The following is a 72,089-nucleotide window of genomic DNA, read 5'->3' on the forward strand; positions in this document are numbered from 1 at the left end:
CATTAGAGCTGATTGTCCGGCTAGGTCTTATTTTCAGGGAAACATGTTATGACTTCCTATTCTTCAAGCAGCAGCTAAATTTGTTTATATTAAAAACTAGACCACTTCAAACCTTTCCACATTTTCTAACTATTCTTAGAATACAATTCAATTTCCTTTCTATCGCCTATAAGCCTGGCACGACCCGGCCTCTATCTGTACCACCTTATGCCATTTATTTCCTCATTGAACCATACATCAGTTTCACTATTATCTTCAAATACTTTGCAACTCTGGCACAGATATTTTAAGAATTATATTGCCAAGGATAATTTGCCTGACCTTTATATCTTCTATTCATCACCCTATCTAATATAATATACAACCACCCCTACTTTTCTTTCATAGTACTAACCAAAATTTGTAATTGTTTTCTTTGCTTCAATTTATGATTCACGAGAATACCTTACTATCTCACCATCTAATCATTAACTAGTTCACTGCCTAGCATGCAGTAGAAACTCAATCAACATGTAATTGAATAAACATAATTCTTTAGTACGTTCTAAATATTGATACTGTTGAATTACCCTTCAGAAGCCTGTACGTACTCAATGACAAAAAAATTAAGAATTTTACAATAGCGATATTTAAAAAGCCCCAGCAATCAAAATAGCATGGACTAATGACATGGAAAACAATGGTGAGCCTGAAAGTCTTTCAGGGGTAGGTAAAAAAGTTCAATTTGTTAAATATATCAGTCTCTGGAATCCTTCAACAAGACTTTTCTACATTTAATTTTAAATTGGTATTTTTCTGACACATGACAAGTCTTTCAAATGTACAGGAAACACATAGGTTTGCTACTTTCCAATAGGTTTACAAACTCACGTCAAACATGTTATATTTCTCATATCAGGTACTTGTCTTAGAATGCTTTATGAGCATATGGAATGCTTTATGAGAAACCTGGATTTAAACCCATTTCCATCGTTAATTTAGGGGAAAAGATGAAACTATCACTATTACAAGTGATATGGCCCAATCCTCTCTCAGCACTTTCCCATCCTAGGGTTTTAGTACAGCAGGTTTTGCAGCACTGGGTATGCAGCCTATTAACGTGGTCTTAGTTTCTGGTAGAGAAAGAACTACACTTTTTGACCTTCCCTTTTTGGTGTTTCTAATGCATTAATAACAATGACAGTTTTAAGTATGATATAGGGCAATGCAATCTTGTTATTCCAATTATACCATTTACAAAGGTGCAAATATGTCCTATTCTCTGATCATGGTCACTACATCAAATTAGAATTCTTAAGCTCTAATAGCCACATTTTTCAAATTACAAGAATGCGATGATTTATTTTCCCTGTTCAGAATTCTGATGTGATGCATTTAATCATTGAAAAGGCAGCATTCAGAAGGTTTGACATCAACAGGTAGATTAGAGACGACACTAAGATTATTAAAGACAGCAATTCATCCAACTTGTTTTATCCCAAACACTTCCATTCTATATTTTCAATTTTCAAGTTTTCATTTCACTCCTGAGCAAATAACTCAAATTATGCATTTTCCTAACAGCTAGTGTTATGTATCTAAGTCCAAGTAAATGTCCAAATCATTTTTGACAATAAAATGTATTTCACTGGTGTAATTAAGCAATAATATATTGTATGCTATTTTCTTCTACTAAAAGCTTTTAAAGCCTTAAAACTCTATTTTTTATTACACAGAATTTTAATATACATTTGAACCATTTTGAACTCTACTTAATCTGGTCCTACATCAGGTTAGTGATACAAACTATTTTTTAATTCATTGCTTATTTTGCAAACAATGCTCAACACTACATTTAGTTCCAGGGTCATATACTCTAAAGGAACTCAATTTATCAATCCATAGCGAAGCTGCTTTTGTTAGTATTTTTGCAGAAGCATGTTAGAAATAGTTGACCAAAAAAAGTATTACTTCCAGAGTAATAATTTTTAGTGCTTCTGTTCTCGGTGATATAAAAAGAATCTAAGCAAGATTTCAAAATGTATGCCCGTGAGGCTGACCTTTGTTTCCAATTCTATTTTAGCTGTTTGCAATAAACATAGCTTGCATCCTTTAAAAAGAACACTGAAGACAATGAACAATGTCATTACATGCAGTTTCTAGATCCCATACTACACTGATGCATGGCTAGACTGATAATTGTAAACCTTTTCCAGCTTGTAAAGAAATGGCCTTATTAAACTTTAAAAGGATAAATGTTTCTTCTCGAGACTTACGTTGATAACTGGTTTTCATGCTTGTAAAGATATAACATCAAAATAAAAATTCCAGCAATCAAAAAATGTTTTTCAGTAAAGAATAAGCATTCATTCTTTTATTAGCACTGGGAAAAAAAACACAACTCATCAAAGCCTCTTAAGAAACATAGATATTAACTGAATCCCTTGTCAAACACTTGTTGTTTGCTACAACAGGCTGTTCTAAGGGGTAGGAATACTGGGTTAAAAAAAAGGCCTGCCAAGAAATTCACCTAATTCCTACGGCAATTCAGAGGAACCCAAGATGTACCCTAGTATTCTGACTTGAATCATGAAGGCCAAGTGTGAAAAGGATGATAGTGGGGTGTGTGCAGTACATTCCAGGCACAAGAAACTTATACACTGAGAGTCGCATCACAAGTAGTGGGTAGTACATATAGGCTGTGAACCCAGGCATACTAGATTTGAGGCGGTGAGGTGTTACAACTTAAAAAAAAAAAATGACCTTTTTATGATATGAAATTTTACTTTAATCCTGAAAGCTATGGGAAGATTCTGAAATAAGTGACACGAACAGAACTGCTTTTTAACAAGACAATTCTGGTGTCAGAGTGATGAAAGGATCACTGCTTGATGAAACTAATTTAGCAAATACTATGGAAAACCTTTTATACGCCAGACAGGACTAGAGACCAGATGACCATTTGGGAAGCAACTGCAGTAGCTTAGCCTATAAACCAAAGTAGTGGCAGGAGGAATGCAGCCGTGTGGGTTTGAGGGTTAAAAGGTGGAACTATCAATTCTAGGTAAATCAGATTGGGTTTGGAGTGGGGAAGCAAAAGAGAAATCTAAGGATTCCCAAGTGATAAAGCTATTTATTGATGTGAAATATAATACTGGTTTTGATGGACAGTTTGCGGCGAATTTAGATATGGTGAAACTGACTTTGTTTAAAGGGAGACACAGTAAGCAGACAAGGATTTGGTGCTGTAGAAAGGAGTAAATAGGAAACAAAACTTCTGAATTATTAGTATATATGAAATATCTGAAGACATGAATGGGGGGTAAAAATAACAGGCATTATTTGCTGTATACTTATATGCCAGGTGTAAAAAATATGCCCGGGATCATATAGCTACCATGAAGTAAAAATTCAAATCAGGCACTCCAACTGTGGGGAAAAGTAGAAATCAAATATCATTGTCAATTCTATAATTGGATCCCACTCATTACCGCAAACTTTACTTCATGTTACATTCAGGTTAGTGGTACTCAGTCAGCCTTTGTAATGACCCCATTAATAACAGGCTACAGACCTTTCAGGGGTAGGTAAAAAAGTCTTTTTGTTCTGAGTATACTACTAAGGTCTTTCACTCATCACTGTTTTCAGTGTTCAATGTGGTAGTTTAATTTAGGCAGTATTATGAAGGTCCTTCTTTTTCCAAGGTTTCCTACACCGTTATTTTTGGTCCTCTAAGACATGATGAAACCTTGAAGCCTCAAAAATTAGCTACCTTATTCACCTATAAATTTGTCCTTTAAGACTGACTACTCAAGTCAATTTTCTTAAGTTTTGCCTTTTCATTCAAACAAGACGGATTCTTCCCATTTTATCACTTTATTTCTACCATGAGATACTTTGTAACAGTGTTCCCTCACTAGATTGAAGTTATGGGAAAGGGATTGTCATACATTTTTAGCTTCAAATCCAGATCTTTTTTATTTCCTTGAGTAATGCTACATAGCTTTCCTCATAATCTTAGATATACTTTAGTCATTCAATAAAGTATTTAGGAATTTACCTGGTTATTGCAATTTTCTTAATGTTAATACTTTTTGTGTGTGCTAAATATAGAAACTACTAGTTATTATCTGTTTATCTTTTATATCTGTGTATAATGCTACAACACCTTGTACACCGTGAAAGTACCCATGCACTCTAATATGGCTGGGAAAAAAAGTGTAACACGTTTACTGGTCACTCTCAGTGACTACACACTTGGCTCTAATACTACTTGGATCCATCTCTCCTGGTACTATTAACTGTCAGGGCTCCTACTGAAGGCTGAATCCACCACCACCTCCACAGTTCCAGATCCTATTCCCTCAATTACTTGATGAACCTCTCTAACAGTGCTCCCCTCCCTCTCTCCATCATCTACTTTCTGTTCTATTGGAGAATGAAGGCATGTCAAAGACATAGGAGCCAACCTAAAGAACTCCCAATAGCCAAAGCTGGAACAACTTGAGCAATAAAATAACAGCACTGGACTCTGACCTAAGGTGTAAACTAAATATGCATGTGTCCATGCAGATATAAATTAGGAGACAAATATTTCTTACAGAAGAATCTGAGTAAGTAGCCCTCCCCATCAGAAGGCAGAGTTTAATCCCTCCCCCAACCCCCACATCTCATCTGAAGATGGACTATACTTAGAAATTTGTTACCAAAGAATGGAGGAGGTTAAGGGGAAAGAAATTACAATGGTGAATTAGGGCAATTCCTACTTTAATCAAGTGAGGAAGGTTAACATCCCCAGGAGGTCATATGGATATTATGTATCCCAGAATGATGTGATAAGAAGCGCACTTTTTCTTTGTGGTATTCTTTCCCAAAACCCACAACCCTGGTCTAAGCACAAGAGAAAACACAAACTCAGAATGGGGGGACATTCTACAGGATATCTGGCCACTATTCCTCAAGATTGTCAAAGTTATCAAAAGCAAAGGCAAAATGTCAGACCACTGGGGACTGAAGAAATATGACAACTAAGTGCAATGTGGTGCCTGGGTTGGTTTCTGGAGCAGAGTAATGGAAAAGAAGGTGAAATTCAAATAAAACCTGAACTATAAGTAACAGTAAAATACCAATGTTGATTTCTTAATTTTGACAAAAGTATGTTAATGGTGGAAATTGGCTGTGGGGTATATAGAAACTCTCTGTAACATCTTCAAAAATTTTCTGTAAATTTAAGGTTATTTCAAAATAGTATGCCTGTCTACCTACCTTCTCATAAATGACTGAAATTAACATGTTCTTACCAAATCACTAGATTAAAAAACATCTGACCATTGTGGTTTAATGCTTATCTTCTCGAACAGGTTATTTGGTTGTTATCAGAGGTAATACTAGAATTTACCATCAAACTTGAGAATGAATCCCCATTTAGCCACCCCTGTGGTTCTCTTGGGCAAGCTTTTATTTCTTTAAGCTGTTATCACTCCTTTTTGTAAAATGGGATATATAATGGTATATAAAGGTGACAGGAAAAATTAGATAATACATGTAAACCCCTTACTACATACCTTAAACTCTTTTATGTATGTGTGTGTACACACACACACACACACACATAAATATAAATCTAACAATTATATCAAAAACAAGGCAGAGTAGAGAAATTCCCTACTTTTCTTACCAACATCTACAAGACTGGCTATAGATGTCAGACAGCAAGAAGAGATGAGACAACTTGTTTAGAGATAAGACCTGCTTTATCTTCATAATTGTGCCTAGAAACGGTCTTGAATTTAGAGCTTGCTCTGAACTTGGACATTTGCTAACAGATACCATTTAATATTGTTCAGATGAAAGGATTCCAAACAGAAACTTAAGAAAACTTAGCAGTTAGAATAGAGAGTTGTTGAGAACTATCTATGAAGTGACAGTTTTAAGAGTAATTCAGGAAGCACACTACCGCGTGCTATGAAATAAGGTATGCAGTGTTCTGGTAGAAAGTATTAAACTAATTTGGGTACTCTACATTAAAAAAAAAAGTCATAAAAATGTTCAACACCTAATGTTACAGTGACTACTCTTTGTACTGTTTTAAACCAAGCACTAATATATAAAAACAAGATGACACATAATGGGTAAGCGAACATAAAGAATTTTAAAATACAATGAAAAGTAACAAAGACTAAATAGCTTAAAAAATGAATACTAAATCAGAGCTTAAAAATTCTTATTTATTTCTAACAAACACCACTTGATGCTTGACTCACAAGCTTTATTTACATTTGTCTACAGCATCATTTCCTTATGAAATGAACTAGTACAGTTTAGTTAAACCAAATGAAATCATAATCATCTGAACTGTCTGTAAACTATTAGCTAAATTTATAATCTTGCTTTTGCTTAGTACAGCCAAAGTTTTAAATACAGAAAGCACAAGAATAAACCAACAGTAACATGGAGAATCTAGAAGATCTGGGCAATTTAGAAGGTGGACTTTCAAGAAGTCTGAGGCACAATTACAAGAGAGAAAAATTCTTGTGCAAACTACAGTAAACGTAGCAAAGAAAATTAAGACATAAAAAACAAGGGGCAAGATCATTGTAAAATTTTATCAAAATATTTCTACATAAGATATTTTGCTTTCATCTTTAGATCAGTTGAAGAGAAAAACCTCTTCTTTTAAAATAAAAAAACAAATATAATTTTGTTTGGTCTGTCTACAAAATACCTTAGAACATTTCAATTTTTAACTGCAGAAGACATTAAATGTTAAGGGAAAAAAACAGAACAAGAAAAAATGGGTACCGATCCCCATAACAAAAAGTCCCAAGCACAACTGTTGATTTCCCTTTAATATACTTACCTTGCATTGTCACTGAAGATACTGTTAAGAGAAACCTTTTTGTTTTTAAACAAGACGACATAATAAAGCTCAATGACCAGGTTTTAATTTTGAGAAATAAAACAAACTCTTAAAAAGTATTTTAAGCCATTAAGTAAGTTCAAGTGAATAGAAACAATTATTCCTGCTTATGTCATACAGAAATAAGCATTCATTTGTTACTCAGAAGAGAATTTTATGCAGTGTGTTTAAAGTTAAACATCTCATGGCAAATGTTCGCTTAAATTCACAATGTTTCTCTTGGTCTTTCACCCAAAGAGAAATATGCTTCAGAAGCTTTCTTCAATTTGCTCTTCATTAACTATGATTGAGTTTTGTCTATCCTATCATATGTGATAACTGGATTTTTAAAGGATTATCACACAAAGCTTCTTAAAATATTAAAATAAACATTTTGAAATAAGATGTTTTTCTCATCAGACAGCCGAAACAACAGAGAAGAAATGGACTGTTAGATATTTTTACCCAAAATTATGTCTCAGAAAGGGAGCAATGAGTAACACCTTTCTCCTTCTACAATTCACAAGATTTTTCTGCATTAAATGTGGTGGTGCAAAAAGTAAAAGTCAATAAAAGAAAGGCAATGATTCTAAGGCACCCTTAGCATAGGGAACTTCAAAATAAAGAAATTTCTGTTTTACAACTAGTTCCAACTTTTTCTGGTAAGAATCACTTAGGTTAACATAAACAGGTTGACTCCTTTTCTCAGATTAACATAGACTATTTCCAATTACTTTACCAACAGTCTTGCCTCCATGCCAGAGTTCAGGCAAGCCTAGGTAATCCTGTCTTACGTCAATAAACAGTTCATATTTGGAAATGAGAAAACAAGAGTTCAAATTAGAAAACAAAGTACTTTGTTATAGTGCAGATGGTTTTAAATGAAGCAAATGGTGGTAAATAAAGAATGACAGAGCATCTAATTTTGGGACATTATGGCTTAAAATACTATTTACCTTTAATTTCACAAATAAACACAGCTATATTGTTCTGAAAAGCAATGAAAGGCATGCACCTCTACTAGCAGATTTAGCACTTTTGACCAAGTAAGACACCAACTTCTTAAAAAATATGCTTCATGCACTGTACTGGATTTTTTTTTAAGATGTAAATTTTAATACATTATTTCTTTTTTGAACTTGAACGGGAACCAGAATGAGATGATCCAGAAGATGACCTGTGGTGCCTGTAAGACATAACGGAGAAAGCAGATAGTCTAGTAAGCTGGAGCTGGGTGTCAGCATTCATTCATCAGACTTTTGAGAATATAAAAAATTAAACCACATTATACTGGCAAAATAAATAATTAAAGTCTAAGACACAAACTTAGACACACAAAATTAACTAGTGTGTAGACCTTGGATGTGAGCCCAGTAATAATATCATTTAAAATTCACTATAATTAAAAAAATACCTCATTTCAAGATATAGCCACCTCTCAATTATTTAAGGTAATGAAGAAAAGCCTTGCAAAAATGCATCAAATTACAGGTAATATACAACAAAGGCATATAAACTTGGTAATGAAAATGTGACTAAAACAATCTCTGGTAACACTGTAAATAGTGTGGTAAGTCTGTATGTAAAACAGATACAGCAAGGCTTCTGTGTATGAGAATATATATTCATAAATAATTACATTTTGGAAATCTAGGTCTCACAAGATGATTGAACAATTAGTTATTAGGGTTATATTCATGCAGCTAATATGAATAAGTCAATATATCAACCTGGGTAAAGTAGTGGTGTTCCGAGGGGTTGGCCCTGGGCTCAGGGTTGTTTAGTGTTTTCACCAATCACCTGGCTTATGGAATAGAGAACATGTTCATTAAGTTTAGATGACAACAAACTAGGGGGATTTTATGTGGCTAAGATAAAAATTTGTAGAAGTGGTAAGAAAGCAACAAAATGAATTTCGCTCATATATGGAGTAATTTTCTTACAAAAAAAATGCAGAGAAACAAGACTAGTTGTGTGTAACCTTAACAGCTAAACTTCAAAATATGAAGAAGCAAAACTAATCATTCCATACAAGTAAGAATCGTGAGTTAATCGTACTACCACTGAAGGCGGCAATAATCAGACTTCACCTAATCCTTACTTTCACAAGCTGAAAAGATATCTGCCAAAATTACAAAGGAAACCATTAAACTGACTATACAATTAGACACTGAGAATCAAGAGAAAGTTAATGAAACTAAGTAATTAATTAGCCTGCTATACAAAAGGCTGACAGATGACATGCTCTCCAAATTTAAAAATGTCAATACAGGTAACGTAATCTACTAAAGGTCTTTCTCAAAAAGAAAAAAAGAAGGGATTTGTACTGTAAGACGAAAAAATGTATTAGCTATAAGAACAACTGCCTTAGAAAGGGAATGAAACAATTTGCTGTGAAAATGCATTTATACATATTTAAATGACAGATTTCCAATAATCTAGAATAGTTATTTTTATTAGAGGTCCTAGAATCCTGATTCCTAATATTTAATGTAAAATCTATAGCATAAATTAATACATATAAAAATCAACTTCTAAATTACTTCAATATACAGCTTCTGAATTAAAATCTTAAAAGACAGAAATAACCGAGAGTTGGCTATAATTATATATGAATATATTATTTAAATAATAAAATGAACAGATAGTGGAAGAGTGGTTTGAGCTACAACTGTTCTAAATAACCTGATCAAAGCATACAGGATAAACAAAGTCATTACTGTTTTCTGAAGTTCAAAGTTGAAAAGCATAATTTAAAATTAGAATAAAGATTACGAAAATCTAATCCTTGACTAGGAAGTTTAATCTATTAAACACACTTAGGAACACCCATTCTTATTTCTACAGAAACCCAAACCTTTCGGGTGACCGTGATCTTGTTCGTCTTTTTTTTCGATCACCAGATGAAGAAGATCTAGAACGACTTCTCTTTCTGTTCCTCTCAGGAGAAGATGATGAACTTGAATAAGATCTTTTTCGTGGGGAAGAAGAGCCCCTGTGGGATCTGGAGCTGGATCTTCATTGATTGAGAAACAAATCAAACATTTCATTACAAGAAGAAACGAGGCAGATCATTTAGTTAACAGCTCCAAAAATAAACAGGATTTATAACTTAAAAATTTATAAGAAGAAATACTTACTATTTACTCAACAGATGACTTCTGGTTCAACCATGAAAACAATTCTATTTAAATACACTTACTTTTACTTTAATTTCATCTCTTTTTAAAATTCTAAGTGTTCATCACTTAAAAACCAGCTTAATACATTAAAATAGAATTCTAATTTTTTTTTTAAACTTAAAGCTTTCATTTTAAAGTATACATAAATAGGCAAACCAACAGGTAACTACATTTATACAAATTTATGTCTAGAAAATATATCCTTCCATTTGGAGAAAAAATAAGTATCCTATATACAACTTCCCAAGAAAAACAAACGATTCCTTATGGAATTACAAAACTTACTAAGTTGCTACAGAAAAAACAGGGATAGGGGACTGGAATGATAAAGAACAGTAACTACTAAATTGCTAAATATTCAAAGAAAAATAAAATGAGTAATTTTGAAACTTGATTTATAGTAACAATATTTATTTTTATGAAGGACCACTATTCATGAAGTATGAAGTGTTGACATTCACATGTTTTAGAGGTAGAGGTAAACGTGAAAATGTTTACAAATTTTTTTTCTTCATTTACGTATTTTGGTTGAAGTAATTTAGCTCAAACTTCCCAAAAAATTCACCTTTGGGCTTAAGATAAACTCAGAAAGCCCAAAAGGAGAATTCTTTGGAAAGTTATAAGCAATGAAAAAATGTTTGGAAAGAATATGAAGGTTGTTCTGGAAACCTTAATTATAGTGCTTCAAAAAGGGTACTAAACTTAAGAATCTTCACCTAAGGAGCACTAACAGGACTAAAACATTGATAATACATCATCATCATGACAACAATAAACTCATTTTCTCTCTGCATTGGCTTAATGCAAGTGTGCATATCATTCTTTTCTCCTTAATGTTGTTACATTGCAGTTGATTTCTAATGCTACAAATTTGGCTCTAATAAGCTTTAAGCAATTACTTTTACCAAAACACCTACAACTAAACTTCAAAGTTCTACATGAGAAGAATTGTAGACGTTTTTCTTATTCATGTTAGATGCCTTTAATAGATCAATAAATTAACTTAAAGAAAAAGGCAGCATATTTTGACTAAGTTTAGAAAAAACTAGTGTCTCATGTGCTTTTCTACCAATTATTTTTCCCTCTGTATTTCTGACTAAATGCACCCTGAAGTTAACAATGTTACTTAAGATCACATTCCACCTACACTAACCAACCATACTTCTTGATTTAGTCTGTGGAATTAAGAGGAATGTCTCTTCCACACATATTGTTTATAATATTCTACGTAATATTACAGAGAAGTAGAAATATGTTTAAGACCCTCCGGAAATTTTATCTAATATAAATGACAAAATTGTTTCTGAAAATGCTGCAACATTTGCCTTGCCAAACAAAATCTATTTTGAGGCAAGGTTATTTTTCCTTTTAAAAATGGGAGTAAATATTTTCTTTTTATTTGCATAGCTCTAATTTTATCTGAACTACTACTGTAAACATTAATGTATGAGAGATTTGGTGAAGGCTTGGCTCCATCTTTCTACTTCATCACATTTTAGCACAAAAATAACAAACCTTGCATAATGCAATAACCACCTTAATTCAATCATGGGAATGTCTTGGCACACTGCTGGCAATGGAAACATCTCATGGTGAGAAAATTAAGCTGAGGCAAGTGCATTAGTTTTCTAATGCTAAAATAAAATTGACAAGTAGAAGCAAAATAAGAGGGGAAAAAAAGCAGCAACGCCTTCTGCAGCCTTTAAATATTTTTTTCTCTCTGCTTTACAGAGAGATGCTACCTCATTCACCTTGATTTCGACCCACGAGATCTCGAACGTTCTCTGGAACTGGAACGAGATCTTGACTGCGAACTGGAAGAACTTCTTGAACGGGACCTGGAACAACAGGGAAGGATTTTTTTTTCCCAACACCCCTTAACTGAGCTTTGTGATATGAACACTGAAAGAAAGATACACATTAGAATTAATTTTCACATGAAAAGATAACTACTTGATATATTTTCAAAACACAATAAACTTTCTGTTTTGATATTTATGCCAGAACTTAAGGTAATAGATAACTTTTGAAAATAATCAACTGTTACTTTCCAAGATTGACAAAATTACTCTAACAGTGTTGTATAAATAAAAACACTCAGTACTATCATTTTATTAACACTGAATACTTTATGTTCATAAATAATATTGAAAAGTGACCCAGGATTTACACATCCAGGAATTATGAATGTTGCAGTTTATATTTAACTTCTCTGAAATATCTCTATCAATTTCTCTTATAAAATCCCTTCTACTTCCTCAGTCACTAGCTAGTGTGAAGCTTTAAATGTTGACTAACTCCTATTTTTCTGTCTACTTATAGGTTAGAGACTTAAAGGAACAATACATTAACAATCATATTGTTTTAGGTAATTATATTATTGAAAAATGACAAAAGGGGAGATAGGTCCCATTTAAATTTCAATAATCACAAATGAAATAAAATTCATTTATTAATCTAACACCTTTAATTTGTCCCTAAAATAACAACCTTTAGCAAGATTATTACATTTTAGTCTTAAAATTACTATCTTTATAACCACTCTTTTGTTTTCAGGTTTTACAGTGCTCAATTAACAATTAACTAACTGTTAAGCACTCAGTTAGCTAATATTTTTTCTTAAGCACCATTGAAATTCATTGACCATTGCTTCAGTTATCTATGAAGAATTCCTTAAGGAACACTATTTTTATAAGGTACTACTTTTTCTCGCCTAAAATTTTATTTTTATTGCTGACTACACAACCAGCAAATATTTATTAAAATTTTACATTACTAAGGAAATGATATTCAAGTACACCACCAATTGAATCCTGATATATTTCTGAACATTACAAAACTATGAGAAATTAAGCCAATAGAACTTATATGGCTGAATTTTCTCCTTTATCCAGAATACCTATACCAAAGTAAATCATCACAGCATTGTGTAATAAGCAATAATTAATGCCTAGAAAATTTTTATACTAGCCTTTAACAGTGCAAACATAAATTCCTTTTACTTAAAGTTTTCTAAATGTAACCTATTTAGATAATATTACTATATACAATGATTTAATTACATTTTTAAAGTATTTTAATAAAAGGCCTGGTGACAAAATGGATTAAGAAAGTTTCATATTAAGATTTGCATTTCTGAAAATACTGGACTATAACTTCATGGCCCTAAGGAAAAAATTATATTTAAAAAAGTGATTTGAATGAAATCTCTAAAATAAAAGGAAAGTTTATTCAGTCAAGAAAAACAAAATTTATAAATAAAGAAGTTAGATACTGACATTTTGACTGGTGTTACCCTTGACCTGTACCCGTTTACCTGGACCTAGACCTTGAACTTGAGGGGGAGGATGAGCGTGATGAAGATCGTGAATGTGAAGATCGAGACTTTGAGCGACTTCGTCTGTTAGATTTCTTTTTATTACTATCTTCTTCTTCACTGGCATCAAGATTATATTTTGAGAGATCAGCATCATCTTCATCCTCATCCTAACAAAAATTCAGATTCAATTATATTTGACATTTAGATATTCATGTTATCTATTAATACTAGGAATGATGAAGTTCTATATACTGGACATCTCCATGTGGATATATATCACTTCACTAATATCTCAGCAAATTCTCAATCCAGAAATCTTCCTATTACATAATGCATCTCAGATAAACAGATATGACCACTATCTCAAATATTTCAAAGTAAACTTAGAAGTCATATTTCTTTCCTCTTTTTTTGTCACAATGTATTACCAAATAAGCTGTCAAGAATTTTCAATTTTATTCCCATAAAAGTCCTTGAATCTATCTCCCTTAGTACTTCATTTTTTCTCTACTATATTACAGTAACCTTTTAGGTCATCTCTCTATTACAGGAAATCCATTCTGCCTCCCCAATAACTCAATGTTCAAGTTGGCTCTAGAACAACACTGCAGTTAGAGGTGCCGATGCCATGCAGTCGAAAATCCACACATAACTTGACTCCCCCAAAACTTAACCAATAGCCTACTGTTGACCAAAAGCAGTCAATTAACACATATTGTGTATGCTATATGTATTATATATATATTCATATGCATTATATACTGTATTCTTACAATAAACCAGAAAAAAGAAAATGTTATTAAAGAAAATACATTTACAATATTTACTGAAAACAAAACCCGCATATAAGTGGACCTGCGAAGCTCAAACCCATGTTATTCAAGGGTCAAATGTATATTGACAGTCATCACTCTGAAACACAGGTCAGATAAATACACCTTATCTGTTTCTTTAAAACTTTAAAAATTATTCCACATTGATTTGTTTAGTTGCATTCAAGGCCCTCATATGATTACACTACAAAATGCCCTTAATCTGGATCTATACATCCAACCACAAAACTTCACACTCAGGCCAACAGAACAAACATCACCAGTCCCAATGTGGTCCCTGCTTCCCTCATTACATTCTGCCTTCCGCTCTACCCACACTAGCCTATGCATGATTTTCTGAATGCTGCTAACTTGTTTCCTACTTAGGCAACCTTCATTTGCTGTTTTATTTAAGTTCCATTAAAATAAGGATGTTTGTCTCAGTCATTTTATCTCCAGAGCCAAAATAGTGTGCTTGGCAGACTGGAAGCTCAGAACCTCTGTGAGAACAAATGAGCACATACCAGAACATATCTTCACCATTCATCAAAGATTGTCAAAAACATTCAAGTTATGCCATAACTCAAATAAGACAAAGGGGAAATAAATAGGACAAGGAAATCATTTACCTCATCCAATTTATATTTAGAAAGATCTTCATCCTCATCCTCTTCTTCTCCCTCAGATTCTTTATCTTCAACTTCCTTTAAAATAGATGCTGGACCAACTGCCTTCCCTCTGTATTTTTTCTTTTTACGTCCAAACTAGAGAAAAAGTTTCACAGTATTTCTATCAACTGAAAATGTGTTAACACTTTTTTCCTAAGAAATTACTCTAATGCATATAAATCGATGTATTTTAAATCTATTGTGTCAATTATATAGTCAATTATGATTTCCTACAAAATACTAAGTTTTTGTAAGACTCAAAGTGTACTTATAAAAAATGCATTTAACATTTTTCCTTTGCACTTAAGGTATTTTCTAACATGGTTTTCTAATTTGCATTCACCTTGAACATTAATGTATAGCTTACCTCATCATATTCACCATCAGATTCTTCTCTTTCTATGTATTCGACATTTTCTCTTTCATTAAAACCACCACCATATCCTACAAAAGGGAGGGCATAAATTATTATCCTGTAACAATTCATTAAAATAACAAAAGACATCTCAAAATTACCTCCAAGCTATAAAGAAGATCTTACCAATAGCATTTGCCTATGTATATAATAAATTACTAGTCTTTTAAAAAGCATATAACAAATCACTACAGAGACAGTCTCAAAGTGAGATACTTTACTGGAAAAGTCCTGTAGCTACATTTCAAGCTCTTCTCAATTTCAAAATGTCCTTAGGCAAAGATGTAGACCATGTATAGGGCTCCATAGTGGAAAAAAAAATATCCTCAAATCTCTGTTACAACCAAGTTTTAAAAGGACCTTCCTCTGTAGTTTATCATAATTCTTCTGGGAAAAGTGGGCTCACCAAGAACCAAGAATCAAATCTCACTATTTACTAATTGCAGGTAGTCTGGGATTTTGCTATGTTGAAATTTTTCTGGGCTAAAATGCAGCTAGAGTTTGGAAAATTCCTAATTATACAGGCAAATATAATGACATGATAAAGGACATCCAAAGTGATTTTAATGCAATTGTTTTTAATACACAGGTAAAAAGTCACTGAAGGGTCCCTGAAGTAGCAAGTTAACTTTTAAACTGAAAGTATTCGATTAAAAATTAGGATCAGCAAGCCATTATTCTTTGATTTCACAATTATCATCTACAATTAAACAGATAAGTCTCTAACATAGGCTTAACAGAGTTGGAATAAGAATATCAGTTAATTTTAGAGAAAGTGACATGAGACTATCTGAATAAATCTCCCATTAAAAAACAATTGAGAGGTATGTGGTCAAGAGTAACACAAACTACTTCTCATATTCCAGAGCACTACCAGCACAAGAGCAGCTGATTACCAAATTTAAGGATTTTATGAACCAGCAAAATGTTAAATCAATATGTAAACAAACAAATATTTGTAATTTAGGACTTGGGACTTTAAATTGGTCAACATGAGCGTTAAAAAATTGATCATTACTCTTTTATAATTTCATAAGAGCCACAAATAGAAGAAAGGCTATAAGAGTCCCAACAAAACAGTGTAACGTATTTCCCTTAAAAGAAAAATCACAATATAACATCCTTTCTTTTCTTCGTTATACATTGTACCAGTGAAAACTGCAATGTATCAGTGTTTATCTTTGAAATATTTGCTTATCATTGCTTTCGTCCTCCTTTGTTTCTGAGACAACACGCACTCCAATTGAAATTTATTTTCCTTTTGCTTCTGTCCATGAGTAAAAAGTATATTAAATACCATTAACAACTTTTTCTTACTAAAACTTTGGCTCTAGTTTTTCATAGTATCAAATATAAAAAGACAGAAACAAGTACAACTGGATTATGTTCACCTCAAGAAAACAGCTCATATTCCGTATTAATTCTGGATTACAAACACAGTGAAAGTTATATTCGACAACATAGTTAATCTTATCTTTAGATATATTTAACATTTTATCAGTACATGCTGATTAAGGTATGAATAGTTTCATAAACAACAAATTCCAAGAGATTAATAATAATAAAAATCTAAACTTCAAAATATTTAGAAGTAGGTGAAAAAAAAAAAAATCCATGGCATCTATATGGAAAATAATCCACATAGGAAAAAATAAAAAGCAAATCAAACAAATACGATGCAAAAGCACAACTGTCTTTAGTCTAGCCGTACAGAAAAATTCCTGATAAACTAATCTGTTTATATATGGAAACAAATGGAAAATTTAAAACAACTCTATTTAAAATCAATAGGTAGGGTTAATAGATCTCTGTTCACGTTTAGTAATCCATAGCTGAAAAATGATATGGCAAATAGGGAGGGCTATAGAATAAACTATAGCCAAGATTTAGAAAGTGAACTGTAACTCATGTAGGTTACTTTGCATAAGTAACATTACTTTAAAATGAGTATCACAGCAAATACAAAGCTATTTTCATGTTCTCATACAGGTCATAGAAAAAAACCTAAATAACCTGTTGACTGAACAAAGAGATTTAAGGCATGCTGTGTGAACCCGTAAAACAAATCTACCTCATGAAGAATTCTTCTCCCATACATGGAAACTATAGTAGGTCTCGATCATGAAAAAACGTAAACATATCATTTCCACTGAAGAATAAGAGGAATCACTGGCATGATCTGCATGTGTTTGCTTCATTCCATTGGTTTGAAGCTCTTCAGGTAATATTGTAAAAATCAGTCTTCTTGCTTTTACTCTTGCCACCCACCACCCCAATTCTTCTACAAACCAGCAATATTTAACGAAAATTAGAGGTGTCACTCCCTTGTTAAAAATCCTTCCGATCCTTCACATTAAATTTAGAATGAAATACTCCTTACCATGATTTACATGGCTTTTACCTGTATCTGAAGAGTTTTCTGGTGCCAACTAGGAGTTTTTCCAATACACTAAATTCTTTCAAGTCTCTGGGACCTTCGCACAGCTGTTTGCCCTAGCTTGGAAGGATCTTTCAACTTGTTACTTTGGTAACTCATCTTCTCTTCTTAGCTTAAACATTGCTTTTTCAAAAAACAGTGTTTCTCAAAAAGGACTTCATTAATCTTTAGTTCTAACATGTTTGCTTTTACTCACCCAAATTCCCAACATCTTGCACAATGGCCTATAAATTATTTCTTCAATGAATGAATACAGAAAACAATTCTGGTACCACTTTAAAAATTTGAGCTTTTTTTTAAAAAAGGCTTTAAAATACAGTTTTGATGAAATAAGCAATCAAAAACCTCTGTTATAACAAAAATAACATTTTTAAATCTGTCTCAAAGTAAAATGTAAAAATGTGAGCAATAGCCAGTCAAGCACCAAACACAGATTTATATTAGGGCTGTGACAATGGAAATTAAGAGAAAAGAGAATGAATATAACATGTACTTCAAAGAACTAAGATACTGACTTGAAAATTCTGTGATTCTATATTTTGAACAGTTAATTAATCCAACTTCTGAGAAGCTATCCTAAGTAAATAGTTGAAAAGAATAAAAATCACAATGTATTAAGATTGTTTCTACTCCAGTTATCCTGAATGATTAAAAAAAAAAAAAAATAGAAAAAGAAAAAATGACCCAAAAATTCAAAAAAATAATGAAATAGTTAAGTAAATTATTGTACAACCATTTGATGGAATTATGTAGGAGAAAAGAGCACTCTTACAGAAGCAGTACATCAAGTTTTCTTTTATTCACAGCCTGCCCCATGCTTAGGAAATTCTCCCCTGAACTTTGGACTTTGTTATTACAAATAGTAAAGAGAAACTGGAGAGTGTAAGTGTAAGTTAGTTCACACCTTCAACCAGCAAAGACAACTACTTGGGAAGTAGGAAAGGGTCAAGACACCAAATGATCGAAAAAAGATGAGTAAAGTGAGAAGGTATCAAACAAACTTTGAACGTTTCAGTTCTTAAGACTATAGATCTTGTGAGACAGTGAAACTTTAAAGGAGTCATCACAAAACAGGTCAAAGACAAGGTAACAGATAAAATGCTTTTGGGAATTATAATTTTCAGACCTGCTAATGATTTTGGACTTCATCCTAAAAGCAATCATAATGGTTTTAAACAAATGGGAGTTTTTAGTTTGGAAAAAAACAAAACGAAAAACCTCTGGCTGTAATTGGGCAAGAGTGGAACGTATACAGATACCAAGAAGGCAACCAAGTAGGCAGCTATTTTTCCAAGACAAGATAAAGTGGTATCTCTGCCTAGGATAGTGATGGAAAACTTGTCAGAACAGATGGAGGAGTTATTATGAAGAACACCTAGGTTTCTGGCTTACATAACAAGCATGTGGTAAGTGGTACTAATCATGAGAAAGAGGTCACCAGGAGACGGACAGGTACTGGAGGAAAATCATGAATTCAGTTGGGATATAATGAGTTTGACATTTACATGGCGACAGTGAATAGGCAGCTGGAAATATGGCTCAAACTCAAAGAAGTCTGAGCTGAAGACATGAATTTGGCATCATGGTCTGCTGATAGTTACTTAAAGTTAGGGCTCAGAAGATGCCTAGGAAAAAAAGAGCAAAGAAAGAGAGGTTGGGGATTGAATCTTGAACTCCAACATTCTGTGGCCGGGCAGAGGAGGATGAAACTAAAAAGGAGACAATAAACAACCAGAGGTGTAGGGGAAAAAAGTTTAAAAAAGGGAGAAAATGTATACCTTAAAGAGGTGAGGAACGGTAAAAAATGTCGACCCTTATTAGAAAGCTTTAATCTATCCAATGAGTACAAAGGTAAGAGCACTTCCTGAGAATGAGAAGAATGTGGTAGGATTTGAGGATTGAAAAAAAAAATATCTGGGACATTAGGCTACAATGTTCTCACATGTGAGAATACAAAGTAAAAAATTTCAACAAAGGTAGTTGGGAGGGGGGCGGATTAAAGTAGAATCTCTTTTGTACCTCTGGAAGGGCTCGGTCCAAAAGACTCTTTAGTCTCTTATCCCCAGAAACCAGACAGTGGAAGTGGTCTAAAGTCAAGGAGGGGGTAAAAAAAGGAAACCAGGGAAGTAGTTTACCAAGTCTAGGTCTGACAAGGTGACAAAATATAGAAAAAAGCCTTTGATTGTATGATGTATGAATCGTTGAATGATAAAATCAGATTTGAAGTATACTGGTAATGTGGTTGGGCTAATTATTGAAAATGGGAAAACCATAATCTACTACATAAACATTTTCATCTCACCCCTGACAACAGAACCAATAGTAAGCTATTGTATAGGTCAATTGTTACCAAACTATCCGAATCACCTGCAGATTTTGGGGACCCACCCCCAAAGAGGTTCAAGCTATTTTGGAATAATCTAGATTTTTAAAAAGTTTCTCAAATGACTCTAATGCATAGCCATGTTTGAGAATTACTGCCTAAGTTTTAGATGAATACTTTAAAAGGTGCTTCAGTTTTTTATTTTATATTTTTTTCATACTAGGATATGAAATAAATGAAAAAGTGGTATTACTCTATCATTGCTAATAACAAACATCTAGATCAGTGCGGGGGAATAGAGGGGAATAAAGCATTTCTTTAAGTATCCTAATGTCACCATTAGGAGAGGGCTTCCTAATGAAGTACTTCATAAATTATGAAATAAAACAAAAGATGATTTTTTTTTGAGTTATAAGGGGGGAATCAAGGTCGAAATCATAAAGGCAGAACAGACAGAATCCTCAATCACTGTGTTCTTATGAGAAGGTGATATAACTGTCAATTCAAGTTTTAGTCCTTTTAAAATCATTTAGTTAGAATGTGTTTGTATCTTACCCGTTCTTTCTTCTAACTTAGCATACTTTGGAGTATTACACATGTTACACTCTGATCTTCTGGCCCAATTCACATTACTGCAACTTCAGAAGTTAAAAATATCAAATTAGTAGATAATTACAAAAACAGTAAATTTTTAGACATTCTAGAATTTTAAAATAAAAACTAGGATGAAATCACTGCCATAAAAATGTTTGCTAAGGATACTGCACACAAAGAAAACGTACCCAAATGTACATTTTCTGAAAAGATAACGTGGATTCTAATCGACTGAACTATTCAAGTAGAGAAGCAAAAGTTATACGGCATGAAGAGTGCCTTTGTCATTTTATGAGAAATTACAGAGATTCTGATGTCTTAGGGGAAAAATATCTTTTTAAATGAAAAGTTCTAATTTCTCAGTCTCTGAATTCATCTCAAAGAGTAAGTTTATATACTCCAAATAAAGTTAATTTTTTTTAAAGGAATCAGTTCAAGCACCGAATTCCACAGCATACCAAACCCAGTCTTAATCTGTTGCTGGAAAATTCTTTAATGTAAGTTAGGATCTAGAGAATCAGAAATTTATGCAAGACCCTCTTCTGATCAAGTCCTCTTTCATATAAATTTGATTGATCTGCATAACAGAAAAAGTGGAAGGCGAGAAAAATCAACGCAGAACTTGAAAATCAAAAATATTAAGAAACCTATCTAATTAGAAATAACTATTTATGGTATGCATGATTCTAAAATTACTTTGGAAACAGGCAAAATTAATTTTGTGGTGCATTTCACATTAATAATATAGGCTAAAAGTTTTTTAACATTTTTTTCAGTAGTAGAAAGGAGGCTTTGGTGCTTTTAAATACATTTCCCTCCTTTTTGGGGGATGGTAGCTCACCTTAATCATTTGTTTACTGGTATGCATACTCCATCATAGTAACAACTAATATTACTATTAAAAAAACAGAATTTAAAAGTTACTGATACTTATGTATCAATTGATACATCAAATACAGAATAACAATCAACAGACCTCTGATTTAAAGTTACCTTGGCTGGTCAATGTGACTAATAACAATAGGTAATATTAAGTAGTGGCTTAGAATATATTATTACGGAAGAAAGAGTGGATGATAATTTGAAACATACGTTTTACACTGCCAGTCATTAGCACTAAATAGGCCTCGGCTCTTTTCTGCAAGTGTCTTTCCTATTTCAGTGCCCCCTGCTTTCATCATCTTAGCCTCAGTTGTTTTCTCTGAAAATAGAAAAATAATTCATTATGAATTAGAGGAAATAATGAAATGATTTACATACAGAGTACAGGACTATACATTCCTAATAGAAGCTTCCTTAAATGCTTACCCCGACCACATCTATTACAGCTGGTTCTTCTGGCAAAGTTTACATTTCCACATCTGAAAATAAAGTAAAAAATATTTACAGAGATATTTCTTTAAATCAACATGATTTTTAAAATTATATATATACAACTTCTTGACGTGTCCTACCTCACTATATACTAGATTCAGAACTTCTAAAGCCATCTCAGTCATGTTAACCATAAAAAAAAAATCCTCACAATTTAGGTGGAAAACAATAAGACTTGAAGTCAGAAGTGCAGGATAAGTAAGGAACTCCAATCTTTCACTTTCTAGTTATGTCATCTTGGGAAGTCACTTAGGATCTCTGTGCCTCAATGTCCTCATATTAGCATGTATCACTGTAGTCATGAGCCACATAATGATGTTGTGGTCAACGACTGACAGCATACACGACAGTGGTCCCATAAGATTAAAATGGAGCTGAAAAATTCCTATTGCCTAGTGACTTCATAATGCAATGCATTACTCACTTGTTTGTGGTGATGCTGGTGTAAACAAACCTACTGTGCTGTCAGTCATATAAAAGTATAGCACATACAGTTATGTATAGTACATACTCGATAATGATAAATGACTATGTTACTGTTTATGTTGTTTTGTATGGTAACTATGCTGTACAGGCTTGTAGCCTAGGAGCAATAAGCTATATACCATATAGACTAGGTGTGTAGTAGGCTATACTACCCAGGTTTGTGGAAGTGCACTCACTGTATGATATTTGCATGACAAAAATCGTCTAATGACACATTTCTCAAAATGTATCCCTGTCGTTAAGCAGTGCATAACTGTAATATGAAATCCCCTTGCAAAGCTGAAGTGAGATCTGACTCCAACAATTACTGATGAGACACCAGGGAGTTAAAAAAACCCTCAAAATAACTCCCAGTAAAATTTAAGATATACACAAAAAATGTGTTAAGTATTACAAGATATACAAAATCCTGAGGGTGGACCGATGGGGATAAAATGAATACATCAGAGAGGGTTTCCTGGATCTTGATAGAACACCTTTTACAAGTAGGAGGTAGCATGGTAACAAAAGAAGGAAGATAGGTTGTACTGACTAAAAACATAAATAGGTTCAATAATTAACAGGAAACTGAGTTTTTTAGGTTATTAAACCTCTGAAACCTAGTTTTAAAAAAAGGTAATCATAACCAATAACTTCAACACATGGAATAACACTATCTATCACTTTATGCTTATATTCAGCAAACTTAAAAACAAAAAAAAATCAGGTTCACTAACATTGTCTGAATAGTGCATGTGCGTATCAGTAAAAGCATGTTACATGCTCTGAATGACATGTAAAGCTTAAATTTTTAAAAGAATGCTTCCTTTTTTTTAGGTGTTATGCTAGAATGAAATGGAGATATGAAGTATGGGATGACCAGTAAACTAAATCACTCCAAAAAATTTTTAGGTTTCCCCCCCAAAAAAAATACACTTTTTGACCCAAATAAGCATTGAAAATACATTCTTATAATATTTTCTGGTTTTATACAGATTGTAGAAATAAAACTCTATTCACATATTTGTGACTGAGTTGAAATGCACTTAGAGGCCTCCTTCAAATATTTGGGTGTGGTGTCATTAATGAGGTTGTCAAAAGGACATTCTTTTACAAGAGAGCAACAACACAAATCAGAAGTTGTTCAATACCTTTGTTTTAAAATAGTCTAACCATTCACAACAACGCTATTCACAGCATATCACTTTGTTCTGTTCAATAGTGTCGATAATGTGAAATCCTTGAGATTATCTTAATCTTTATACAATCGAGAACCACAATTTATTACGTAAAAAAACCACAACAATGTTTCATTTACACTGCTTAAAATGTGGACAGAAGGCAAATGCTGGAGAAATAAGGATTTAATCTCCTTTAATGACACTAGGTGACAACTTTCTAAAACTACTATCAATAGCTGTCAATGGCGTGGCCGGTTGGCTCAGTGGTTGAAGTGCAGTGCTCCTAACACCAAGGTCGCCAGTTCGATTCCCACATGGGCCAATGCGCTGTACCCCCACCCCCAACTACTACATTGAAAAAAAACACAGAAAACGACTTGACATAGAGCTGATGGGTCCTGGAAAAACGCACTGTTCCCTAATATTCCCCAATAAAAATTTAAAAAAATAATAATCATTAAAAAAAATGCTGTCAAGGAGTATTTGCTACATATCACTGCTCTACACACGCTATACAATTTCACTGTATTCATTGTAAGGAAGCCATTCTATCCCATTTTTTTTTTTTTGGCAAAGTTAAATAATGTACGTATGGTTACATGGTCAACAATCAATAGGGCTGGAATTAAACCTACGTTTGTTTGCTTCCGTTTTCCCTCTTTACTACCATAAACTCTATATGCTATCTGTGCCTAACTCAGGCACAAAATGTTTATTTGAACATGAGTTGTGTATTCACTATTTTTGACAACTCCTGTCCACAGTAATGTCCATGTATTTCCAAATAGGCACACCTATCTGAGCACCCTTCAATAAATTGAGGAACAATTTATAGAGCACATTGGCTTCAGCAACCACGTCAAAAGCTGAGCCACTCAAACACGTGCTTCTCTGCTGCACGCATTCCCCCGGGCTAGACGGTAAACACACAAACCTCCTGCCTTTCAGCTCTAGCTGGGCGGAAGGGTCGATACTTGTGCGGAAAATTAAAGGTCAATACAAGAAACGTCAGAATTTCCCAAAGGGAGTCGTGTTTGGGAAAAAAGCAAACACTACGAAGTAAAGTTTGCATAAAAAACAAACAAAAAATCAAGGTGAACCATGAGAAGCAAAAGAACGAGTCGAGAAAAGCAACGCTTTCCTCGAACAAGATAAAGTTCTGAGGGAAAAGTCATGTGAGGGAGCTCAAATACCAAGCTGGCCTCAACTAGGAAGATTCCCTTATCGCTGAAACCTGGCCGGTGCGGGGGTGGGGGCAAAGGGAAGGCCATCTCGCTCTCCAAAAAGAGGTTCTTGGAGACATAATGTCGAGTAAACGCTGGAGACATACTCAAAACAAAGGCTCCCGAAAGACCTACTCAGGAGGAGACTGGGAGCCTCCTTCCCGCCCGGGAGTAGGCGAGTGACTCGCCGGCTCGACCCGGCTTAAGGAACCAGAGATCGTAAGAAGGGAAAATGCCAAACCGATTTGCGCAAGTTCCCATCGATAAACCCCGACCCAATTCGGGATCCTTCATGAACTCACTTTTTGTCAGGGCAAATCCAGTCACCGTCACTGACTCGAAAATTCTTGGTCGACATCTTGAACGCCGCCACCACAGTCACCAGCAACTACGTCTTCACAGGAGGAAGCGGGCCGGGGACTTTCCGCACTCCGGGGCTGTCCCCACGCCGCCTGACTCCTACCTATCACTACGTCAGGGTTTGATAATGAGGGAACGCGGCCGGAATTGAGTTTGAACGATGTTGTCCAGAGTTAGATGCCTGTGCGATGTTTTTTCTGGCCGAAAGAGTTATAATGCAAAGGATTTTCTCGAGCTAAACTAACAGGCGCCGCAGGGGCACCCCGGGCGGGAGGCCTTCTTGGCATTAGACGCTCTGGAGAGCCCCCTACAGGCGGGAGGACCCGAAAAGAAAGTACTTCCGAAGCTCAGATGGGAGGAGCTAAGCACCCGGAGGCGGAAGTGACTGTTCAGTTTGGGGCTTGGAAACGTGGGTGGCACACACAGGCTGCGCCTAGGGGTTGAGGTACAGTGGGCTGTTCAAGTTTTTGGAGAACTTATTTTAATAAAGGATTGAAAATTCCGTTCTTCCGTTATGCACACGGGATGCCTTTTAGAAGGTTGTGTTGATACATAAATATATGTAACAGATAAGCAGTGTACACATGGGAACCGACCAGTAATTTTCGAACTAGGATGTTGCCAGTATTGTTAAAATTACCTGTCTTTTTCATCCCCTTCCTTTCTTTCAGAGGTAACACTTTCTGTATTTTGGGTTTATTCCTGCTTTTTTAGAAGTTTAGATTACGTACATGTATGTTTAATTGGATAAACGGTTGACCTTTACAAGGATAGTTATGTAATTGTAACTTTCTGTTTCACTCAACAGTATGCTTTTAAATTCATCCTAGCTTGTTGGATATCTTTGCACGTAGCTCTGGTTCCTTAATTTTACTGCTATATACTGGCAATAGTCCTTTGTGTGCCAGTTTACCCCTTCTGTTTCCCAGGTTTTGTCATTGCAAACAATGGTGCTATGAACATTCTTATCAATGGATTAGCACGCAAAAATGCAAGGATGTTTTTAGAGCACAGCATATACCTAGAGAGAATATTTCCAACTATTTTGTAGTTACAGCAACTGCTTTAAAGTCTTTGATAATGGTGACATCTTGGTCATCTAGGTGTTGGCAGCTGTTCATTTTATTTTTCTTTCAGATCTGGTCATGTTTTCCAGTTTTTTGTATGGTGAGTCATTGTGATTTTTATCCTGGACAATTTGAATATTTTGTTGCATAATCTCAGAGTCCTGTTAAAATGCCTAAGGCTAATTTTTTCTTGTTTTAGGAGACAGTCAGTCCAGTGTGGTTCAGATTACATGTTCAGTCTCAATGTTCTGTGGGTGCTGGTTCCATGTCAGGTCAGTTTTCAAAGGCTTTGTTAGGCTGTTTTGAGTGTCCTATACCTACAACACTCAGGAATAATTTTGGAAGTTGGGCAGTAGTTTAAATTGTAGTTCAATTCACTTATCTTCTGCTATGCAGCTTTATGTCTATCTGGCAGATTCTCGGTTTAAGTGTCAGCACAGAACTTACGGGGTTTCATATGTAGAATTAGGAGGTCCCCTTCCCCTTTTTGATATTCCTCTCATACTCTATTTTACAGGGTCCCCTTTTCCTGGCCCTCTTGCCAGAAATAAGAGGTTCTTGTTTACCCTAGAGGCAGTCCTGGACAGAAGATACTGCTATTAAAAGCGTCCATGGTTATATCTCCCATTCAAGAGAGATACTTTAAAGCCCCAACTTCTGATTTCCAGACAAAGGCTCTATCTAGTTGTGCCCTCGCTTGGGTCACATTTGGGTGTGATTTTCACTAACACAAAAGTTCCGCGCTCTGGCTACCCTCTGTGTTCCTTGGGCTAGAGCCACCTCTAGTTGCTGCATGGGCTCTCCCCGTCTGTTCTGACCCAGGAGCTGCCTAGTGGAGAGCAACTGAGGGAAACACGGGTAGAGGCACCCTTCACCCTGAGGCCTTTGCCCCCACCCTGCTGCTGATGCTCAGGGCAGTCAAATGACCCTTTTGCAAGCTATGTGCCACATGTCAGTTGTCCTCATGTCCATGCTTGTCCTCTCCCAAGACTTCCTATCAAACTCTTCTTGCCTTTAATCAATGTGGTGACATCCTGCTTTCCTGGGTTGGTCTTAAAGGACAAGTGATGGATATGACTTGCCTGAATGGGACTCCTCTTCTTGCTCTGCCAGAGCTCCTTGCCTGTCTTTACCACTGCAATTGGTGTGTGGAAGGCAGGGCTGCAATCACCATTAACAGGGTCACAATGTAGCAACGCAGTGATTAAGGCTTAGTGCAAGAGAAGACATGGTTGAAAGGTGTGTTGTTCTATATGAATGCTTTACATTCTATGAGTAAATGCTCTAAAATTCTGAATGATAAATTTAGCATGACCATAAAAACAGAATAATTGTTTCCATTTTTCTGCGTTCTCTGGGTAAGTCTTGCGTTTGTGGTCATGATCAATGCACATTTGTAACATTAGAGTCATCGGAAGCTGGTGTTCACAGGCAGCACAATGGATGTTGGCATGAGATGAGTAATGAGATGAGTAATGATGTAACCAGCATTAAATAAATGGCATTTGAGAACTGCAAAGGCAAGAAGATGTATACTGTTTCAATTTAAAAACCTCTCAAAGAGCCATAGCACTATGAATAGTAATAGTGTGGCTACCTTTTCTTTGCAGTGGGATATATAAAATTAGCCCGGGATGGTATCTTTGACAATAAATATCACAAAGAAGCAGATCCTGGAAACTACGAAAATTTTTCATGTGCACTGGTTGGACAATAAACACCTATGTGTCTCTGTTTCTTGCCCCAAAACTTTATCAATAAATCACTACACCTCACATGGGCCCCTGACTTTGGTAATTACTTTTATAATCAAATTGTTGCTATAGATAGTTTCTGCCCTGCCCATCCCCAAATGTCTCCCCAGTGACTTGTTTACTCTAGTGGAAGCTCTGGACAGAAGGTAGTGTTATTAAAAGCCTCCATGGTTATATCTCTCTTTCATTCAAGAGAGATACCTTTAAGCCCCAACTTCATTTCCAGACAAAGTCTCTATCTTGCGTGTACCCTAGCTTGGGTCAGATCCAATCAGCCATGTCAGGTGTAATGTACAACCCTGACTGCTAGGAAGTACCCTTGTGGGAAAGGGTAGCACCCAGAGAAAAGAAAAAACAGTTGGTTCTTGATATTAGTTTTCCAGTGCTGTGTATCAAATTACCTCAAATTTAGCAGCCTAAAGCCACACTTCTTATTGTCTCTTAGTCTCGGGGGCTCAGAAGTCTGAGCAGGGCTTATTTACTGCTTAGGGTCTCACTAGACAGCAATCAAGGCATCAGATGGGGGTGCAATTTCATCTGAGGCTCAGGGTCATCTTCCGAGCTCATTCAGATTTTTGATAGAATTCAGTTCCTTGCAGCTAGAGAACTGAGGTCCCCATTCTCTTGCCAGATGTTAGCCAAGGCTTTCTTTCAGCTCCTAGAGACCGTCCTCAGGTACCAATCACAGAACCCTCTCACCACCAGCAGCATGAGTGTGGTCTTATATAATGTCATGTGATCATGGGGAAAATGATTCTATCACCTTTGCTGTGTACTGTAACAATCGAAGAGGTGACATCTTACATTCACAGGTCCTACTCACATTCAAAGGGAGGGTATAATACAGGGTAGGTATTCCAGGGGCCCGGAATCTTGGAAGCTATCTTAAAATTCTACCTACCATGGTTGTTGAACAGGCAAATACTTCAAGAGATGACCACTACAGTTTTCACACTCACAAAGCATCGAGAAATTCTTAAACTGTCTACCTTTTTCTCTTTGACATTCTTTTAAAAATAACATAGTTTATTATAGTAGTTGGGATGTGTGTTAATATTCATAGACATCCAAGTCTCATTTACCTCAGATATACATCTCTGAGAATATTTTGTCACATAGATTTCTTTCTACAGTTCAAACTAAATGTGTTGAAAGAAATGACAAGAAACTTAAATATTGTTTTCTGAGTTCACTTTACGATTTGGCATTCTTGGAAATTCAGTGGATTAAAAGGTGTGGGTGTACATACATACTTTACAAATCTCCTACAACTTGAATGTTCTTTTTGTTTAATGCAAACTATTCATAGGAAATTGCCAGCTGGTATTTCAGAGTCCTTTATAAATTAATTATAGTGTTTACTAGCCATGTGGGAGTGGAAAAGTCTATTTAGGTCAAGGAGGCTGGCCCTGCTGGAGACTGAAAGGCAGCACATACCGTGTTTCCCCCAAAATAAGACCTAGCCAGACAATCAGCTCTACTGTGTCTTTTGGAGCAAAAATTAATATAAGACCCAGTCTTATATTAATATAGACCCAGTCTTATATTAATTTTTGCTCCAAAAGACACAGTAGAGCTGATTGTCCGGCTAGGTCTTACTTTCAGGGAAACGGTATATGTAAGGTGTCAGTTGTAAATCTAATGCAGTGCTTTCTTGAGCACATATGTTTAAAAAAATGAACAATATTGAGATTACATGCAAATTTATGGGGAAAATCATATAATTAGAATAAAAGTTTCTTGAAATGTGCCATCGATTTATGGCGAAGATAACATTTTCACTGACCCATGAATTCACGGATGTTCCATGCCACAGGAGCAAAGGGATGCTTGATGCTAACAGCACATTCATTCATTTATTCATTCGCTTGCTCAACAGGACAGGGCTAGATATTGTAGCTACAAAGAGGTCAGTATCGCATCCTCTTTCTTTAAGGAGGTCACAGAGGGCTGGTGAATACAGATGTGTAAAGAGATAGTTGGAAAGCAGTGTCATGAATGTAGACATAATTAGAGGATGTTATGGGCGTTCTCAGGAGGAACAACTCTGCCAGTTTACCGGTGGGAAAGAGAAATGCATCAGGGTTATTTCATTACAAGTAACAGAAACCAACTCTGGTTAAACTTTATCCTTCAGGGCTGGGACAAGAGTGAGGCAAGCAAGTCATAGGGACATGAAATTTAAGGAGGCACTCTCGGGTGCTGAGGCTGAAGGTGTCACCTGAGAGTGAATGCCTCTTTAAATTTTGTACACTAGATGTCTGGCTCGTTTTAGTCCTGGTTCTATGTATTCCTTCAGTCTGTGGATGAAAAAGGGGTTCTATGGAAAGTAACCTCACAGGGTGATCTTATCATAAATTCCTAACCGGGCAGGTCATGGTGGGTAATCATGCCCAAGGCATATAACTTTTTAGTAAAAAGTTTATCTTTGCCTTAAGCAAGCCTTATTTTTGTGCATCTAGGTTAACACCCCTTTGAAATAAACCTTAACCGTCCTAAGAGAACACATAATCTTGTTAACTATTCTAGAACTTAATCCTCACTTTGCTTTTCCCCATCTCCATGTAATCTTCCTTAATTTCAATGCATAAAAGAAGCTGCAAAAGTGTTGTTCTCCAGAGCATTTGAGATCTTGCTCCCTAGCATGTATCCTCCGCTTGGCTCAAATAAACTCTTACAAAACTCTCTATAGATTTGGACATTGCATAACATCAAGTCTTACCCTTAGTCAAAAACTCCTTTTTTTTTAAAATTTTTTTTTTAATTTCCAATAAAAAACAGTTGAGAAACTCATTCATACTGATGTAAACAACCCAAAACAATTTAAAGTATACATTCTTTTTAAGGAATTTTCAGTTTAGCAGAAATAAAGTCCTTAAACTACAGCTCAAAAACTGAAATGTTTACAAGGACCAGGCAATATAGCATAAATGAATGAAGCAGGACTGTAAGACACTAGGCAATGAGGGAGATTGTGACAAGCTGTTCAAAGACATTCAAGTTCAACCTAAAATAAATAACTGTTTTGGCCAAACAAAAATTGCTTGCTGGATTATAAGGTCAATAGGATAGCTGTTTGTGCCCCTTATTTTCGGGTTGCTATAGGTACTAGAATTTCTGTAGACAAATAGATGTGAGGACATAAAGAGAATTGAATGGAAAACACTACCTGGGATATTATTCTCCACTTAAAGTTTCCTGGTGGCCTTGTAAAACGTTCTTTTGGCTTTGTTTGTTTCCTGCAGGTCCCCAAGATCTGGCCTAGTTATTCCACTTCTTTGCTTTCACTACTACTTTTGCCTGTATTCCATGAACCACAAGATGTAACTGGAGCATTTTTCACAGCTAGAAACTAGAGAGAAATAAAGTTTAGGAACAGGAAAGTTATAGCATCACAACTCTTAAGAGTCTCTTGTCGGGTCGGAAGTAGTGTAATGAACAAGAGCAGTCAAAGTTTATATCTGCCAAATGTGCTTTCCTATTGTCAGGAAACTCCAGGTGCTTCCAAAAGGACTGTCAATCATGCTGCTCTCCTTAACCCCAAGCACAGTTTGGGAGTTTTGTCCCAGGCTGTCCAATCAGAATGCCCAGTCTCCTGAAGGAGGAAGGAGTAAAGCTGCCAGCCTAAGATCCATTCACTTTCTGTACCCTGACGGATACCCTTAGGGCAAAGAAAACAAAGGAGGCAATCTGGTTTAACCTCCTTGTTACCTGGACTTCCAGGTAAATAGAATAATGATTTTAGGCAGGAGGAGTGGGCCTTATCTATAGAATATCCTTAGCAGCATCTCTCTTGGTAAGGATTGCTTATAGTAAATAAACCTGGAATCTGCCGATTTATGGGACATGGCCTCCCAGGAAAGTGTCATGTAAACTACACACCTCTCTGTGATATAAAATGGAGATGTTTCATAAATTACATGCTCCACCCTGTGAGGTAATAATCTGTAAAGCGTCACACAGAGACTATATCTATTATTCTGGGCCAGTAGATACGAAGGTCCTAGCAAGAATGTCCCAGATGTTTCTCTGCTTTGTCTCCTGATTTCCTGTACACTTGAAATGTTGAGTAAAGCTTGATGCTAGGTGAGGTCTCTGATTAGTGTGAGTCTGATTTGATAATCCACTGCTGTGTGTTAGCTCACCAGGTCATGGTGCTTGGTTGAAGAATGAATATGGTAAACTAGGAAAAACCAATCAGAACATTCCTTAGGATTCATTTAGGAATGTTGGGAGGGAAGTTCTCTCTCCATTGGAGTTCCTAAGCTGGTAAATGTGGATGTGAGATCCAATACATAGAGAGAGCCCACTCACAAAAAGTAGTTCATGAGACCGTGAGAGCTGATAGAATTAGAGAGAGAGGTAAGAGATGGAGAGAGAAAGTGAATTCTGAATATAGCATTTGAATCCCTGAATTTCATTCTTTTTGAAGTCATCTCTACCCTCTGGACTTCCCAGTTACATAAGCCAAATCAGCACATTCTCTTTTTAAGTTCTATTCCACTGGGTTTCTGTCACTTGCAATCAAGAATTCTGACTAATATAGATGGAATTTGGCATGGGCTAGACTGGGAGGGGGACCCAGTTGCTCAGAAACAAACAAGCCTGCTAGGATAGTTCTCACGGATAAAAATCAGATGAGAAACAAAGAAATATAGAGCTTTTTTATTTGTTTGATTGTGATGAAGTTTATATAGTTAAGGCATATTGCTAACATTGACTGCAATAAACAAGGAATGACTAAATGGTTCCACAGTTTGGAGTAGTGATTAAAATCATGGGCTTCTGGAACTAGAATTCCTGCTTTGCTGCCTGCTGGCCATGTAACCGTGGTCAAAGTGCTACCTCTCAGTTTTCTCATCTGTATAATAGGAATAATAATACATCGTATTGTTTTTAAATAAGTACTGTGTAAAAAACTCTATATAAGAAGAGCATCTAGCACATAATAAGTGCCATGTATTTGCTGTGGTTCTTCTTCTTATTATTCTCCAAACCTCACTTTTGTTACCATAAAATGGGGATAATATTACATGTGTGTGAATTTAAAATGAGATGATGAATGTAAAATGCTTGACAGTAAATGCACAACAAAGAGCAAGGATTAATAGCTATTAATAGGGGAGTTAGAGTATGTGTACCAAAGTTATGTGTATCAACCACGTATTCCCAATTTTCAAAAACAAAACAATAATTTCACTCATTTAACAAAAAAGTGCACACACACTCCTTAGTAGAATAATGTTGGGGTTAATGGTTCAGGCGTCGGAACCAGTTTGCCAAGGTTCAGATCTTGGTCACTCCTAATAAAATGAGAGTAATGATAATACCTGCTCCATAATGTGGTTTTGAGGATTACTTGAGGCAATCTGTCTAAAGTAATGAACACCATGCCAAGAAAGCAGTAAGCAGTCAATAAATGTTAGTTCTTATTATTAGTCTGAGACTCAGTCACATTCAATGGTGAAAATGAGGATAATAACATCTACCTGACCAGCCTGTTATGTGGATAAAAATGTGATAGTGCCCGTGAAAATGTCTAGTAAATAGTAGGTATTTGATAAATGCCAGTTTTCTTTCCCGTTTTTATGATTCAGGAGACAACTTGGAATTTTACAATGCCTTCAGGTTTTCAGTATAAATATCAATTGGATTTCTATGTGTGTGGATCTAGGACAGAGAAGATTAGGTAGAGTTTGATCTGTGGCACATATTAAATGTTGTTTGTTGAATAGACAAGAATAATGGGCTTTTCTTTTCTTGTAGAAGTGCATTGCTCCAGAAATACCCCATTTTCATATATTCCTTTGATTCGGGTCGCAGATAAATGGCAATTTACTCTGTTGAGAGGATAGAAAAGAAGGCTGGCATTCTAGGTTTGTTGCAGTTAATATTGGTGCACAACCGGCTAGAACTGAAGGAGGATGTTATTAATCCAATGGTGCACACGCAGGGGACGGACATCATTATGCTGTTTTGCTCCCATGAGTTGCACCTGGGTCTTTGTAATGAATGTGCCCTTTGGAGACAGGTGGCACTCTGCAGAGTAAACCTCTCTAAACCTCTTCTTGTCTCAACCTGACACTTCTTCATGGCACTGTGAATAATCAATCTCGTCTTAAATGATGTGAGAAGCTTTGATAGGACTATAATTAGTTGAAACAATTTTTTTCCTGGTCTTTAGGGGTACACATGGCTAGAACAAGGGAAAGAAAGAATGTCAAGAAACAGCTGGGGCGGGGGGATGGTAGAAATTCATGTATTTATTGAAAAAGGCAAGCTTTAAAGTGATGATATTGTGTACTGGGTGAATAAGCACAGTAGATGGCAGTTTAGTAACATACAATATCATTTTGTCATATTCAGAAGTCATCTTTTTAAATAATATACAGGAAAATATGTATCTTAAGTGTTATATATTTATTGTCATCTTTTTTGGGGAAAAGTTCTGTGCGTGATCTCTGCTGGCTTAGGAAACAGAATTATTATAAATTTGTCAAATAACACATCATAAAAGGGGCCTTGGAGTACTCTGGGATTTTTCCACCATATTGTATTAGCATCTCATTCGTTTTGAGCAAATAATAGATTTTTTTTTTTTGTATTTGAAGACACAAATCACTTGGGAATGACTCTCAAGTAAAATAACACCACAAACAACAGTTGATTCCTCTGAAAACTCTGTAATTTTAGCATTTCATGCATGTTTTCTTTCACTGTTAGCTAAAATATTTAGCAAGCTAAGAGAGATATGGAAAGGGAGCAGAAACAAAGAGGTATCAGGAAGAGAAGATAAAATTTCCAAGTATTTTTGAATGTTAAGAGGAGAAAAAAGAGCCCAACCTTCCCTGAGATAGAAACTCAAGATTGCAACTCTTGTTACTTGGGATTCACCAAAAGGTCCAGGCATTAGGAATATTTTGATCCCTGAACAGAAAGCTGACAGTTCTTCCTAAGATAGAATCAGACCATTACACATGCTGTATTGGTTCAATTGAGTGTATATTATATCCCTCAGCAAGAACTCTTCTGCTGTGGTACCCTATTTTCTTGGACACCAGGGCTTGACAGATTTCTCACACAAGTAGGCAGTCGAGAGTGATACAATTTTGACATGAGATGTGCTTATACTTTGAAAGCTATTAAACAAGACTTGTTTGCTTATAATTTTGTAATAAAATAAAGGGCCTTCTGTGGAAAGCAGTTTTAAAAACACATCATAACATTTTAAGTGTGTAGGTCTTGCAACATTTATTCCAATTTTCTAGTGACAGACACAGAGTAATAAGATTTTCCTAACAGATGCTTAGTGCTGGGTACTCACATGTCACTCAAGCTGACAAGGTTTTTGAAAAAACACTTTCTTCACCATGTTACCACTTTGAAAGATTAACTATTGCACAGAATTCAATTTTGTTTAATTGAAAAGTATAAACTTCACAAAATATAATTTATTAAAGTTAATATAATAGAATTAATTAGATATATATCCTAAACAATCCACTAGCTCTGTTTTACAAATTTGTCTGTCGCATACAAGATTCTAATCCTATATAGCTGGAGAAAAGCTTTATCTCAATTCACAATAAGATCATAGAATTTTGGAGTTGGGAAAGATATTTAGAGATCATCTTTTTTAAATTTAATGCCTACTTTCTAGGATTTTCCTTTTTTACATAACTGAAAGATTTGGATTTAATGAATATTTAAATAATACATGGCAAACATAATTCAAGTTACATAGTTCCTTCATTCCTTCATTTGTTCATTCTCTCAGACATTTATCAAACATCTGACATGTACTGGTATGTTCCAGGAACTATGTGAGGGACTGGTGATGCAAGAATAAATATTTCACTATCCTTGTCTCTGAACAGGAGCTCAGAATATAGCTGGTAAGACAGATAAATAAATTAATAATGATACTGTGGTGTGATAAAGGCTATGGCAAGTTTGTATACAGTCCTGTGGGAAAATAGACAAGGGAGCAATCTTTGTCACTTGGGGGTTCTGTGAAGACAACGGAGAAGAAATCACATTTGATGTGGAGCAGACATTCTCAGAGGAGAAGTAGGGGCTGAGGATGTATGAAAGGAAATAGATACGAAAGCAGAAGAGTATGTTTGGAGAATGACAGTGTAAAATATAGGGAATGGTGGGAAATGATGTAAAGTCAGACTGGAAAGGTAATTCAGGGATAGGCTACAAGTATCAGATTCTAAAGAACTTGACATGACTTTTTTTTGTAGGAAATAGACAATTGAAAAAAATTGGAAGTGAAGACAGGGATGTGATCTGATTTATATTTTTGAAAAACTATTTCTGGCAATGGTGTGAAAGACAGTTTGGATTAGGTTAGTAATGGGCATGTTAAAGTAGTTTTGGACAGTGGAAGTGCCATAGGATGAAGGGATGCATTAAAATACATTTTAGAAACTGAATTGACAGAACTTGGTGGTGAATTGCTTAGGAAGGGTAGATGCTAAGGGAAAGAGAGAAGTTAAGCATAGCTCCAAGAGGTCAAGTTTGCATGCTTAGTTTTGAGGGTTTGGATAGGCATTTATTTAATCCTTTTCACAAACTTTTGAGGATTACCACAGATGAGAAAAACTGAAGTTTTGAAAAGTTAAATAATTTGCCAAGGTTACCATATAGGTAGTAATTCGTGGAGGCCAGGTCCGAGCACATTCTGTTTGAACATTTTCAGACCCAAGTTCTTAACCACTGTACTGCTTCTTTCTATACTGATTGAGTGGGCAGTGATATCATTTACTGGGCTGGGAAATATAAGAGGAAATACAGGTTTTGAATGGAAGATTATCAGTTTGTCTTGTAACATTTTGAGTTCGATGTATCCGTAAGTCCAGGGAGTGAAAATATTCAGAAGAGAGCTGGAAACTAGAAATACAGCACTGAAACTCATGAAAGATACAGAGTCAGAAAGTTGAGATTTAGAAGATATCAGTGAATAAGTGATGGTTGAAACCATAATTGTGACTCAGATGGCCCAAAGAATAAGCTTGGGAAGAGAATTAAGCAGAAAGCTTTCAGTGGCAGTGGAAAGAAAGGGGTCAGGGAAGGCTATTGATAAGGACCATTCAAACGGTTTAAACGAAAACCAGCATAATACAACTTCCACTTTAAGTCTGAAGTGGAGATTTACTTTTTCTCCCTTGGGCATACGTTGGCCAGAAGGTTACACCATTATCTTCTTAATTGTCCACTATTGCTTCAACATCATTGTTATAACTGTGAAAAACCCGTCACTCACAGCGTCTCCTTTTCTGAAGTTCACAATTTCTTCCCATTCAGGATCACCATCCTCGCACCATCTTCTACAAATTCCCATCATCGCATTTGGCCACAAGACCACATCCTCGACGATACACTCATTCTCTACTCAATTCCTAGACTGTGATCCAGTCAACTTTACCTCCAAGATGTTTCTATGTTGCTCCAGGAACTGCTCCACTTGTGAAATACTTAACCATGAAATTTCAATGACTGAGCATAGCATCTTTCTTTCTTCCTTGCTTCCATTAACTCAATTCAGAAGCGACTTAGTTCACATCATTTATTGAGTATCATATGTTGTCATACACACACACACACACACACACACACACACACACACGTCTCCTAGCACTGAGACATTGTCCCTAATCTCAAGAATTTCACAAAATAGGAAGGGAGCAGATATGTAAAAAATTCTGTTTGCAATCCTAATGTGATAAGTAGAGCAGCAGAGGTATCTGATAGGTATAGTAGTGTGATACAGTGAAAAGTTTGAGCAGTTGCACTTGAGTTGAAGATGGGAGATATATTTATCTATAATTGCATAACTAAGCCTTCAAACTTAGTGGCTTAAAATAGCAATGACTTATTCTTTTTCACAATTCTGTGGATTGACTGGGTGCCACCTACATTCAACTGGTTGTGGGATGGGCAGGAATAGCCAAGAAGGTCTTACCTGTCTGTGGTGCTATCTGCCAGCTTGCCTCCTATGGTCTTTCTCTCCACATATCTTATACTCTGGGCAGTGTAGCCTGAACTTTTTTATAGCATGATAGCTGGATTAGGCTGGAACTGGCAAAGTGCCAATTCTACAGCATTCCATGGGCCTGCCCAGAATCAAGGGCTTTTGTGGGAGTGATGGCTTGAGTGTACAGGGATGGGATGAAAATTTGGCAGCTATTTTTTTGCAGACAAATTACCACAGAAGACTCAGGAAAAGGAAGAGATACTTGAAATGAGTCTTGAAGGCTGACAACTTGGTCAGGTAACTGGGGCTTTAGAAGAAGAGGAGCTGTTTGGGAAGGACAGCAGTGACACGAAGGCAGGAAGCAGCTTAGCCGGTCTCTGTGCCAGGATGTGTGGTGTGCCTGGGAGCATTTCGGGGAAGGACTGAGAAACGACCTTGCTAGGCAGACAAAATTAGGGAAAGCCTCGTTATAAGAAGTAAATTAAATTTTATCTTCCTGGTTGCAGAATGCCCTTAAAGAGATTTCATGCAGGGGAGTGGCTGCTTTTCACTTTCATTGATTCTTCTGTATTGCCAGCTTCATATGTTTTCAATCAATAAGCCTTTGACTTCATTTCTTTATTCAATCCAACTGACAACTCATGGTCATTCAGTTACATCTCTCTCTCACCAGCACTCTCATGACCTTCTTTTCATTCCATTATCCTAATCAATTCTATAATTACCTAACCAACTGTTAGTCCTGATTCTGGAACCAGGCATTGAATAATACTGGAGAAAAATCACATAACCATGTTGATTGCCTGCCTTATACATTTATGATTTCCAACCACTGTTGGACTCTAAATATTATGTAGCAAATATTTACATATCCTTGCCCATTTCCTGTAGTAGTAATTTTTTTTACCACTCTTTTCAATCTTTGCACTTAATGCTTCACTATTTTCCCTTAGCAGATTATTTTGACTACTTTGCAGAGGAAATAGCTGTTATAGCTATGAAAAACTTTCTTCCACCTCCTCCTTAAAGTTCATTTGTTCTTTTTCATTGTGGGTCACCCCCTTTCTTTCCTTTCAAATTCCTCTTATTATCCTAGGACGTTTTTCACTTCTACACCTCTGAATTGATATACAGTTCTCATCCATCCTTATCTTCTTCCACAGAAAAAGAGTCATTCTTCCTCCTTTCCTTCACATATGCTCATGACCCCACACCTTCTACCTCTTGCAAGTTCTTGCTCTAATAATTATGCCCTTTCTTACTTGGTTTTCCAATCTGTGTCTTTCAACAACTTTCTCCTCAGTCTAAAACATGCACAAATAGTCTCTAGCTTTTAAACATTTTCCTCAGCCTTGTTTCTAACACAATCAATATAACTGTACCCACAGTTTATTCTTCCTTATTTCATATTTACTCCTTCGCAACCTGCAGTTTGACTTGTCTTGATCAAATGCCAAGCACAGTTTCTGAAGCATGGTAGACATGTAATAAGTATGTATTAATGATAATTTCTAATTGCCAGTATTATGATCTCTTGTTAGCCCTCATCTTACTTATGGTGGGGGAAGGGGGTGGTGGCAAAGGACAGGTTCCATTTTTAGGTTCTGCCCTGGCTCAGTGCAAACCAAGTGGACATAATGGCTGAGATTCTGTACTCCACATATTTCTTTCAAAATCAATCTTATTCTATTCGCATTTTCGTTTGCTGGAGCCTGTGCTGTGCAAGTTGGTCAATATATTGAATATTACCATTGATTATACATGAACATTCTTTGGAAATTATACCACTACATAAAAATGATTATTTTTATTATGTCTCTCTTGAAGTGTGGTGCCCAGGTAAAACATGATATAGATGCTTAGAGCAACAAAATTTTTTCATATGCTGGACAGATTTACAAAGGCAGTAACCATGGTTTTTCTGGCATATAGTATATAATAAATTTTTGTGGAATGAATGGATGATTGTTCCTTATAAGTAACCCAGCCAAAATTTTCTAAATGTACATAGAATGTAGTTCTGATATTTCAAATTAAATATAACATCCATTGTTAGCACTTAGAGTTTTCACACATTCTAAGTGACTATTGTGCTGCTGTTATTGAAAAGGGAAAAACAACAACAACAACCAGAAAAAACACCAATCACTAGAGCAATTCGCAGGTAAATTTTGTTTGTTTTCTCTAGGAAATTTAATCTGTTAGAGTGTTGTTTTAGGTGCAATCTTTCCATAGAAACACACATAAACTTACGTGTTTATGAGTTTGAACTTAAACTATGGCTATAAAACTGGGTACTTATTGGCCTTCAATTTATCTAACTTTTATCTTGCAGACTGTGAGCTCATTTAATAGCATGAAGTGAAAAAAGCTGGAATAACATTCCCTGTACTGCATTCCTTTGGGACCTTCCTGTATTATGTTGACATTCAGTCTCAACCAGCCTGATAATAAAATGATCCATTTATCCAACACAAGCAGGCAGAGGAGGACACACTGCTTCATTTCACTCTGCCTCCCACTCCTGGAGCCAGGCCCATGCTTCCTCTGGGCCAAATACATGCACACATAAAACACTTCATCAACAATTTTTCATGTTTTCTGTTAAGTTTGGTTTACTCTTCTTATGTGAATTTGCCCCTAGATACTTTTTCCAAACAGCACAGAAAGTATTTAAGGTGAACTATAAAACTTTTTAATAATAAACTTTGTGGTTATAAAGCCTTGGGACTAAGAAACACTTATAAACAAATGAAAGTGCTAACACTACACAGACAAGACCACTGAGGACTTTAGGAGAAGTCACTGACCCTTAAAAAAAAAAAAAAAAAAAAGACATATTAGTCTAAATCTTAAAATCAGACTTTTCAAAGGGGTAGTGTTATTTAATTGAGGACTTTTAGAAATTCCTTGAGTCTACTCCATAGTGCAATTCTTTTAATCACAAAAAGTGTTGAGTAAAATTTTTACTTTCTTCATTCCACTCCCTGATAGCTTTGTTTCTTAAAAACAAACAAACAAACAAATAAACAAACACAAAGCAATTGTCTTTTTACCTAGTCTGTGATTATTATGGTTGCTTACTTGGAATTCTTTTTTTCTTACTGAAAATAAATCGTTCCTTGTTGGGCCATGTTTTGTTACCAATGTAGAATTCTAGAATAACCAGGCAGATTTGAGAGCCTGGAAAATGCTGACTGTATTCTATTATTATAAACATAGCATAATTTTTTATTTGAGGGAAACCCAAGTGCCAGTGTCCCTAAAATATCTATCAACTTGTCAAGGTACCTAAAAACCTCACCACACTTCTCCTTTAAAGCCTTAATTTTCTTGAATGCTATTATTTAAATAAAGACATGTTATTGATAGGCTGTTAACATATACAAGTTCAGACAATTAAGTTCGCTATCTCTTCCTAGAAAGAGTGCTACATACCTCATTGCTGAATATCACTATGGTCACCTTTGAAGCTATGGGAAGCTTGGGAAGCTATGCACTGATGTCAGTGCCTAGTCCACACTTCAGAGCAATTTGGGAACTCTTTCTCTGGAATGGCCATCAGAGCTGTCCTATTACCCTTGATGTTCTGAATGTAATCCAAATGTCTTCCTTTCAATATTTCCTTTCTCTTCGGGTAAAGAAATAAGTCATTGGGGGCCAGATCAGGTAGGGAGGGTGTTCCAAAACAATTCTTTGTTTACTGGCTAAAAACTCCCTCACAGACAGTGCTGTGTGAGCTGGTGCATTGTTGTGATGCAAGAGCCGTGAATTATTGGTGACAAGTTCAGGTCGTCTAACTTTTTCATGCAGCCTTTTCAGCACTTCCAAATAGTAAACTTGGTTAACTGTTTGTTAGTTGGTACAAATTCATAATAAATAATCCCTCTGATATCAAAAAACGTTAGCAACATCGCTGCAACAAGTTCGCGAACTTAATTTTCAGACCTCGTATATCAGTGACAATAAGTAGGATTCTAACTAAAAAAAAATAAAAAAATAAAAATGAGATATGAGCAGGAGGATTTTGGATGGGAAATGGTGGCGGAAAGTCTGGAAGATAAGCCTGGAGTACTTGATGAAAACCGTGCTTAGCTACAGATGGTATGAGGAACTGGTTCTTGTATCAGTTAGCAATCTTTCAATTGCAATATTCAGAAAATCCAGCAGAAAATGTCTAAAACCAGTAGGGAATTTATTGGCTCTCATGACTGATACTCACAGCCTGTGTGCCACTTATAAATTTATTGCTTCCTGGTTCCATATTCACCCTTCAGTATATGTTCTTCGATAACAGACAGTCTCTTTCAGGTTTTCTCCTTTAAAGTGAAACCTATGTTAAGCATTGTCAGTAGAGGGCTGAGGAAGGACCTGGCTGGAGGGCCTCCTGCCTTGTCTAGTTGCAGCTTGATGGGCCAGCAGTGTAGGTGTAAGGACATCTGGTGAAGCTGTGCTCAGCCGTGTGCCTGGAACATGGTCCTTCAAGCCAGGCAAGCAGCTTGGCAATAACCTTCCTTTTGCACACTTGACATGGAAATTAGTACTCCAAAGGCTTCCTGTCTGCATCAGTACCTCATTTCCCTTTGCAGGTCCCTGTGCAACCTGCATGTATCACAGAGCGTTCCCATCAAGCCAGCTTCTGCTCCCTCTGAAAGCCCTGCATGCTTTGCCTGCTGCCCAGATTTCCACCTACTCCTGGTTGCTGGTTGCCTGCTCACCACCTGCACTCCAACAGAGTTGCTTCCTGATTGCCCAGCAGCTGTAGACTAGCTCCAGTCTGGGAAACCCAGTTAATTTCTGGGCTATCCAGTGGTGAGGCCGAACTCCACCTTCCCCAAAATGGTCTTCTCCTGACTTTGCACTTGAATGGAAACATTGGCTTTTATGGGGTCTTGAGCCTGCCAGCTATTAGATGGAACTAGACCATCATCTCTCCTGGGTCTCCAGCTTATTGACTGCAGATCTTGGAACTTGTTAGCCTACATAATCACATGAGCCAATCCCTTATAATACATTTTCTTAACAGAACACACACACACACACACACACACACACACTGTTGGGTGTGTACACATATCCTGTTGGTTCTCTGTCAGTATTGACCTCTGAAAAAGAAGGGAAGAGAGGAAGGAGACAGGATGGGAGTTTCGGGGATTCCAATCTTCCGTGAGGATTGGAAGAAAGCTGGGAAAGAAACAACTTTCTTTTTCACAATTTTGTTTTGGGCTGGCAGTGTATTAACCAATTCCAGGCTTTTAGTCTGTTTGTCTTTTACCTTTGGGGCTCAGTAAGATACAAAACACTATATAACTTTATATCACTCAGGTATTGGTTTGTTGAGAAGAAACAAGAGGACACTAAGAAACTTATCTGTACTCCTAGGCAGGGACAAGTCTTGATCTATTAGGTCCCCTTGGAGGTGTATGTATAATGATTATAGATGTTTTATAGGGAAAGGACTCTATGGTTTATTTGCTTGTTCATTTAGTCACATGACCCTCCAATTATCCTTTTAACAATATATGCTGGCAGTACCTGAAGTAATGCAAGATATTCCAAGATATGTAAGATAAAGTTCCTGGTTCTCTGGTGATTTATACATTTGTTAGAGGATAAGATAAATTTAAAAATATCTGAAATACATGGATTTATGATATCAAATTCATAAGAGAGGTTCAAATCATAGAGGTTCATAAGAGGTTATTGTTGCTACACCGAGAGGGAAGACAACATTTACTGAAATCAGGAAAGATTCATAAAAATGGTATATTTGATCTTTGAAAAACAGATAGGATTTTGCCGTGAAGAGATACAGGAGGTGATTTCCAATGAGAAACAGCATGAGCAAAAGAATAGGATTAAAAAATACTAGAATCTATTCTGAGGTAAGTAAATAAAACCAATATTGTTTGTCATGGACTGCGGGTTTGTATCTCTGCAAAATTTATATGTTGAAACCCTAACCCCCAGTGGGATGGTATTTGGAGGTGGAGACTTTGGCAGGTAATTAAGTCACGTGGAGGTAGCCCTCATGATAGGATTAGTGCCCTTTGAAGCAAACACATGAGAGAGGTTGTTTCCTTTCTCTCTGCTCTCCACCATGTGAAAACACAGCAAGAAGATGGTTGTCTGCAAATCGAGAAAGGGGTCTGTAGCAGATCTTGGATCTGTTAGAACTTTGATCATGGACTTCCCAGCATCCATAACTGTCAAAAATCAATGTTTATTTAAGCCACCCCGTCTCTGTTAATTTGTATAGTGGCCTAAACTGACTAAGACAGTTGGAGCATACCATTTAGTGAGGTAGTTTGAGAGGGAGTGAGGTTGGAGAAACAGGTAGGGAGAAGATTGTGGTTAACCTTAAGAGCCAACCTAAGAACTTACATTTTAAAAAAACTGTAAAGAAATGTGCACAAAACATAAATGCACAGCTCAGTAGATTATTTTAAAGTCAGCACTCCCATGAATTTATCACCTAGAACATTACAAAACAGAACATTACCAACACATCATAAGCCCTGCTCATGCCCTTTCGCAAACATTGCACCTTTCTTTCTTCCTGAAGGAAACTATACTGACTTTTAACACCATAGATAGTGCTGCCTATTTTTGAATTCTATATAAATGTCATTAGGTAGTATAGATTATCTTTGTCTAACTTCTCTCACTCAATATTGTTGGTAAGATTTACACATGCTATTGAACATACAAGGTCTGACAATTAAGTTCGCAAACTTGTTGCAACGCTGTTACTACCCTTTTTTTGATATCAGAGGGATTATTCATTATGAATTTGTACCAGCTGGAAAAACAGTTAAGTTTACTATTTGAAAGTGCTGAAGAGGCTGCATGAAAAAGTTAGATGACCTGTATTTTTCACCAACAATTCATGGCTCTTGCATCACGACAATGCACCAGCTCACACAGCACTGTCTGTGAGGGAGTTTTTAGCCAGTAAACAAATAACTGTATTGGAACACCCACCCTACTAACCTGACCTGGCCCCCAATGGCTTCTTTCTTTACCTGAAGACAAAGTAAATATTGAAAGGAAGACATTTGGATGACATGCAGGACATCAAGGGTGATACGATGACAGCTCTGATGGCCATTCCAGAAAAAGAATTCCAAAATTGCTTTGAAGGGTGGACTAGGCGCTGGCATCGGTGCATAGCTTCCCAAGGGGAAGGTGACCCAAAGGTGACCATAGTGGTATTCAGCAATGAGGTATGTAGCACTTTTTCTAGGATGAGTTTGTGAAGTTAATTGTATAGCCTTGTATCTACAGTTCATTTATTTTCATTATTTCATAAGTATTCATTCCAGTGTATGATATGCCACACTTTATCAAAGTGACTGTTTGTGTGGAATTTGGGGATTATAAGATGTCCACATGTTCAGCTTTCCTAGATTCTGAGAATCAACTTTCCAAAATAGTCCTATCCATGCACTTTCACCAGTAGAACATGAGCGTTCTTGTTGCTCCACAGCCTTTCTAACATTTTGTATTTCTAGACTTAATGTTTAGCCTAGGAAGTATGAACTTAATTTTGTATGCAATGGTGAGCCACTGAAGGGTTTTGAGTTGGAAAGTGGTGTGAACAGGGGAAGGTTCATCTGGTAGGGTTGTATAGATTACAGTGAGAGACAGATCTGAGGATGGAGGACAGTTGGGACACTATTGTAATGATTTCATAAAAATAATGCAGAAAAAAACTGGAGTATTGATAGAGGAGCTAAAAAGGAAGAGGTAAGAGATGTTACTTCCACAGTGTGTACCTATATATAATAAAATTTGGCAATTAATAAATTGTGGGGATAAAGGCAGCAAGTGTGAGTGAAAATGAGCACATGTTTGAACTTAAGTGACTGACATAGTGGTAGAGTTTTAACCAACTTAAGAAGGCTTAGGAGAAAATCCTGGTTTCAGGGAAGTTGTTTTTACCCAAATCATGTCACTTACTTTATTTAACTATTTCACCAGACCCTTAGTTTGAATTTGTGACAATTTTTTTCTCCAAGTATCCTTTCTCATCATTGCTGTGGAAGATCATTCTCAGTAGAAATTGGATATGTCAGACAAGAAAGCATTAGGACTATGGTGGGATAAATTGCACCCCCCCAAACCTCCCCAGTGAATTCAGTGTCCAGAGAAAGCAATAGAAGATTTTCTATTATTCAAACCTGACAGCTTTGGAGTAAGGAGTGATAGTAGCTAGGAGAATGACAGGTCTAGGACTTCTGGGAAGCAAAAGTCCACATAGCCTTTAAAGTAGGAGCTATTCTGTGTGCTCACTTCCGTCACTAATTCTTTTTCTCTAGACATTTTCTTTTCTAATACTGACATAAGCAATGGCTTCTTCCATTTTTGCAATATTTTTTTTGTTTTACTGGGTATTTCCCAGGGATATAGCAAACATGTACACATTTCAGGACCAGCGCTCCACTACCTCCACCTGCACTGATGTTGAGATAGTAACTACAATTGATTATTTCAGTTTTTGAGACAGTTTGCTTGGATAACAGTTGAGGCATTTGTGGATGCACCTATCTATGTGAGTTCCTATTGAATGGCTCTCATGGGCTCTATGACTATTTTAGCACAGCCTCTTTAGTAGAGGCTTTTGTTTAATGTCTCTGGTAATATTTTATCTACCATTGTATCCAAAAACAGATGACTCATTAAGCTTGTTTCCAATGAAATCACTTTGATAAAAGTTTTGTTATTAATTTTTACTTTCCGGGCCTATTACTATATCGTGATATCATACAGTGTGGCACTATCAGGAAACAGAAGTAATAGTACCTTATATTTCTAGGCCACTTTAAAATTTACAAGGCCATTTACATCTCTTTTATATCCCTTTACTCTCCCCATCACCCTGTGAAGTGTTATTACTTTCATTTTTCAAATGAAGAAAATAGTCTCAAAGACATAGGTAGTGTTAAAACCAGGACTTCAGATCTTCTAATACTAGCCTCAGTGCCTGTGATGGTTAATTTTGTGTCAACTTGACTGGGCCACCAGATGCCCAGGTGAAACACTATTTTTGGGTGTGTCTGTGAGGGTGTTTCCAGAAGAAATTAGCATTTGAATTAGTGAACTGAGTAAAGCAGATTGCCTTCTTCCAGTGTGGGTGGGCATTTTCCAACCTGTTGAGGGCCTGAGTGGAACCAAATGATGGCAGAAGGGTGAATTCTCTCTCTGCCTGACTGTTAAAGCTGAGATACAAGTCTTCTCCTGTCCTTGGATTGGGGCTTGTACCATCAATGCTTCTGGATCTCAGGCCTTTAGATTCAAGCTGGTATTTATACCACTGGCTTTCCTGAGTCTCCAGTTTGCAGATTGCACAGGTAGGACTTCTCAGCATCCATGATCCTGTGAGCCTATTCCTTTTAATACATCTCATTGTCCTATTGGTTCAGTTTCTCTAGAGAACCGTGACTAATACAGTAACCCTTTGCGATGCCTCTGCCCTCATTACCTTTTGCATCTAGCTTTAGACTTTCCTGTTTTCCCTCAACTGTTAATCAGGAAATACATTCTTGCCAGGCAAGGATTATCTGTATATTGTGTATATATACTTTAGCATTAGACAACATCAGCAATTCTCAAAATTACCATGTTGATTTAGTAGCTGAAAGCAGTCTATATTCAGAAGTTAATCATATGGCATGAGATTTAACTTTTACCTTTTTTTTTCCATTTGCTTTAACCAGTATCCCCTCCCTGTGTGAATAGGGTTCAGGTGAATAGCCAGCAAACTTTTATTACAGGCCTATCTTTACATTGGAGTTCTTTGCAGCACTGATAAAAGTTGTCAATTACAGCCTGATTATATTGTCAAAAGTTGGTTTTCATAGTCTTAAGAACTAAGTCAATGCATATGTAATATTTTTCTTGAGAGAAATAAAATTATTTTCTTGGATATGTTGCATAGATCATCAGTATGTGTAAATTTTTGAAGAGACTGGTCAATTGGTAAATATATTGAAGAAAATATTCCAAAACAAAACAAAGAGAAGAAAGGCAACACTTGTGTTAGCTTAACATTAAATATCACTCAGTACACAGATGAATGACTAAAGTGCAGGTGAGAACAGATGTAATGTTTGTTGATTTATTACAGCATGCAACTGACTACAATCAATGTAATAGAAACACAACTCTTTCTTGAATGCTGGTCTTCTAGGCTCTTCTAGTGGAAAGATATTTTTAGGCAACACTATGAAATTCAAAGAACTGCGAAAGGTAATGAGGTATCCTTCACAGAGCAGTGTACCATGTCCACTCTATCACTGAAAGAATAATGACATGAGTCCAAAAAGCTGAACACATATGCATTTAAATTTCTCAAGAATGATGTGGGTATGCAGTTATTTAATTATTTGAATGTTGTGTCAATGCTTACTTCCTGGCTAAACAGGGAGTATCTTCGTATTTAACCATGTCACAGATTTATGAACATCATTGAACTTCCCTGCTTTGATGGGGAATGGAGAACGATCCGGCCAACATGAACCAAGTTGGAGAAAAGGAGTTACCAGGATGAGGAGGGGGATGCAATGCTTACTCAAGACTGTGAGGCTCCACTGAGCCAAAGGGATTGGCAAACATGAACTTCAAATCTTAGAGGTCAGAAGAAAGAAAGGACATTAGATTCGCAGAGCCAACGATTAGGCCAAAATTTTGTAGCCAAAAAGTAAGATAGGAAAAGAGCCAAAGCCATTTGGGAGTGAAGAGGTGGTACTTTAACAATTTCCTCATTGTACAATGCTAGGGCATGAGATGACTGAAGTTGTTCTTTATGGAACAGTGGGCACAGGCTGAGTAGCAGAAGGCAGGCTGAGGAAAAGGGCAGAGAGCTGAGCAGATGATTATTGGTTCTTCCTCACAATAAATGCTACCAGTATTCTGTCTTTAGACACAATTTAAAATATTTAACACCCAAAATTCACAAATGTAGTCAATGATGCAGTTTTTCTAAAGGATTCTAAACACATTTTATTGATTTTTGGAATTCAAGTCATAATATAGAGTCACAGACTCAAAATGGGGGAAAAATTTCAAGGCTATCCTATTGCTTTTGCTATGGGAATCCTTTCTAGACTGTTCAGGTCGAGTGACAGTCTAGCGTTTGGTTCTCTGTTGACAGGGTCATGCTGCTTTATGAGGCACTTCATTCCATTGTGTATAGCCTTATGTTTGTAATTATTTTTGGCTGCCTAGGCAACTTTACTGATTTCCAGCAGCCTTTTTATTTATGCTTATGAAAAGCCCTCTTCTCTATCAGTTGCAGTACAGCAGAGCTACTAATAACAGCCCTGGCCCCATCCTAAACAGGATAATAACATGACCAAGGTAGACTAGCAGTCACTCTCTCCCTCAAATTGGAATCTTCAGCACTTTGACAAATGTTTGGCATTGTTTCATTTCCAGCAATGGTGCCCTGACCAGACACATTTTTTTCCCCCCCTGAGACTCTATTTCCTGATTTCTCATTCTCTGAATGAATCTGCCCTGGTTTTTCTTGTTTCCAAAATTGATTCTCCAGCTTCCTGTCAATTCTGTGTATGACAGTCACCAGGGGAGCCTATTAAAAATGAAAATTCCAGACCTTGCACCTCTCAAGTTTGTAATTTAGTCATATGGGGTGGGGTACAGGAAGTTAAATTTATAACACTCACTCCAGGTGACACTGATGCAATCAGACTAACGAGCTGACTTTTGGGAACCACTCTTCAGATGATATAACTCAAATGTAAATTTGCACTTCAATAGAAAATTTCTGAAAGTGGAAAAGGCTTACTGACCAACTCACTAAATTAATGAACCCCAGCTTTTTCATTCATTCAATTATTCAACAAACAGATATCACACATCTATACTGTGCCCGGCACCCTGGTGCGCCTTGGGATACATAATATCATTAAGACTATTTGAGACTGGATGTATTGGCTTGCTATTACTGGGCACTGAGGCACTGAAAAGAGAGCAAGGAACACATATCTGGATTCCCAGGTCCTCTATTCAGTAAATATCACTAGTAATCATTAAAAGAAATGGACAAGCATTTATTTTTGTATTTCTACATGCCCCATACGCCTCACAAATTTAACAATGCAGATTTTTAATTCTAGGTACAATTGCTTCATGTATGTAAAAAAAAATTCTAGGTAAAATCTGAAATCGTAACTCTAATTAATTAATGTTAGGCATAATAATAAAATTCATCCATACCAATTTTCTGCCATATTTAATAAAACAAGATTTTCTTCTATTGTGCAACTGAATTGCCTCACGGTTACATACATAATGTATAATAAAAACAACTATATAGTTGAATAGGATATGAAAATGTTTAGAAGCTCCTTCTTTCAGCTAACAAAAAAAATAACTCTTATATAAAACATTTGCTATCAAATTAGCCCAGATTTCATATTGTTTTGGAGGGTATTTTAAGATTCTAAATCAGTCGTCCTAAGTAAAGTTTGAAAACTTGTATCCCTTCTCACAAAATTTTAAGTTGATCTCTTAATTGTCTCATCATAAACGTGAATACAGTTGACCCTTGAACAACTCAGTGGTTAACAACATCTACTCCCCTTGCAGTCAAAAATCTGCATGTAACTTTTGCCTCCCCGGAAACTTAACTAATAGCCTACTGTTGACCAGAAGTTTTACTAATAACATGACACATATTTGATTAACACGTGTTTTGTATGTTAGATGTATTATACATTGTATTCTTACAATAAAGTATGCTAGAGAAAGTAGAATGTCATTAAGAAAATTATAAGGAAGAGAAAATACATTTACAGTATTTATTGAACAAAAATCCACATATAAGTGGACCCACACAGTTCAAACGTGTATTGTTCAAGGGGTAACTGTAATTGTAAAATATATAATTTACAGAAAATTGTGAACATTGACATGAAAATTTCACCAGTCTTTGTAATGTGTCCATTTGATTCCCACCATAACCCATATTAAAATACACAGACTAACTCATTTTTGTATAAAGTCAGAAATTCTTCATTTTTTTCTCTGAATTCCTATTTCCATACCATTTTTCCAATAGAATTTTATTGTAGTTTAATATATTCTTTATGCCTGAAAGTCTTTTAGTGGTTACTTTTTTTCTGCCATAAAAATATTCATGTACATTGAAAAGTAATTAAGTTTGTGACCATGAGATTCCAAGTGTTAAAATTTCTTCTGAATTGAATTTGTATTACACCTATTAATATAAAATTAATCTAAACAACATAAATAATTGTACATTTAGATAATAAACATAAAATAGAATTTATTAGAAATGTATCCATTATTCCTATGGGTGAACTATATTTTGTTCAATAAATGTATGTATCTGTAGATGCATATTACTTATTGCTAGAATGAGACAAAGCTCAGTCTGAGTCTATTATTCTATTTTTGCTTTTATGGATGTAAGATCTGAGAAAACATTTCCCCATAAATAAGTAGATGAGAATAGAATGAGTTTTGTTTTAGCAATGTCACTCAAATATTTGAATTCTTTCCAAGTTAGATGCCAAAATCACATAGTTATCTATCATCAAAAATTATTTTTAATTATCTACCAGCTGTCATCTTAATTAGGTCTTCTTTCAATTTCGTTAAAGGCAAAGTATCGAAACCAGGTCCAGATTTTATGATTCAGTTATTAGTCATTTACTTTCTCAACACCAGCACTAATATTTTGAATTGTCTTATTGTTTGGAACTCTGGAGACTTTTACACTCAGGGTCAATGTACCATCGAAAGATGGTAAAATGGATGATAGGCACACCTCTCTTTTTTAAAATGACCAATTGGAGTGAATATTCTCAGGCAGACAAATTTTGGAAAGAGTATATATAAAGCTGAGAATCTGGAAAGTATTTTCTTAAAATTATTCAGGCTCCCAAAGTGCACATATCCCAGTTTGAAATTTACTGGTCTAAGCATGTCTCCTTTAGAATATAGTTACTGGTTATTCAACATTATGTGAATGTAGATTACTTGACATTGGAACAAAGAGACCTATGGCAGATTGTATATTCCTAAATAGCTGCAAAAAGACCCCCTTTCCCTCATGCTCTTTATACAATGTGACAGTGACGCACCCACCATTGAGAAGTGGGGATCTAGTTCCTTCTCCTTTGGATTTTGGGGTGATTACGACTATGGAGGAATTAACGCTATGTGATTTCTGAGGCTAGGTCATGAAAGGTGATAAAGCTTCCTTCAGTGCACTTGGGATGCTCACTCTTAAAATCCAACTGCTGTGCTGTGAAGAAGCCAGACCACATGGATGGGCCTCATTTCATCTGATGGCCTCAACTGAGGTGCCAGACAATAGCCAGCATCAACTGTCACGTGTGTGAGGAAGCCTTTGAGATTACTCGAGCTTCAGCTGCCCTAGTCATCTGACTATGACTGCATGAGAAATCCTGAGCAAGAACCCCAGCACTAAAAGAGATAATAATAAAATTACTACCATTGCTTTAAGTCACCATGTTTTAGGATGATTCAGTATGTAGTAATAATAATCAGAACAGGATCTCTCTCTCTCTCTCTCTCACACACACACACACACACACACACACACACACACACACACATCCCAATCTCCCTTTTCTGGAGATCCCTATCCCCCTGTGCCAATCTGGATTCATTGCTTTCTAGGCCAAGGATCCCAGCTAACATTCTAGGCTGTTATTGCTGGGAATTTTCTTTCTTTATCTTTTATTTCCATCCCCTGCATTGAATTCCTTGTTTCTTGGATTTTATGTCTTCTTATTTGGTCTATTTCTTTGTCTTGATGGAGCACATCGTCTAGATTTTTTTTTTTTTGTTTAACAAAGTCTGCATATAAGATAAAATATTGGGAGATCTTACATGCTGAGAATATTTTAATCCCACCTTTGCATTTGATAAAATATGTAGCTGAGAACAGAGTTTTAGGTTAGAAATAACTTTTCCCTTAAAATTAAGGAAATGTTTCTTTGCTGATTTCTGTTGACTTGTTACAAATTTTAAGTTTGAAGCTACTTGGATTTCTGATTGTTTATACATTCCTGAGACTTTTTAATGATTTGCTGCTTGAACCTCTCACTTTAGCTTTCTGAGCCCTGCTAGTCAGATTCCACTAGTGCATGTCTTTTCCATCTTACAAAACTGTGTTTTTATTTCTTGTCTGCTGTCTCTGCTGTCCCATTCCCTCTTCTGTTTTCTGTGCCCTTGTGGTTTTATATACTTTTTATTTATTTGCTCTTACTTTAGTGGTATTTGAAGATTGAATGTATGTGCTAGTCTATCATATTTAACCTGAATTCTATAAATTTTTAATCTTTTTTCACTTCAGAGTTAGTAATTCTGCCCTGTCAGTTACTTTTAAATTGTAAGATTTTGCAGCATTTATCAAACATGCATATACCTATATGAAACATTAACAAAATATATGTCTTTATTTTCTCTTGATTCATTAATATTGTGGGACAGAACAAAGTTCTATTATTAAGTGTTAATTCAAGAAAACTACGAAAGCATATAAGCACCTCGTTATGAAATGGTTGGAAAAACTGACAGTGAAGAGAGCAAGGTGAGGTTACCCACCTACCACCTGTGTGACTGGAGGGAAACAGAGGGAATGGAGTTACCCAGAGCCCAGGATTGCTGGGCTGAGGAGCCTGTTGAGGTTCTCCTGCTGCTCTCGTGCGGCTGCAACTATCGCCACCCTTTGCAGGCAACTAAGGAGCCCACACCCCACTGATGCTGCAGGAACCCAAGAGCCACAGTCTTCTGCTACAGAGGCATCTTCTGCTGCAGAGGCTGCAGGTGCTTCTGTTGGGGCCAGAGCCATACATAAGCACAACGCTGGTGAGGATGATGGAGCACCACCTCTGGTTTTGCAGTGGAAATGCACTACCTGAGCAGGACCTCACAGCCTGCACTTCCCTGGCCCTCTTGCTGATGCTTCAATGCATCACCAGAAGCAGAAACACAACAACAACAACAACAACAAAAAGCCCACAGCTTTTTCCCCCCACTCTCGTGCCTTTTAGTCCCCTAATAGTGCCTCCCATTGGCAGAACCACACTAGAAAGCAGCTGGCAAGGAAATCTGTGAGATGTAGTTTATAGGTTCCCAGCAATCCTGAGATACAGAGGAGATTCCAGAAGGCTGGGGATAATGCTGAGAGCCAAAAGACAAATAGCCAGCCAGAGGGTTTAAAGGGAAAACCAGTAACTGACTTGTGAATATTATCATTTTTCCGGGTAGGCCTATCTATCTATCTGGCACATCCTGTGAGTGTGATACACATCTATAAATATATATACACATATTTGTAATAGTCAGAGGCCTTTGAGAATAAAATCAGAACTGCTTGTGGGAAAGAGGTTTGGTAATTTTCCAACTGTGAAGAAAACTTTAATGATTATGATATTTCATTGATTATTTTGGCATTTCCAGAGTTTATCTTATAAATTGCTGTTTTTTTTGCTGACATTTTACAGAATTTGGAGCACGTATACAAATTTAATAGGTTGTTAAGTAAGACTTTTCCCATTGTCTCAGATGTTTGGTTAAGGCCAAAAACTGAACATAAGAGATGTTCAATTCCTCACGTTCTAAAAGTTGCTTTGAGGACAGCCAAAATTAGGCTCAGAAACTAGCCCAAGGCCCAGCTAAGAGAGAGCAGGACTGGATGTACTACTACTACTACCATCAATCCACCTGCTTCTTCCCACTTTTGTTTCCCCTGCCCTGAATGCACCTGATTAGAATAAAAGACGGGACATTATTTTGGTTTTTATTTTTAGCTTGTATATTAAAGTGAATATGATCTTTCGGGTGAAGCTGACTGTTTTTGTTGCCAAAATTGAAGATGAAGAAATTCCTGCCTGGCTGATCAACATGTAATTGTAGAAAATAAAAGCATGTCTGTCTTTTGGGTTCCTGTGCTCATCCCATTAGAGACACTAGTTCAACTCTGCCTCCCAATTGTCTGCTCATGTTTTGAAGCGTCACAGGGAAGGCACATTCATTACAGAATATAATATTCCAATTTACTTGTTCTTATGCTTTTTGGGCAGAGCTTTTCAAAATCAAGAATGGGTGCTGTTAAGAGTTGATGGCAACGTGATACTTGGATGGCATTTGACCAGAGGACTCACGAGTTTCCAAATCCTTTGCTGCCTTGGCCATCCTTCCCTGAGAAATCCTCCAAGAAAATGTGCAGGATACTTTGACCAACAGAGCACAGTGATAACATAACTGTAGCAATTGCTAGGGCTTCTCTCCCAAACTCCAAAGCAGAACAAGAGGGAACTAACCAGGTTTCCATGGAAACATCCTTGACCTATATATACTGTAATGGCTTAAATGGCTGGTAAGCAAATGGCCAAAAGACTCATTCTGACCATTTCTTCCCCAGTATCCAATCCATACTTAGATCTTGCTATTCTCATGTGGTAAAAACTCCACTCACCAGTGCCAGGGCGCAAGATACAGGGAGAGCTGGAGACAAAGAGTCTGTCTGGCCCACTGCCTTAATGCACTCTCCCTGGACCCTCTCGGGTGTCAGTAAGCCTACTGAATCAGCTGCCCTGTGGAAGAGAAAGGGCAGATGAAGAGAGAAAGAAAGAGAAGACAGTGAAGAGAGAAAACCAAGGTTTCTCCTGGGGAGAGCAGTTTCCAAATTTAGCCTCACCTAACTTTACCACACTCCTGGAAAATCCCAAGTCCAGAAAGGCAAAGATTGAGGGAAAGTTAGCTAGCTTTTCGCTTCCCTGCTGACCACTGAAATATCTCAGAAGGAGGAGACCTGGAAGGGTAAGATCACACAAGTGTGCATTTTTCACCTCTGTGAAGGCTCCGTTGTGATCCAGTTCAGAAAACCAGAGTCTGACCATCCAGATCCGCAACGGGTTTGGGTAGGCTTGGGGGGACAGCAGAGGTGAATGAAACCCAGAACTTCTCCAAGACACCAACAAGTCCATTGTCAGCCTTTGAAGTAGTCACTACAGATAGTTTAAAAGTCTGAGGTTTGGGATCCTCATGTTTTAGTGAAGAGCAAGCCTTAATCATACTTGTTGTGTAAAAATTTTACCAATGGCCCTGGAATTATTTTATCTTCTCATCTGCTGAGGCATGTTTATCCATCTTGTTAATTTTGTACTTCCCAGACTTTACAATGTCTTTTCATGTTTGGCCTTGTGTCCTCACCTGGGCAAGGTGCTCCTCCAGGGCAGGTGCCTTGTCATTTACTTCTTTGTAGTTCCAATATCCAATGCAGGGTTCAGCATTGAGTAGGCACTCAACAAACGTTTGATGATGATAGAATTGCCCAGTGTATGGAGGGTATTGTGTAGGTTCATTAGGGTTTTACCAGCCCATTTTCTTTCTTTCTTTCCTTGTTTCTTTCTTCCTTCCTTCCTTCCTTCCTTCCTTCCTTCCTCCCTCCCTCCCTCCCTCCCTCCCTCCCTCCCTCTCTCTCTCTTGCTCTTTCTTTCTTTTCTTAAGGTGAAACTATCTTCAAATCTCAATTTTGAAAGTTGTTTGCATTATTTCCCTTTCTTAAAAATCGATTTAGCATTTTCAATATAGCTTGATGGGCTAAATTTATTTTTTTGCCTTTGCACTGTTCTTTTAGAACATGCATGTGAAGAACTTATATTTGGAAGAAGATATATATGAAGAACTGCAGAGACAGGGGCCAAGTCTTTTTTTTATTTCTTCACATTTCTTTTTTATTTGTTGAAATTTGTGACAGCATTTCATTTGAATCTTCTAGAAAAAATCCTGAGCTTGTCAGGATCTATTTTAATTCTTTTATTGAAGTATAATTGACTTACAATATTATATTCATTTCAGGTGTGCAACATAGTGATTCACTGTTTATGTACATTATGAGATAATCACCATAAGTGTAGTTACCTTCTGTCACCAAAGGCTATGTCTTTTGAACTAAAGTGGTACCTGGGGAAGAGTGATAGAAAGCTCTTGCTTTGAAATGACTCAGCCCAGGTGGCTGAAAGAGGAATCTGGGATCAATCCTAGAAGGACAGGATGAATTATCTTTTCCGTTCTCATTATGCCCCTATCCAGTGCTCGTTCTCATAGCAAAATGACAATTATAATGAGAAATTATAAATGGGAAAAAATAACAGAAAGTGATTATGCTTTCTTGCCAGTCAACATGCTAAGTTATGCATATTAGCTCATTTAATCCACACAACTACTCTATAAAACACAGAGTTACTACATGTGATTTATAAACTAGAAACCCGAGGCTCAGAGGATTTCAGCAATTTGCCAAAATGCTACTGCCAGTCATGTCAGAGCAGTGATGTGAACATACTCTAGTCTAGCCCATGACCTTGATCACCACACTCTGCTGTCTCTTAAGAAGTGTCTTAGGGAAGAAAAAAGGAAGGAACCTTGGAGAACAGGGATGGCCTATATTTCAGACAACTTTGGGGAAGTTACCCAAACCACCAGATATCTGAGCTTTACATTTTATGAAAGTGGCAGTCAGGCTAATTGAGGGTTTTGGACTGACACCTTTACTGAGGTTTAGAAGTAACTGAGAGACACTTTAGGTTGAACTTTAAGATTGACATGTTTTGCTTACTGTTCTGCATGATAGTCATTCTCAGCTGAAAAGAACGATTTACTTGTATAAAAGAATGAACTGCGATTAGTTTATTGTCAGAAACAAATAAAAAAAATTATAATAAACCAAGACAGGTTATTTTGAAGGTAGTGAAAACCTAGGATCGGGTGCGTTATTAGTTTTTTTATTTACATATATAATTTCATTTACCTTGTCTAGCGCATCTGTTTTGTGGGGTTTTTTTGGTTGTTGTTGTTGTTGTTATTTTTTTTTGAATAATGAATGGAGTTATTTTAACTTAGTGCTAATGTGGTGAGTGCCAGGTGAAAAATTCAATTGAAATGCTGTCACAAGATTCTTTTGTTTTACTGACAAGAAGTGTCATGTTCTCTTGATTCCTGATATATGGAGAGTGAACTGATAAATAGTTTGGAGATGAAATTGTCAGTCACCATTATCACACTCTAGCAATTATCTTTTTTGGTGGCTTGCACTGCCATAGAATTCAAGTTTGAGTATGGAAGCAAAGAGAAGGAACAAACAAAAGGACTTTAAATTAGAAAAGTGCTTAAGTTAGAAAACTAAGATTCCAAAGGGGCTTGAATATAATGGGGAAATTTGCAGCTACTTCCGAGACTTAGAGAGGGAAGGAAGCCAGGAAGAGGGTGCAGAGCAGACGTGGATATATCTTAAAGCTAATGAAGCTTTAGCTTGAAGAATTTATATTTGGAAGAATATATGTTCTCCTTCCATGATGGAGATTATTCCAAAGCCTTGATAGGGGACCCTAGCGATGTGTTCACATGGCTTATACTTTTGTAAAATTTGTGCAAGATATTTAACTGCATCAATTAAGTCTCCTGTCTTTATCAACTCTGACTTCTGTTCCATTACATTTCTCCTTCTTAGTGGTGGTTTTGGAGTGACCCCAGACACTGTTTGAGGTCTAGCCAAGGAAATTTGAGTGGAGAATGTATTTTTACTTAAGAGGAATATATTTATGTGACACACATCATCACTTCCCATATATTTAACTTACTATTTCCTCATTCTGACATAGGAATAGCTTCCAGGAATATTCCTATTGCCCACTCTGCCAACCTGATTGATGTTATGACTCACAGGTATGTGTCCAAAGTGATATGAATGTGTCTTAAGGTGCCTGGCTTCTAAAGTATGTGTGTAGTGGAACAAAAACAAGGTTTGAAATATATGGAGCCAGAAGCTAGTCTATAGGAAACTTTTCCAATCATTAGATGTTTAAAACTGTAATTGGAGAATTTGGTTATCAATATTCCTACCTGTCAGTAATATACTTAATAGTATAGTTTGTAAATTAATTATATGCTTTTGCTTTTTTTTGGTGTGGAAAATGTGTGAAAGAGAATTTGTCAGAACTCCTGTATTTGTAAGGCAAATGTGTAGTACTTCTACAAATAATAATTATATCTACAATAGCCATACAGACAATAAACTTTAGAAAGATTATATCAACTTTTTACTGTTGCATTACAAACCTCCCCAAAACGTATTGGCTTAAAACAAAAATCATTATTCTGTGGTTGGCAGTTTGGCCTGGGCTTTTCTAAAATGGCTCATCTTCCTCCACATGGTATTTGCTGGGTATGCACTTAATTCTGGGATGTCAGCTGGGAGGCCAGTGCTTTTTCTTCTTCCCACAAGGTATTCCATCCTCTACAAAGCAACCAAGGTTTGTTCTCACTCACAGAGTGAGAGCATAAGCAAGGTCTCTTGAGGCCTAGGCTCATACAATGTTACCTCTGCTGCATTCTATGGATCAAAGCAAGTCATAAGGCCATATTGGAGAAGGTCATCAGGAGGACATGACCACCAGTTGACCCACAAGCTGGACAATAAGAGGCTGCTCACTCCCTCCCCTGTCCTTGGGATGTGTGATCCCCGTTAAGGCCTCTATGTAAACTTTTAAGATTCTGGCGGACAACTGAGGGGATCTACTGATCTGGCCGTTGCCCAAGGTAAGCCTCATATATAAGTTCCCTTGATTATTACACGTGCCAACTACCATTCTGGAGTGGTCTTCTCCTTTCTTCAGTCTCTCCTTGCCCTCTGTATTGGGGCCAGTTTCATATTTCACCTGGGAAGCTCACAAGATTGTGAACTGACAATTGGTGAACCAGCCAGGAGACCAAAAAAAATGGGTATTGGAAAAAAGGCATCTGCAGGGGAAATCCTGAGGTGGCTGTTCATCTCTCTGTGGGGAGGGATGGCCCATATGTTAGATGCTTGTGGACCACCGTGTGAGTATGGGAATGCCTGGAAAATGCCAGCTGCTTTAATGTGCTTGTTTGCGGAACAATGTGTAGTGCCCTGTGGCAAATAAGGGAAACAAATGGCTGCTGCAGTGGACTGGCCTCTACTGTGACGGTCAGGCTGAGGATTGATGTACAACTAGAGGATGCGACTCAAGTTAGCAAGTTGGAAGAAACGCTGAGGTTAGAAAAGGACGTGCAGTTGTCTACTCCTCTGTCATTGGAGCTGGGGGACATGGTGAGAGAGCAGGATACGTGGGAAACTTTATCATGCCATTTTGCAAAGCTAGGAAGGCACCAGCTGCCATGGATTAAGGCTCAAGTGCTTGTGACAAAGCCTGATTGGGCCACTAAGAGATGGAATCTCTAGGAAAATGAGGAGAATGAAAGGAGGATACTGTGGTGATTAACAATGAAATAGACGAATGCCCTGTGTTTTCTGATCCCTAATACAAAGGAAAACAACAGCATAACAACAACAATCCCAGCCAGCAGGGCAGCCCCTAATTCAGAAAATATTCATGATGAGAGAATATACTTCTGCTGAGCTTATTGATATAACTTCCAAGTACCAACAAAAGGTCAGGGAAAGTATCCAGGCATCCTTAGTGTAGCTATGGGATATGAGGGGCAATGGCAGTTCTCTGACCAGACAGAAGGCAGAGAAAATGAGCAACATCACCACACATCCTGCCCTCCAGCAGTACTGGCCTGGTGCATGGGGGAGTGTAGGGAGAGTCAAGGCACTCACTCCCTTAACAGTTGGATTATTCTAACCTGTAGGGAGGCTTGGCCCAGTGAAGGGGATCTTCCTGGGCACGTGGGACCCTAGAAATCTGTACAGAAGGTACAGCAAATTATTAGTGAGTTAAGAATGAGACAGGCAATCTACAGCCCTGTCTCCAAAGACCCTGATCAGGCCACATTTACTGCAGGAATGAAAGCCAAGATACTTCAGTCCTCCCCCACCACCTGGTATGAGACACTGAGATCCATGCCTAGCCAATTATGGAAAAGACATTTATGATACTGGACATGTCATTGCTGATCTGGGGGAAACTGATAAATTCTCGTAATGGGTATGGGCTTTGGGAAAGACCCCCGACAGAGACAAAAGTTGGAAAGCCAAAAGGCTATCTCAATCTGCTGTAAAGGGTCCAATAAAAGTAACCTGGAAGCAAATATGGTTGATCTCATTGCTGCTGAGACCCCCACCTGCAAAAAGACCTGCAACCCAACACTGTGTTGGTCAGCCTGTGGAAAGCCTTAAAACATGAACAACAATTCAGACCTGCCCCACCTGCCCCTATTATCCCTGATGCCCCACCTGCTTTAATGGAGCCCTCAGGGATACCGTCCCACCTGGGATGGGGACCTCCATGTACTGGGCCAGTTTCAGATTTCACCCTGGAAGCTCCTAAGGTTGTGACCAGCCCAGATTCAAGGAATAAGGAAATGAGTTGCTGCAAAGAAGTTACAGTCACTTTTTGTACTCTATAGGGTTTTCCAGTTTGACAAAAACCTTAAACATTGACATAACAATACTAAGTTGTAAGTCTGAAAGAAATCACTAAACTAGCAATAATAAAAATATTAAGTTGGCTATGCTAGTGGCAAAGCTGAATTATCATTCTATTTTCTCTCTATAAAATGATATTAGAAAATCGTCTTATGGAGAGGCAAGAAGAATATGGAGCCAAAACTATGGTGGGCATGGAGAGGATGACCAACAAAACATGTCTTTGCGATCCAGTTGAATTTACATCGGGCTTGTATAATCCAGATGTCAGCACCATACTTGGGAGCTCAATAAGGCCTGGATTTGGATAAATTAATATTACTTAACAGTTGAGAGATTTTGGAAAAGTTACCTATTTCTCTGAGACTCAATTTTTCATCTGAGAAAAGGAGTAATACTTATTTTTTCATGTTTTTGTGGATATTAATGTATTAAGTAATGTATTAAAGTGCTTAATACTATTCAGATATGCAGTTGGCAGAGATATACTTTATTGAACATGCTTACTGTGTCCCAGTTTCTGTTCTAAGAACTGGGGTTATAGTGGTAAACAAGACAAAATTCACAAAATTCCTATCATCAAGAAGGGTCCATTCTAGTGAGGAGTTTGTATATTTAGTAAGAAACTTACTCTTGAGGAGCTTTTATTACAGACTTTAACAAATTTTAGTTTCCTTTCTTGTCATAAAGACATGAATAAAATTATGAGGAAAAATACTTGGAGCAATAGTCTAGGAGATTTTGTATGTTTCCTATTTAAAAGTGTGAACTAATTGATCAAAAAGAGTTTAAGGAGAGGAGATGCTGAGAGTTCATGTATAATGAACTTGCCCAAACTGCAAATGGAGGCTAAATTATTTAGGATTACTCTAATCCAGTTAGCTAGGAAAATTGGACATTTCTCTGCCACATTTAAAAGAAAAATTCTTATCAAAGGCAAGCTGTTCCCTTGTTTCTTTAGTATCCTGGAGAATTAAAAGAAAATCTAATTTAGGAAAGCTTTTCTGTCTTTAAAAAAAACTCACTATGTTGAAAAGGCAACATTAAAAATGCATTCTCTATCTGAATCACAATTATATTGAAAATATCAAATATTGAATTTGTATGCATTTTTTTACCATCCACTCTTTCTATAGAAATAACATTACAATATGCATTAAGCCTATTAATTTATTATTCTCCAAGAGATACATAAATTATTCCTATGTAGTTGCCTGGCTGAGTGGGGGAAAAAAGACCCTCAATTTTTTAGTTGAAATTACAGTTTCAAGAGAGAGCTCATTTTAAATTTGTCTACCTTTAAACTTTGGCAATTGGTTTAGTGCTTGTGATTAAATACAGTGTTTCTGAAAACACTAGGAATACTAGGAAAACATATCAACTTCTCATTTTATTTGTAATTGAGCTGTAAAGCCTATTCATGTTCTAAGATTTTAAAATTTTATTTTCTTGGGTTTTACAACATGAATTAAAAGCAATGATGAGAGAGCTATTTTGTCTACACATGCCTGGTAGAAAGGGGGCTGTTTGCTTACTGACTGATATTAAATATTAAAAAATACAACCTAGAAAACCCATTCTCAAAAGGTGTACTCCTCTAATAGTAGATAGGTATTTTTGCTTATTTCACATATAGTCTAATCTTGATTGTGCACTATGATTAAATTTGCGTTTTCATTTTAAAAACATATCCTTTTCTGACTTTTCTATCCCGAACATGGTTTAATATTTCACTCCAAAAGCCATACTCAAAATTCCTCTATCATCTTTCCTACCTTTTTCTTTACAAAAAACAATTTTTCTCCCTTTACTATTCTTAATTCATTAAGAACGGATTCCCTCTTGCTTTAGAGTTAGATTTTGAAGGAAGGTTTGAACAAAAATAAGCATGTTTGGCTTCACTAAACTAAGATTAAACTGTATTAAAATAGTAACTACTGTTATAGAATTGATCTTTTACATTTCCCCTCTACCCTAAGCCAAATACCTTCCAAGTCAGGCATTATGAGCAAGGTTGTGCAGCATTCTTTGTATTCACATTACTTTTTCCCCAAACAGTTCATTTCAGTCGTGTAAACTGATGGTTCAAATGTCTGGATTTGAATTGCCCCAATTAGATGTATCGATCTATCTATTAACCTTTCAGTCATTGTCAGATCCTTTTAAGATAACATGTTTTTTTCTATAAAGTGAATATTGCACAAACATTACACTCCATTAATAAATAAATTGAACTTCATCAAAATAAAAAATTGCTTATTGAAAGACATCATTGAGGAAAAGACAATTCAAATATATCTGACAAAGGACTTGTATCTAGACTATATAAAGAGCTCTTACATCTCAACAATAAAAAGACAATCAAATTTAAAAATGGGCAAAATTTTTGATCAGATACGTCACAAAAAGAAAAAAAGATATACAAATGACATCACTAGTCATCAGGCTAATGCAAATTAAAATCACAATGAGATACTACTACATAAAATAAAAATGACCAATAATATTAAGTGTTGGTGAGAAGGTGGAGCAACTGGAGCTCTCATACTTAGCTGCTGGAAGTACAAAATGGCACAGCCATTTTGGAAAACATTTTGGCAATTTCTTATAAAATTAAACATATACTTATCATACTGAGAAATATCACAGCTGAGAAATTCCACTCCTAGTTATTTACTCAAAAGAAAAATATATTCAAGTTCTTTTATCCACTTTATTCATAACAAAAAAAGAAAGAAAAGAACCTGAATGTCTATTAGCTGCTGAATAGATAAACAAATTGTGCTCTATTCATACAATGGAATCTTACTGGGCAATAGAAAGGAAAGAACACAATAATACGGATCCATTTTAAAAGCATCACACCACATGAAAGGAGCCAATCACAAAAAAATTCATACTATATGGTCTCATTTATATGAAACTTTTAGAAAAGGCAAAACTATAGCACCAGAAAACAGGCCAGAGATCAGATTGGGGTGGGCAAAGGAATTTCAAAAGGGTGTTAGGGAACTTTTGGAGAGATAGGAATGTTTTGTATCTTGAGTATGGTGGTGTTACACAGCTTTATACATTTGCTAAACTTCATTGAACTATGAGTTAATTTTATCTATGTAAGTTATGCCTCAATAAAGCTGTTAAAGGAATACATACTTATTTATCATAATAATTAAGAAAATACAGAAAGCCATAAAAACAAATGAAAAATTCATTCCTCATCAGATAACTATTAATATTTTAGTAAAGTTTTACTCAAATAACTGAATATAACAGAAAATGCAAATTATAGTTGTACAACTCAATGAATTTTCACAAAGTGAGTACATCCATATAACTATGATTAAGCTAATGAAATAGAACATTATTTAGCACTCCAGAAGCATGTCCCCTTCTAAGCAATAACCCCTCTACTCAGTAATACCAGAGGCTAGGTGTGTCTATTTTTGAAATTTATGTATATATGGAATTTTTTACTTTATGTCTAGGTCTTTTATCTCAAAAATACCTTTGCAAGATTCATTCATGTTGCATGTAGTTGTAGTTCATTCATTGTTATTATTTTATAGTTTTACATTTTATGAATATGCCAGAATTTATCCATTCTACTGTGTATGATTATTGAGTTATTTCCAACATTGGATTATTAAGACTAGGACAAGAATATGAACATTCTTCTATATGTCTTTTGATGAACAGAATGTGTACCTGTAGTCATATATACCTAGGAATGGGATTGCTGGGTTTCAGAATATGCATATGTACAAATTTAGTAAATGCTTCCAACTAGTTTACCAATGTGGCTGTACCAATTATACTCTGACAAGCAGTGTATGAGCATTCCAGTTGATCCACATATTAATGTTTTGATGTATTTTTCACAGAATTATAGAACAATATCTTCAAGTTTATCCTTAAAATTTTTATAACTTTTAATAAAATTGGTTTCATGGTATACAGATATTTGAATAATGTTCCCTGAATTTCTTTTACTTAATATTATAACATGACCATGTTATTAAATATTTTCCAGAAAGATGATTGTTAATGGCATAATATTTTATCATAAGATTTTTATTATCCCTTGCAGCTGTTGTCTGAGTTTCAATTTCCTTGAGTATACAACAGTGATAGTCATATCTATGTCATAGGGTTTTTGTAACTGTGAAAAGTAATAATTTAAGTAGTGCTTTACATAATACCTGGCATATAATAAATGTTCAACTAATAAGTTTCTTCCCCCTTCCAGCACTGTATTCATTTTTCCAAATGGAGGAGAATAATTCAAATATAGTAAATAGATCTTCTTTAAATTCTTTCATTAGAGCTTTATAGTTTTCTGTGTATAGATCCTGCACATATTTTGTTAGATTTATAATAAAATATATCATTTTGGGGATGTTATTATAAATGTATTGTGTTTTTAATTTCAAATTCCAATTGTTCTTTGCTGGTATATAGGAAAGCAATTCATTTTTATATATTAATCTTGTATCCTACAACCCTGCTATAATTACCACTTATTAGTTCTAGGAGGGGTTTTGGTGTTGTTATTGCTGTTGTTGATTCTTTGTGATTTTCTACATAGATAACTACGTCATCTCTGAACGAAGACAATGTTATTTATTCCTTCCCAATCTGTACACCTTTTATTTCCTTTTCTTGTCTTATTGCACTAGCTGGGTCTTCAAGTATGATGTTGATAGGAGTGGTGAGAGGGAACAGAAAGTGTCTCTAAGACCTTTCGTCACCAAGAAGGTAGTTCATGTGGGGGAGGGAACAATCAAGAAACTATTGAAACCAAGCGGTATAGTGTGAAGGAGTTATTTCATTTTGTAGATTGTTATCATCAGTTCTTGAAGACCTTTTACTAAAATGGTTGTGAGAGTAACTCATTTAGGGGCCTTGTCTTTGGTTTTGAATGCTGCAGGGTGGAAGAGCATGCTTGGGTTGATACAGCTTATTACTGAACAATCACAAATGGCTATGCATAATACAGACACACAGGAGGTTATTCTGGAGGGAAGAGATAGCATGGTGAACTGGATAAAAACCAACTTAAGGTCTGTTTACAGTGAGAAAGGGCACTGCCCAATTCCTCCTATAAAAGCCAAGTGGAATGTCCCAGATGAAGCAGCAGACATGTTTCATATGCACGCCATGTGGGACTGGCTTTATGATGACCGAGATATTCACCTGCTGAATATGACCCTTACTCAGGTTATAGTTAATGCTGTGATTAATGGGGCTCCTTTTTTAAATCTTTACTGCTGCAAAATCAAGCAACACTCCAGGAAGCCTTATAGAATTTGCTGTCTCAGTTTCCCCATGGATCTTACAGGTAGTAATGAAAACATTAGGTTAATTAACAAGAGAATGCAGAGAGGCAGAGGGGAGAGTCAAGGAATTCCTCCCAGGAAGGTGGAAAATTTTAAACCATTATTAAGAAAGGGGGTAAATAAAGCAAACATCGATAGGAGTAAAACAAAAAGGGAAAAGGGGTAGGTAGTCACAGGACTCATCCCAGCAGGGTGGAAATCTTTAGATGGTCATTAAGAATGGCTTGAATAAAATGGGTATTAATGGTGCTAAAAGATGAGCTGAGGCATATTAAGATTTTTAAGAGTTTATACAAGCAAAAATAGATATGAATCAGGCAGCACCAAACCAGAAATGGTTAGGAGTACTCCACCAAGACGAGCTAGAGGAAAGGGTTTTATAGAGAAAATGTAGAAGCAAAGCAAGGAAATTATTTGATTGGTTATAGCTTAAGTAGTTGCCTTATTTGGGAGAGCCTAGTCGGTTTTATGTGATTGGTCAGATTTTGATTTCTTAACCTTGAGGTGTCACAGTCTTAGGTTTTGCTTAGACTTCTAAGGCATTAAAGCCACCTCAGCCTAATGGCCTCCTTGCTTAAATAATTTAAAAATGTGGTTAAAACAAACGTCTTCACCACATTTTTAAAGTTGGGTGGGCAAAGGGTCTCGCACTGGCTCCCCAATGTTAAAGGGCCTCAAACAAATCCCTCAATTTGCTACAGTTTGGAGAAATTTTAAAAGTCAGGAGGCAAAGATGACAATGAAAAACCTGATCTGAAATCCTTGGGGACAACAGGCTGACAACTTAATGAAAATAAAGATTGACAAAAGGGCCAGGATTTGTTGGTTCTATCCTTGCTAGGGATTCAAAGCCTTTTGCACATGAGCAGAACAAATGGTCAGGGAGTGTAGATGAGAAGTTTCTGGGATTCTGATATGAGAACCACACACACTATGGTACCAAAACACATTGGTGAAGCTGTGACTCAGGCTAAATTAGATTGAGAAAACATAAAAATGTAAGGGTTAATAGGATTATGAAAGTTGGAATGTTTAAACAGTCTTTTAATAAACAAGTGTGTCTCCTTTACCTGAATGTTTTATGGCAATGAATATTATGTCTGGCTGGAGAACACTTCCCCGACCTAATATTGTAAAACCAAAATCTGTTGATGGAATCCTAATGGAGGCTACAGTTAGGAATATAAGGGTTGATGGAATCAAGGTAAAAGTTTATAGAAGAATGGTATGCTTGAACAGGCTCTATGTGAAGTGTTTGCATCGATTTCACCTGATTGTATTATGGAGATGGACATAGTATCTGACTGAAGAATGTTTTTCCTGCTTAGTAGTGTAAAATAGAAGGCATGTAACTCTGCCCTCAAGCAATATCAATTAAACATGCTAAATGAAAACCAGTAAGATAGCATGAGCCCATATAATATAGAATAAAAACTGGAGTGCTGATAGGGACAAATTATCTGTGTGATAGCCCTATGTGGAGAATACATGGGGAATTATGGCAAAAGCTTAAGAGTACCTTCCTGCAATGACTACTGGGACTTTGGGCTAGAGAATTTCCATTTCAGGAGCAGTTACTAGCTTGTTATTGGACATTAACTAAAACTACCACTATGACTAAAAGACATAAAATAATCTTGAAATCTGAAATACCCACGATGTCATAGATGATGTTGGAGAAACACTCTAATGGGGATTGTAGCTCCCACAATATTTCCATAATACAATGGAAACGGTTTACACAAGATCCTGCTACCCAGGAAATGCAAGGAGGAGATACTCACAGGGAATGCAAGGGAGTCTCTTTCCATTTAGGATTAACTCTGTGAAGAGCTGTTAGATTCTGTTCTCACTTGGTCAGTGTCTTACAGGACAGCTCTTGACTGATCAACAAAGAGTGATTGGTTTGTGGATGGCAATTCCAAGGGAACAGAAAACATCCTGCTTGGAAGGCTGCCATTCTGATCAAAGAAGGTAAAAATAGACGAGCTTGGTGGGCTAAATTGCATGCTGTTTTCCTAGCAGTGATAGAAGGATTGGACTGTGGTAAAAGTGCCTATGTTTGGGTTTTTACTGGCTCATGGGCAGTGGCCAGTGGCCTGGCCATATGATCAGACAGGAGACCAATGGAAACTTAGCCTATTAAAGGGATGCCCATAGGGGTCATATCCCTATAGATATCACTAAGTGCATTAAGGTAGGACATGTTGATGTTCATTAGAACTTCCTTCCAGGTTCAAAAGGTTATTACAATCAGCCAGCAGATATTCATATGCCCTCACTTAAGGTGGCCACCTGGGTTCATGAAATGAGTGGATATGGGAATACTGCAACAACACAGAGATGGGCTGAATCTAGACATACTCTTCTTGTACCCTCTGAGGCACAAGCCAATAAAAACTGTTCTGTCAGCCAGCAAAAGAGATGGAGACTACAGATGGCTATGTGACAGATTATCTGGGGCGGAGGACCCTGAACACAGCTGGTAAGTCAGACTGATGCTGGTGGCCTTTGGGGGCTACAAATGGGTTTTGACAGGAATAGACACTGACTGAGCTGGGCTTGGCATAGCAGGGGGTAGATGCAAATGCTCAGAATGCTATAAATGAATTGGAAGATATTTTGGATCTCTGCGTCATATTTCTTTAGGCCAAGGAACATACTTTACAGCTTAAAATGTCCAACAATGGGCAGACAGATATCTTCCTCAGAGTAAAAGTTTGATAGATAATGGGAATGGGCAATTAAAACATCGGTTGTCTAGAACAGTGGGGAGATACAGGCTTGAAGTGCTGGCTTACACGCCTTCCCAAGTGTGTGCACACAAGAGGAGTGGCGCTAACGAAGTGACCCCACTAGACAGATTCCTCTGTTTTTCTGATGCATTTGGGGATGAGAGAGTGGAAGATACCTGTATGACTATGCAGTTCTTGTCAAGTGGGGAGGACACTGTCATAACAACTCTACATTTTTCTTTCTTTCCTGCATTGCCTCAATTTTATGTTTTTCCCTATTCAATGCAGAGGTCCCAGGAACAGGGCTGCAATTACAAATGCTGGAAACAGGGATGACTCCTGAGCAAAAAAGCTGTAATTATATATTGAAACCTTTGTGTCAGATTCCTAACGACCTGATAGGGTGGGTTGTGCCTTCACCCTATATGGCAAAATTGGAATTAACAGGGAATGTGGTTATATTGCCTGGTGGTAAAAATAGCCCACAAGTTTTGCACCTATGTAACCTTACCTGTATCATGGGAGCAGACTGAGGGGGAGGCACTTGCGAGACTAATATTGCTGCCTGCAATCAAACCGGGCACAATGGGCAAACCTATTATTCTTCTCAAAGGTAGAAAACTTTAAGTATACATGAAAAGAAGGAGGAATAGTAGCTGAGGGTAAAAAAATGAATAAATGGGCTACTTAACAAGGCAAATCCAATATTACATTAACAATTTAAAAGAGGTCCAGAGAAAGAAGTGTTGTCTTTCAGCTCAATTATACCAGATGCCTGAGAGCATGAAGTCGGGAATTTGGTATAATTGACTGCTCCTGGTTTTAGAACCTGACAAGATTGAGTAGAAGCCGGAAAACATGAGTGACCTTTCTTGGGAGACATTGTCATATAACATGATGAAGACCTGGATTAATTATCGATGACTGAGTGGAATCCCAGTTATGTGTCATTATCTTTGGGCTTTTGGTAGAAGGAGTCCATTGTAAGAGACCAGGGAGTGGAATGTGACATAATAAGAAATCTGTATCTGTTCTTGACACAGAGCTTTTCAGACCTTTGGGATCTCTAGAATAATAAGAGTGTCGTTTTGTACACTAATGAGATGACTGGCAGCTAGGGGACCCTAGACAGCCTCAGGATGGGGGCTGGTTGCCAGAAAGACCAAGACATGATTAGAAGGTTGGAACTTTTAGCCCCACCCCCATTCTACAGAGAGGGAGCAGCTGGAGATTGAGTTAATGATCAATCATACCTACATGATGAAGTCTCCATAAAAAACCGTAACTGAAGGGGGTTCGGAGAGCTTCCAAATTGCTGAACACATCATATGCTGGGAGGACAGAAGCTCCTGCATTCAGGACTCCTCCAGACCTCACCCTATGTACCTCTTCATCTGGCTGTCTGTATCCTTTATTATATAATGAACTTGTAATCATAGGTAAGTGTTTTCCTGTATTCAGTGAGCCATTCCATCAAATTATTGAAGCTGAGGAGGGGGTCACGGGAACCCTCAATTTATAAGCCCATTGGTCAGAAGTATGGGAGGTCCAGACTTGTGATTGGAAGCTGAAGTCGGGGCACTCTTGCAGAATTGAGCCCTTAAGAAATCTGACGCTAACTCCGGGTAGATAGTGTCAGAATTGAATTGAACTGCAGGATATCCAGCTGCTGTTGAAGAATTGGTCGGCGTGGGGAAAAAAAACCCACACAGCTGTGAAACCTTCTATTGAACTGTGTCTCCAGATTTTATGGTGGTGGTTTGCCCTGAGACATCAATTCTATGAAAAGAAAATCTGAGAAAAGTTGTTTATTTCTAATTTGTTCAGTTTTTTCTTCTTGTTGTAAGGATGGGAGTGACTTTGAAGCTCTTTACGTGTCAGAGCTGAAACTGAAGTCCACACGTATTACTATTACATCTGTTGTTTCTTCTAGAGCTGCTTGTTTAGACTCTAAGGTGGATGACCACAGGTTTTCCTGGCAGCATGGTTATATTAGTTATAAATAAGTTAAAGCCTGTAACTTATTTTAGCACTACTTTTCAATCTTAAATCTTTCTCAATTTGGATATAAATTACATAGTCACCCTTGCTGAAACACCCTTGGGAATAAAGTCTTCTCTGACAAAGGTGGATGTGGTTGGTTCCTGCACCCATACAATTTTGTTAATTGAAAACTATACACTACTTTTTTCTTTCCTTTTTTTCCCCCTTAGTATCTCTCCATTTTCAGCATTTGTGTTCATTTTTGTTGTTTTCAGAGACTCCTGTTGAGGTAACTATAATATGTTTTACTGTGACAATTAAGATTCTGTGTGGCCAGAGAGTTTAATTATCAGCACCAAGATTTGAGAATACCAATCTTAACATGTCTGTTCAGGCTGCTATAACAGAATACCATAGACTGGGTTGTTTATAAACAACAGACATTTATTTCTCACAGTTCTGGAGGCTGGGAAGTCCAAGATCAAGGTGCCAGAAGAATCAGCGTTTGGTGTGGGCCCGCTTCTTGGTTCATAGATGATTGTTTTCTCACTGTGTCCTCATGTGG

At 36.6% G+C, this 72,089-nt stretch overlaps 1 protein-coding gene across 3 annotated transcripts; it reads right to left on the bottom strand.

Moving 5' to 3' along the window:
• Positions 1-6,185: 6,185 nt before the first annotated feature.
• On the bottom strand, positions 6,186-25,314 carry ZRANB2 (zinc finger RANBP2-type containing 2). Of its 3 annotated transcripts, none has more exons than XM_019727749.2 (11): positions 25,173-25,314; positions 21,936-21,988; positions 21,720-21,828; positions 20,589-20,671; positions 15,226-15,302; positions 14,820-14,954; positions 13,376-13,545; positions 11,811-11,897; positions 9,735-9,893; positions 8,608-8,681; positions 6,186-8,063 (listed from the first exon to the last, which is right to left on the bottom strand). In XM_019727749.2, the coding sequence occupies exons 1-10, from the start codon at positions 25,226-25,228 to the stop codon at positions 8,648-8,650; spliced, it is 963 nt and encodes a 320-aa protein (XP_019583308.1). In that variant the 5' UTR covers positions 25,229-25,314; the 3' UTR covers positions 6,186-8,063; positions 8,608-8,647. The 3 variants fall into 3 exon arrangements, 2 of the variants coding, with proteins under 2 accessions (XP_019583308.1, XP_019583307.1); XR_002137036.2 differs by having other exon boundaries at positions 7,948-8,063; positions 8,608-8,677; XM_019727748.2 differs by lacking the exon at positions 8,608-8,681.
• Positions 25,315-72,089: the final 46,775 nt, after the last annotated feature.

This window comes from Rhinolophus sinicus, linkage group LG06 (genome assembly GCF_036562045.2).
Source record: "Rhinolophus sinicus isolate RSC01 linkage group LG06, ASM3656204v1, whole genome shotgun sequence".
NCBI classification, from domain to species: domain Eukaryota; kingdom Metazoa; phylum Chordata; class Mammalia; order Chiroptera; family Rhinolophidae; genus Rhinolophus; species Rhinolophus sinicus.

What these genes read in the sequence shown, in the direction of transcription:
- ZRANB2 (XM_019727748.2), bottom strand. Translation starts at nt 25,228, where the DNA reads ATGTCGACCAAGAATTTTCGAGTCAGTGACGGTGACTGGATTTGCCCT. An exon ending in AATGACTGGCAGTGTAAAAC is followed by an intron (nt 20,672 to 21,719) that starts GTATGTTTCAAA and finishes TAACTTCTGAAG; the next exon opens with TTGCAGTAATGTGAATTGGG. An exon ending in CTGATGGTGAATATGATGAG is followed by an intron (nt 14,955 to 15,225) that starts GTAAGCTATACA and finishes CTTTTTCTCTAG; the next exon opens with TTTGGACGTAAAAAGAAAAA.